The sequence below is a fragment of the Apaloderma vittatum genome, unplaced genomic scaffold, assembly GCF_000703405.1.
Source record: "Apaloderma vittatum isolate BGI_N311 unplaced genomic scaffold, ASM70340v1 scaffold5885, whole genome shotgun sequence".
Taxonomy (NCBI): Eukaryota; Metazoa; Chordata; class Aves; order Trogoniformes; family Trogonidae; genus Apaloderma; species Apaloderma vittatum.
Genome location: NW_009715372.1, coordinates 1 through 63,957, shown reverse-complemented (window position 1 = coordinate 63,957; position 63,957 = coordinate 1). Strand labels below are relative to the sequence as shown.

At 46.1% G+C, this 63,957-nt stretch overlaps 2 protein-coding genes across 2 annotated transcripts; one reads left to right on the top strand and one right to left on the bottom strand.

The window, feature by feature from the left end:
• Positions 1 to 30,483: 30,483 nt before the first annotated feature.
• PCBD1 (pterin-4 alpha-carbinolamine dehydratase/dimerization cofactor of hepatocyte nuclear factor 1 alpha) lies at positions 30,484 to 31,742 on the top strand. Its single transcript, XM_009869106.1, has 3 exons — positions 30,484 to 30,699; positions 31,019 to 31,099; positions 31,644 to 31,742. Exons 1-3 carry the CDS (start codon positions 30,484 to 30,486, stop codon positions 31,740 to 31,742), a joined length of 396 nt encoding a protein of 131 aa, XP_009867408.1.
• Positions 31,743 to 35,797: 4,055 nt separating this feature from the next.
• On the bottom strand, positions 35,798 to 56,948 carry SGPL1 (sphingosine-1-phosphate lyase 1). Its single transcript, XM_009869105.1, has 13 exons — positions 56,788 to 56,948; positions 54,816 to 54,883; positions 51,787 to 51,934; positions 50,075 to 50,154; positions 48,398 to 48,526; positions 41,617 to 41,705; positions 39,981 to 40,086; positions 39,412 to 39,510; positions 38,189 to 38,338; positions 37,705 to 37,943; positions 36,913 to 37,059; positions 36,207 to 36,327; positions 35,798 to 36,108 (listed from the first exon to the last, which is right to left on the bottom strand). Exons 1-13 carry the CDS (start codon positions 56,918 to 56,920, stop codon positions 35,968 to 35,970), a joined length of 1,650 nt encoding a protein of 549 aa, XP_009867407.1. The 5' UTR covers positions 56,921 to 56,948; the 3' UTR covers positions 35,798 to 35,967.
• Between the last annotated feature and the right edge of the window lie 7,009 nt (positions 56,949 to 63,957).

The following is a 63,957-nucleotide window of genomic DNA, read 5'->3' as shown; positions in this document are numbered from 1 at the left end:
ATATATATTTATATATGTATAAAAAAGGATGCTGCACAGCATTCGAGTAGGTGCCACACTTGCGGTTTGGTCTAACTCCATCCTTTTGTTAATTCAGAAAATTAATATCAATTCCCTTTTTTTATTAAGCAAGGTCTTATTTGATTATTTGTTCTGTGCTAATTAGAATCTTCTTATATACTCCTTGGTTAAGGATCTCCACCTTCAGAGGTCAGAGAGAAGAAAGCAGCACAGATTAAATTAGGTCACTTAACCCTCAGAATGCTCCCATTTCTCAGCAAAAGTTGCCCTGCACGTAAGGACGCAAAGGGGAAAATGCTTTGAGAGACACACGTGCAGAATACGTGAGAAAAAGACAATGTTTTGGGACAGAAGTGACATCATCAAGCAACACCTGCTTTCCATAACTATGAGGGCTTTGTCATGCTGTGGTATTTTCATGGTGAGCTTCACCGTCATGCCATAACTGAAGACGCATACTCTCCTGAGAACTGCCCAGTGAAAAAATAAACAACCAGATTACTAAAAAATTCAAAAAGATCAGAGGAATTTAGCAGAAAAATCAGAAAGGCACAATAGCGTTGCCTAACTCATAAGCCATCTCCATAACACCCTACCTCGATAAAAGCATGGGAAAGCGCGCAGTTTTTACGTTGCATTTGTGTACAACCTGGCCGAGGAAAATTAGAACAAACAAACAAAAAAATACCCAAGTATTAAACTCTTTATGATCTGCTTGGAGACTTCAGCATCAGCTCCCAATTCTTCGCGGGCTCAGCTACTTTCAATAGCATAAATTGCACTGAGTCATTAAAACCCAGAGCTTATTGCATACCATCTGCAGGCGGCGAGAGTTCCTCTACTCCCAAGCCGTAGCTGTTTTCCTGGCAGGCTGCTGCGCTTGGACCCACTGCAAGACTTCTTTGCGTCTGCCTGCGCTGCGCTCCCCGAGGAGTCGGGTCCACCTTAAAGGCATCAGTTTAGCTGCGGAAAGAGAGCTGCAGAAGCCCGTTAGACACTTTTCCAGAGGCCATTCGAACACCCAAGCCACCAAAATATTTGCCTGATCTGCACGAAAACCTGAGCGAAACCCACTCCTGCGACGGCCAGCGGCTGCCACGTAGGTTTACAACAGGAATAAAGAAAGAACACATTTTTCCCTAAACCCAGACGACGACGTAACCCAGATAGCAGAGGCAAGAAATCATCTGTGGGCAGAGTGACAATGGGCAATTTAGCTTGATTATATCCTTGCAGATCTTCCTATTTATAACAGTTTGCATTATTTTGAAGGAAAACGGGTTTGTTTTTTTCCCTGTGCATCAGCTCTCACCACCAAAAGTTGTCATTAGCTCCTGATTAAAAGAGGCTTTAAATAAAGAGTGGAAACAAGCCCAAACAAAGAAGTGCTGCCACATCCCAGCCCTGTTGTATCAGACTGACTGCTGCAAATGTCAGTTCTATTTACTGTTTGGAGTCCACTAAGCATTTCTCTGGTAGGAGAGGCGAAACTGGGAATACTGGGACAGATGGGTGAGAAAAACAATAGAGGAGAAGACGTAAATAAATAAGCAACCATGGGACCCATGTGTCCAGGAGGGTCCCAGTAGCTCGTACCAGCAACATACAGGCAAGTTTGCCCACAGATGCAGTAAACAAATTAAATAAGCTTCGCTAGCGAAAGCCTGACCTTTTCCATCTTCCCCTCAGCAGAAACTAAGCTCCGAGAGGGACCAAAAGAGGGTTAGAAATAGCAAAGATAATAAAGTCAGTCATCAGAAGCACAGAAGACTGAAGGAAGGAGACAGGCAGGTGAAAGGACAACCTGAAGCAAACCTGAAATATTGCAAGTCATCCTCTGTTGCCCAAACACCATGTGACATAATCCATCCCGCTAAGATAATGGCAGTGGTGTCACCAGGTGAGGCTAGGAGCTCCATTTCCACGCTGCGCGAAGGAGCCTGCTCTGCTTTATACATTAAACGGCTCATTTTTGGCACCGCCTGGGTTATTTAGCCCCTGCTTCATTAACCAGGAGGAGCACCGCTGGGAGTTGGCCGAGCACGGGGTGACGCTGCACTCTTCAGATGTGCCAGCTCAGTTAGTTCCGTCTCCAGCATGTACTGGTTTTACAAACATGACTTTTCGTCGAGATGACAGGCTCAACCCTCGTCCAGCCCTCGAGAGTGAGGAAAAACTAACTTCAATAAATGCAAAACAATTCCATTCGATGCCACCTTTTAAATGCAACACTTAACTCTACTGGGGCTTCTTGCGCTCCAACTGCTTGTGTTTCCATGCCACCGAGGTGAGGAAAACACTTTCTCCCTTTGCACAGAGAGGCCCTGGCTTTCCCTCTCTGCTTCGTGCTGGCATTGCATTAACCAGAGACTGGGTCCCCAAACAAAAAAAGCTTCTCCTTCACAAACCAACCATCAGCCAGAAGGTGGGGTTTTTTTTACTGCTCTTGACTGACCTTCACTTGCACTCCAACCCAGTAACCCTGGCAGGGCTCGGGTACTCGAGTAGAAGACAAGAAACCAAGTTGTCACCCCATTAGATCCAACTTTTTAGAGTCAGTAATGCTAAACTCTTCAAAATCAGAGCACGAAAGACAAGCAAAGGTGGGGGCGGAGGGAGAACAACCAAAACCAGATGTTTCTAAGCAGCTGGCATCTCCGTTTCTCCCAAGATGCTGATGAACGCAAACTCCGCGGCTTGACAGACCCCCATCGGCAGCCCTTTTCCGGCTAAAAGAGAGTTCAAATCAGCTCTGCTGGATTTAATCATCTTCTGCCCTGAAATAATAAACCAGGGGGAGGAGAGGGAAAGGATTTATTCATGTCACTAACCATCAAAAAAATGTTTACTGTGCTAAAATAACCCAGGTTCTTGAACTGTAGGAAGAAATAAAATAGGGGGGGGTGGAGGAAGGGAAGAGAAAACACCCAGGCAAGAGGGAAGTGTGAGAACATCAGCTCTGCAGATGAGAGGCACAGACATTGAGATGCTGGAGAAAGGTCAGGGATGCAGGAGGCCCTAGAAGTAACCACAAAAACCTTAAAGTACCAGGAAAAAACGAGCCTTTGGAGAACTGCTGAAACGCATCTCCAGCTCTGCCACACAAGGCAGTGGTAACACCACCCGCACAGAAGGATCACTTTGCCAGAGCGCAGCCTTCAAGATAGGTTTTCCACACCACATTCTTCCAGGATGGTCAACAACTTGCAGTGAAAATGTCTCAGTCCCTCTGCAATTCATTTCGGTCTTGTCACACAACCCAGCCTGCCTCCCTCCAGCTTCCATCTTTTTAGACTGGTGCCCACAGCTGGAAGCCTGTATAGATGTATTTTTTGATGCTTTGAGCATGTTCCCAACCTTTTGGAGCTCTCCCATGCTTTAGTGGTTATTTCTCAGTTTGGGAGACACTCTGCTCATGGGATCTAAGAGGACAGTGAAGGTGCAGTGGGAGCCAAACCAGCGGCTCACATCTCCCAGTGGAGGGCAACAGCCACCTGCAGAAAACAGTCCAACAGGAGAATTAGCCATCAACGGTGCAGTCAGCCCCTGCTTTTCTTGCTGCCTTCACACACCCTCAGGCTGCCCATCATCTGGAAAAGCTAAGAGGCCTCTCTAGATAAATCAGTGGAAAGCCACGGCGAGGACAACCTTATCAGGGAGAACACTGATAGAACGGAATCCAGTATCAGATTGTTTTCCATTACAGATCGTGCCTTTCGTTTCAGTCCTTAGGGGACAAGTGATGGAAGAAGATTCCCCTCCTCTCAGAATTGAATCAGATTATACAAGAACAAACTGAAAGTGCCGCACAATATCCTTCGATGTCCCGGTTTCATGATCCGGAGGCGTTCAAACCACCACGACTTAATGAGAGCTGAAGGCCAGGCTGGCCACCCGAAAGGACGTCTAGGCACGCGGGATGTTCCGTCCAGGCAGCCACAAGCAACATGGGCAAACCAGGAGCGAGAACCTGGAACCACAGGGAAGCAATTACTCTGCGACAGCCAATGCCTTGTAACCTATTTGAGCAGCAGGACGTCATTCCAGCTCCACCTGCAGGAATTTCTGCCGGTGAGAAAGCCTCGAAGGTTAGCTGGGAAAGGAATTGCTCAGGGAGGCGAGGGAAGTGAGCAGGTTGGTGGGGAGAAGCAGGCCACGGGTTAGAAAAGAGGAGGAGGCTTGGGGTTGCATAAACATTCTATTAAACACCTTGTAGAATCGAGAGGTTTGGGTTCCTCGGTGTAATCCCACAGGTAAATGCTGACTGCAGCTTCTCGAGAGTGCCTTCAAGCAATCTTCACAAATTCTGGCCCATACTCTCCGTTGGTTCAGTCTCTCTGCACAGTTTGGCAGCTGAAGCTTCCAGAAGGAACATTTGCTGAAACTGAATTTTACAGCAATGATAGAGAACATTTACAAAACGAAATCTGAATTCACAGAAGGGGACATTCACGATTTAAATGCCACTCCAAATGGAGTTACTCCTCTAAATCAGGAAACACACACAATTGGTATGTCCTTGCAAAATTACTCATCTCTTTAATTACAGGTTTGGAATATCGGAAGCTTAAAGTGCAAAAACCACTGCCTTTTAAATAATCAAAGGGGAGCATGCAGAAACTGTAGCCATCTCCAACACGTTTCAACTGGAGGAAGTAAAAAATTCATCACGTCAATTGAAACAAGGTATATGCCCAGCAAACACACCGACGACAGTCTAAATGCCTCCGAGGCCTTTGGCACTGAGCCGGAGCAAAAACCCACAGAGGTGAGGGTAGAGGTCAGTTAAGTCTCTGTGATGCTTCAAGCAACCCGACATGATTCAGGCATCAAGCTCAGGCGAAAAGAAGTAGCCACCCAAGTGGTTTCATAAGAAACCCATTCTATAAAATCAGGAACACTGTTAAGGTGTGAAAAAAATACTCTTGGTGGGAAAACCCTGAAGGTAAACCCCTCAAACTTTCAATTAGATTCTAGGGAGGAAAAGAAAAAATGAAAAAAAACCCCAACTTTCAAATCTAGGTAGTTCAAAAAATATATATATTTAAATATCATCTATACAGCACCAACAGCAACAAGGAAATGTACGAGCACATTATGGCTCACAGAAGAAATCCCTGCAGATAAAAGATAGCAAAAAAAGCCCTGAAGTATGAGAGACACGAGAGCTCACAGCACAGATCACCACTCCCAGAGCAAGCATCAGGCAGGGAGAGAAGCAGCAAGTGAGCACCAGGCAAGAAATGAAGAAAACTGCGACCCTGAACTGAGAACACATTTGTAACAGATCTATAAAAATCCCCATCTCCTATTTATATAGTGGATAAATACCTTTGCAGCTACCTAGGAAGCCATGCATAAAAATTCTGCACCAAGCTCCTGAGAAATCCCAACACCAGACTTCTTTGCTTCCATCTCTGTATCAATCCACTGCAAAGCTGTACTAAATATGCTTCTTTTCCTCCCCATGGCTAACAATGCAAGCCCAAAATGCCATGTATTTTATATGAATTAGCCAGGCTTGGCTCTGCCTACTTGGACAGCAACAATCACAGAAGAAAAAAATAATTAAAAAAAAAAGGAAAAATCCAATACAGCTTATTCACAGGCTGGAAATGTCTTGGAGCCCTGGGTGTTACAGGGTGATTTTTTTGCCTCACTCTCCAAACAGAAAAGCAGCATGGGAAGAACCAGAGAGCTAAAGTGGCAGCTGGACTGACCAAGAGAAATGTTTGGTGAAAAAAACAAAAAAAGACTGAGGGGGCCAGAGCAGCACATGCAGAACCAATAGCATCCTCTGTGTGAATCGTCCTAAATTGAATTTTTTTCACCAGCTTTGTAAACCAAATTGAGGCTTGTAGGAGACTCCAGAGAATAGCAGTGATTCAGTTAAGAAATGAGCCTTTTGCCCTATATACTGGCTTTGCAGGGATCTCAGAGAGAAAATGACGATAGGAAGAACGTATAGAACATTAACGTCCATGTCTGTGTATCCTTATTGCAGGGACAACCGATACTATCCTCCTTAAGTAATGAGGTGCCCTCTAGGAAGCGAGGATTAAGACAGGCTCAGCCCAAAAGGCTGAGCAGGCTCTCACCCAAGGAGTACTCATGGAAATTAAGGGTCGAGAGGGCTTGAATTTCCTCTGGGAACCTTTGCCAAACTGTTCCTGTTAGACGGAAAACCTCCAAATGCCCTTGAAAAGCCACCAGGGAGCGCCAGGCAGGGACACAAGCCCAGAAACTACCCATTCCCTGCTCTGCTCCAGCACAGACACACCGAGAGCTTGGTTCAGCAGAAGTGTACGTGTCTGCCAGAAGAGCAGCTCCCAAATTCCCATCACCCCCCCAGGGCCACCCCACCCAAAGAAGCACCCACCATGCTGAAGAATCAATGAAAACCAGCAGGAGCGGAGGAGAAGGTGCAATTCCATCCAGTGTTCAGCTTCTCCACTCCAAGACACTGGGTTTGTGGGGTTTGGGTTTTTTTTGATCACTCCCATCCAGATGTGCTCCTGCGTGATCTACTCGATGTGGTCCTGCTCAAGGACCAGGTGATCTCCCGAGGTCCCTGCGGTGATTCCATGGTGTCTGTGAGCACTGATAAAACTATTGATTAAACTTTAAAGGGAGGACTATCTTTGATCTAGAGGAGAGGCACAGCAGGGAAGGGATGCATTATTTAAAGGAGGGTTTGTGTTTTCCACCCCAGCAGCCACCACGAGATTGCCAGGCAAAGCACGGTACAACAGAGTCAAAATCCAAACACCCCGAGACAAACGTTACATGATAACGTATGCTTGAATAATCCGTTTATTGCTTCTGATTGTAACTTTAACAAGGTGCAAGTTTTATAGCTAATATTTTGGAGAACTACAACACGGGGTTTTTTTATGGCATGCCAAGGACTTGTAGGAGAATGAGTCTCACCTGAGTTTACTTCTTCCATCAGGGGATGGATTTTTCACATCAAGTTTCCTATCACACAGTGCCTATAAAAAAAAATCTAGCTGTAAACCTCCCAGTTTAAACCTCAGAGTTGAAAGCTGGTATCACAAAGGGAAAAAAAATCCTATGGGAAAATGGCTAACTGCAATAGGTTTTACATCTGTCTGAAAAGTTCTTCCTTCAACTCCACGTTCCCACGTACGCTACAAACCCCCGCCAGAATGCTCGAGACGGGCTGTGCCACTGACGTGCAACACACGCTACCAGGGAGGCACCGTGCTTTTGCCATTTTGTCATTTAAAGTCAACCACTCTTTTTTTTTCTAATCAAAGAAGAATTAACCTTTGGGGAAAAAAAAGAAAAAAAGAGAAGAAAAACCCCAAACAAACACGTGTGGGCAATCTCCTACAGTGCTGACACACTGGTTTTCATTTGCAAGCAAACATTCCTTTTTCCACGTTTACCTAGCTTCCCCTCCCCTCTTTGCCTTCACAGGCATTTCTCTTGTTTGCCTTTAAGTGGGCTCAGGAGTGCGTGTGTAGAGCCACTGCTGTTCCCCACATTACCTCCTGAACTCCTCTGACCCACTAGCTGTTCCCTGTGACAGAGTTGCTCATTCTAGGCAACATTATATATAAAAAAAATAATAATAAATAGAATCAGACTTTCAAAAAGGCTCCCATTCAGGGAAATCTATTATCATTAATGGCAAGCCTCCCAGAATCTGTTCTTCATTCCTTTTTCATTTTCAAATGTCAATGCGTGTTGTCAGAATGCAATTGTTTTCCTTAATCATCTGCAGCAGTGAAGTAGAAAGTACTCATCGTTGCGGCGTGGAAAAGTCACTTGCTTTATTCATACCACACTCAATTTCGAGAGGACGCTTTCCAGGCTGGTTTTGTCCTCAAGAATCAAGGCTTATACACACATCTTCCGTACGAGCTGCTAAAGATCCTTCCACACCGGGAAAATCAGTTTTCTTTGCCTGGGTTGCCACCAAAGGAAAGGGGCAGGTACGAGGACACGTGTTTGAAAAAAGCCTTAAGCGGAAGCCGTAAAGAAAATGGGGTGTCCTCTCACTTTAAGCTTAGGAACTAGGAAAATAATTGGGGCATCGTTGTGGTCTCGATTTCCAGCAAAGCCCGAAGGGCTAACTGCAGAACATCATTCTGCTCCTTTATCGCTTCTCAAGAGTCCCTCCTCAGTGTAACAGCTAAACACAATCTTTTCAGTTGGGTAATTGTTGTTTTTCCCCCTCCCCGCAATCACAAAGAAAAGCTGCAGAAAGGTGCAGGCAACAGACTTCTTAAAAGAGCTGTTGGCAACTCCTGGGAAACTTTTACATTTTGAACGCATTCTGCCCAATATTGTCTGGCGTTCTTAAGTTCCTCGATTTAGCACACAAAGCTATTTGCATGAAAATAACATCTTGAGAGTTTCTTACCGAAGACTTACAATGCCTTCCTTTAAAAAAACCAACCAACCAAACCAAAAAAAAAAACAACAAACAAACCCACCAAAACACCGCATAATTGTAGAATTATGTGTTGAACATCTCAGGTAGCTGGGGTAAGAGGAGAACGAAGCGCAAAACTGATTGCAAACATTTTTCTTTCATTTTAAATCCCATCAAGTTCTCATTCTCTGGCTGCCACTCACAATGCTGCTCCTGGATGCATTAATCTAGTGCTATTATCACCCTCTGAAGGCAAGGAGTGCTTTTATTAAAGTGAAGACAAATTAATTTAATGGTTTGACTGTCTGCGCTTCTAAAAATACACGTAGGCTTCCTCTTGATCTGCAGGTACAAAATTCTATATTGACACATTCTTGGTCTAAGCCCACTCCCCAAAGAAATACAAAAAACTATGATCATGGCCCTGTTCTTGTCTCTGTCACCATCACCGGGCGGGTGAACCAATCAAAGCTAGTTGGGTGATGTCAGAGCAGTTACAGGAGGTGAGAGGAGACAGAGCATGATGTAGTTAACCTACCCGTAAGTCTAGCTCCCTTGTATCACCCGTGAAGCAGATGATGATGTTTACTTCAATTGCCCGTGACTAACAGAAGCCCTGAATCGAGCTCTGCGTTCCCACTTCAAAATTCCAAGTAAAGGAGCCGTTTCTCGCATCGAAATCTTGAACTCAGATGGAAAAATCACTGCAGGAAAGCAAATGAACTCTTCACTCACCTGACCAGATGCTTCTGGAAATTAACAGCGTGCTTTTCAATACCCTACGGGAATGTGACCTGCCACAGGCCCGATTTGGAGAGATCCTAGCGAGGGAGAACTGTCAATGGAGAGGATAATCAATATTCTCTCTTTCAGAATGCTGCCCACCACCCTCGAGATCATTAGGATGTCCTAAGAAAGAACCTCTGCCACCACAGGAACTGTGTATGATGTTAGCTATCAGTAAAGGAAAGAGAAGCAAAGAAGGGAAAGCTCAAGAGGGAAGTGTAAACTGCATTTACCCCAAACCTGGAACTGCAACAGGGTTAGAGCGTTCAAAATCCTTAAAGGATGGATGTTAACGTCTGGCCTTGTTATCCTTTGATCTACAAGATTTCTGCTGCACCCAGACAAATACCTTTGAACAAGACCCTGGAGCTTATTCTAAGCAGATGCTAGAGGCTTTACAGGCCGCTGCGAGTGCTCAGATCCTCACCCAAAATAACACACACACCTTCAGCAGCAGAGACCAACATTACGAGAGGACATCACAGCAGCAGGAACTTGCGGAGGGGTGGGAGAGTGGGCAGGAAAGAAAGGAAAAAAGAAAGAAAGAATAGCCAACCACTGGAAATAAATCCAGGCAGCACCTGGGCTTTTCTCTTTGTGGACATCTCTTAAAATGGCACACAGGAAGAATTTCTTTTTGCACAAACAAATGCTAAATTATCTTGATGGCTGGCAGTGCTCGGCACATGGTCATACAAACCCATTTAAAAAAAATTACAGGGTCGAATCCAAGCAACTCTTAAATAGTTATTCTCATGCAAATGCCTATGTGTGCAAACACAAGCAAAACACAAACAAGAAATATATTGGAAAGGAAAGGGAAAAAAAAGAAAAAAGAAGAAATCACTGCAAGTAGAGAAGCTCTCCCAGGAGACAGCAGGAGATTTTTTTTTTAACACTTCTGTTATTGCAAAGGCAGGAAGACAAATTAGAAAGATGAGAAGGTAGCAAAACACAAGGTCAGCAATAATGTGACTCCAAGGTATTATTGAATTCAGCCAAGGTTAATCAGAGAAGTTTTTACGTTGGTGCCTTTTCACCAGGTACCTAAAAATGATGTAAGGATCCAGCCCAAGAAACATTAGATTCTCTCATTTCTGCCTCACAAATAAGTATTTGCAAGACCCTGGTTAATTAAACCAATAAACCACAAGTGAAAGCCTGGCCTCATGCCACATTTTTAGTGGCACGGTGGGCAGGGGTGTTGCATTAACAGCTGTTACCCTATGGCAGGGGAAGGGGGGAGATGAGGAGCAGAGGAGAAGGAGCAGTAGCAGAAAGAACAAGACAAACCAGCTGATTTTCAATTAAGAGTTGAAATAAAAACAAAGTGCCTTTAGTGCTCGGCCTTCAAAGTGCCAATACTCTTAAATAACACGGATACCTGGCCGTTCTATAGCCCCATTAAATCAACTTCATTTGTTTTAAGCAAAGCTGAGCGGTACTTATTTAACAAGCGCTTCTTCAAGCATGACTCAACACGCAAGGAAGAATCCTTGCAGGGCAGAGAAAAATGTCTCAGAGGAATTCCGGGAGAAGAAATTTCTCTTTGGACTAGAAATCACTCACCAGAGCAGCTTCTGGCCAGGCGAGGAGCGTTTCGAGATGGTTTGGATCATCTGCTTCTGGTCAGGCCAGGGTACATCTTATTTTGTCCCACACAGGTATGTTGATGTCCCCAGGCATTCAGCAGCTGGTAAAGGTGTAAGGTTAGGACAGCAGGCTCCTGGAGGAAGAAGCAGACACCTCAAAAGGTGGCCTCAGTCAGGACACCCAAAACATCCCCTTCACAGTTACCCTTTGCTCCCTAACAGCACCCAAAATCTTCCTACCACGTTGTGGTCAATAGTTAACATTATTCTAATTAATGTAGTCAAAGGGTTAACAGGAATCGGAAGCAACATCCCCAGGATACAGATGCACAGCACCGTGTGTGAAGCGAGCTCACCAAGCACCAACAGCTTTGGTGCAGAGGCTCCAAGCTGTCACCCAGCTCACCTGAGAGACCTAACTTTTCCTTTCCTTGGAGAAAAAACAAAGAATTCGCTTACTAAACGAGTCTGGGCATGCATGCTACATCAATGCTATCCACAAACAAATCCTTCCCAGAATCTTTGCAGTCCTTGGCCACCCAGACCATCACCCTCCTGGCCCTCCTTAGGAGCACATCACAGGTCACTCTGCTATTTAAGACTGCGCGAAACTCCTGGAGCTTCTGGGTCTTGTTTTAAGCGCTCAAGGTTTCGAGTCTCATTAGCGGTTACCCCTACCTGTCGTTATCTTTCGCTTTAGTTTCTGTGCCCTGATCTCTTTGATCCATTTACTGTACAGACCCACCTACTCCAATCCCCGACCCCTCGGTCCTTGATACAACAGACAACCAATTTTTATCCGTGGCCTCTCTCCTTCTGCCAAAGAGCTCTCCAGCAGCAGCTCTGTGTTACAGCCAAACCCATTCAAAGGCCCCTTCAAACGCAAAGCCTGAAAACCCTTTTTCAATCAGTCGCTTGTTCCCCACGTGCGAGGAACCCTACTCCGCACGTGACCGAGGCTCTCGTGCGCTCGGTACAAAGCCTCAGAGCGGTGTTTATGAGCCAACGTACATTAACCTTTCCTCTCAGAAAGCTGAATACGGGGAACGACACTTATCCAAAAGGCCTAATAACCAGCCGAGAGGACGAGGAGCGGCTAAGCCTCGCAGACCATTGAATTGCCTTCCCCGGGATGGTTTGATGAGGGGCGTAATCACAGGAGAAGCACTTTTGAAAGTGAGCATCTTCGTCTCTCTGAAAAGTACCGATAATCAGCAGCTAATTTGCTCTGTCCTGTTAGAGCTCGTTCAACTTCTTGAGAAATTAAATATCTGTCCTTAAGGTTAGGCTGGTACAAGCATTGCTGATTTTTCAGTAGCTCAACTCCAGGGTTGCTAGGACAGCAAAATTATCATAATTTAAAAGGTATCACCACTTAAAGCCAAAGTTTCCTTATTTAAAGTTTAAAAAAAACCACAAAAAATGCATAGATACTGTTTGTGATCCAGGTAGAAGCACACCTCACTTCATGCGTTTAGATACTAGCACTCTGGAAAACAGCCCCAACTCTCTGATACTATCAATGTAATCCAAAATACAGATTAAACCAAAGAGCGAGGAAGGAGCAGCACCACCTCAGGAACACAAATAGTTTACTTCTCACCTGCCCCCATGCATCTAATTTTAAATCCTTCCTCTATGCCTCGCCTGCAGGGTGCTCTGAAACGAGGATCCTGGGTTTAAAGCACTCAGCCAGTAATCCACGGCCCTCTCCTTAGCGATGCAACCAGGCTTCAGGAAAAAATAAGGGAAAAAAAAAAGCACCAACGAAGGCATCCAATGCACAAAAGCACTCATTTCTCCACCCACAGCAGCCCCCCAAAGGGTAGGACGCTGCTGAAACGGCTGCCACCCACTTTCCAGTTCACCAATGAGCTTCAGAAAAAAAAAAAAGGGACAAGGCCACGATTATTATTCGATGTTTTGAAACCAGGAGGGAAGCGGGGGGAGGCTAGAAAATGTCACGGGCTTCTTGCGGATGTGACACGGGCTGGCTTGTGGGCAAATTAACACAACTGGGAGAATTTGCTCAGGCTCATCAGGGTAATGAAATGTGATATCCACTGGAGAAAGCAGGGGCAGGGACACGCTCCACTTTGCTGTAGCGGTGATGCCCTTTAGACAAAAAGACTCCCCGGTGAAATGCGAAACAACTCCGGGAAACAGAGTATTCCACCAGGATCCAAGGACAGCAAACCGGTAGCTGTGTAAACAGATCCCTTCTGCTCATTTCTGTGCCGCACGGGAACACGCCAACATGGATTTGGGGAGAGGATACTTAGACAACGGGACTATTTTTCTTTTTTCCTGTTGCCTGCTCTCAAATTAGTCTCCTCATTCACAGTCTAGATAAAACATTTTCACCCTGAAAAGCCTTGCTGACTACATCTACAGGCCACCTCTTCGGAAATGCTTTTTGGTGGTGTCCGTCGCTTCCACTCCATTGCACATCCTCCTAGCAGCTCCCAGCTCACGTCACCCTCTCCAGCTTGCAGACGAAGACTTGTCTGTTGACCTATTATAAGTCTTTCTACAAATCAACTTTACTTCAGGGCCTCCTCATCTTCTGTCATTGAAGAAATCAGTTTAATTTTTGCATAAGCGGTGCTTATGAGAGAGCTCTTTTCAGAGGAACTTCAAAGAGGTCCTAGGAAAGGTGCTCCAAAATAATGACTACTCTTCTCCTAACATCATGTGAGCACTGTGCCTACATACAGAGTAGGAAAACAACCATCAACCCATGGATTAGTACTACCTGAGAACTCCTCTGTGCAAGTCTGGTGTAGCTCTGAGTAAAAGGGAGACACCAGTACCAGGGAGAGAAAAAAATAAGAGATCACAGTTTTAACTTTACTTTTCACAGCTTCCCTCGCAGAGGAAATGCTGCATTAAGATGTTGGGTGAAGCATAACACGTCCCACACTCCCCATCTCAGTTGAAAACACGTAGCCCTCCGCTACAGGATCCCAAATTGCGGCGTTCAGGCAGGTCAAAAAAAAAAAAAAAAGGCAATTCATTTGTTCAATCATTTCTTTGATGTTGTTTGGACTCAAATTAATTTTAATGAGCGCATCTCCAAAGATGCCAACGCTCGTCCCTTCAAGACTGGACTGTCGTGACACAGTGACACTGGCTTTCTCCGATAGGATTAACCACAAAATCATCTCCTGGACCTTGATACCAGCAACGTACAGATGTCTGTTTCGCTACACAGTTTGTTTTGGGGGTTTTAAGGACTTCTAAAAGGCCTCTAGAAAAACATTGACTTTGCACAGTTTCTACATGGAGTAATTTATCTGGTACGTGGCATCTTAATTTGGGGACGTGTTTTAAGAACGCTTCCTCAGGCAGCGAGCAGCTAGGCTCTGGGAAGTTACATAAATCAGTGCATTTACATTCGTATGCGCTAACAAGAAATGAATGCCTCTTTCCCTTCCAGTTAGCATTTGTTTGTGTCACGGGTGCTGCTCCCGCTCCCCACCTTTCCCACTGTCTTCAGGATATGACCACAGAAAATTGTCATATTGAATTACACTGATAACCCGTCTCGTTTAATGCCCTTTCCGCAATAATACCCGACACCAGCTGCTACAGAGGAATATTTAACACTGCTTGTAATTGACAATGATGGAACAGCACCACCATGAGGGACGTCTTTCCTTTGTGTTAGTGGACCCCCTCCTCTCCTTAAGCATTTTGTCACATATATTTTTATGCCACCTTGCATACCTGCAAACACCATGTTCAAAGAAAAACCTGCTACATTTTTTGGCGGGGCGCTTAGCAGCCTGTTCTGGCCAGGAGTGCTGTGGGTTAGCACATTAACTGGGAGTGCAAGGCACTGACTCCTGTATCGCTGCTCAGCTATAAGAGGCCACCTCTTAAATCTCCCAGGAAGGGCTACAGCAGGGCACAGGGCTGACTCGCCCATGTCATCCAGCGACTTGCCTCAGTCACCTTCGTTCTCTTCTTCCATGAACTGAAACAGTTCAAGCAACTAACGTCGACCTCAGAAAGGCCAGCTTTGAAAAAAGAAAATCCGTGCCACTTGCTGTAGCTGGGAAACCTTCCCTTGCCTCTAATCACTGTCAGAGCCTATCTTCCAAAACCTTCTGTTCCCGCCAGATCGCCCTTCCTGCCGGCCAGAGGGCTCCAGGCAACGCGCCAGCTCCCGCGGATACATCCACGGTCGGCTTCGAGTCCTGCTTTCACCCCGTGGCAAGGAAAGGATGAGCTAGGCCAGGCTCAGCCCAGCTTGAAGTCTTCCTCCTGTGGGAGAGACAGCACAGTGGGCATGCATGCAGCCCCGTGACTCGGACGAACAAAAGACATGGCTAATTGGATGTCGCAGGGCTCCCACGGCAAGGAGGGGGACAAGGACAGGGTTGGGCCGCTTTGCAGAGTTCAGCTTTCTTGCTCGACAGGGAAATTTGCAGCACAATTAAAATGAAATGCTGGCGTCTGCGTTGCACGGTGAAATATTGATGGAGGGAAGTATAAAGCATTTTATGAATGCACGCTCCCAGTTTGTGATTTACCGCCCCCAAACACGGTTTTTGCAGAACCTACTGGGGAAGAAAGGGGAAAGGGATGAAAGAGTAATAGTGGTTTTATCACTGCAAGAAAAGGCAACAGAATTGGACCAAGTTAAATACAATGTATTGAAAGCCAAGTCTTTCACTGTGAACTTTAAATGCAGCAGGACCGACCTCACACCTGGAAAGAGTCCATTGAAGCCCACGGAGGTTTTTTTCCCTTTCCTTGTGTCATACCAAATAATGCTGGGAAGGGGCTATGCTGCTTTTAACTGCAGTAAAAAAAGAGGTCAAGCCCCTCTTTGTTATGAGGCTTGGAGTAAAGAACTCACAGCTCAGTGAGAAGACATGGGAGGAGGTAGGACTCTTCATCATCTGCATCTTCCTGCCACTGTCTGTATTACTCAGCCCCGTCGAGCAGAGTTTGGCCAAACGGAAGTCTGACTCCATCCTTATTTCAACAAAAGGGCAAGGAAATATTCAGAGAGTTGTTTAATTAATGATCTAATTACAGCACAGACTAAGAAAGAAGCCTTTGCTGTAGCAAGGGCAGCACCAAACTCTACCTAAAGTTTATTTGCCATGGGAACAAGTGGCAAATTTGCCTCCAGGATGAGTGAAATCATAATTCTCAACCAATGATGAGACCTCAGCATCTCTCCAATCTCAGGCAAAGGGAACACAGAACAGCAGGCTTCCAACACAGCAACCAGCTCCAAACAGGGTGAAGGAAATCCTGCTAGAACCCAGAAGGACAATTTAAAATACATAGTTTCACTTCGCACGCTCAATATTATTTTCCTTTTTGCTCTACCAAATCAATTCATGAACTGCATCAAGCAGTCAGGAGTCAGAGAAAAAACATTATTAGCCCTGGTGAGGGCCAGGGCAAGTGATAGACCCCCAAGTCAGCCATTTCCCAACCTCGGTTTCTCCTTTTATTGCCTCCTGTTCCTCTCCTCTGCTCCTTATAACCAGATTCAAGCAAGAGAAAGGAGTTGCTGGCCCACTATTTAGACTGGGAAAGAGCTACGATAGTTAAACTTCTGAGAACCACAGAGTCGCCAGCCCCAAGGACAACGCGGACACAAAAGGCATCCAAACAAGCGCACAGCACCGCACCAACATTGGCTCAGAGAGAACTTTTGAATCTGGGCCACCCCCCACCCCATGACCCGTAGGTCACGAGCTTTGATCCAAAAGAGGCCACTACGAGGTACAGCTGTGTCTGCACCCCAGAGCCCCTATGAACACACGACATCCCTCATCTCGGCACCAGACTCACAAGCAACTTTCTCCTTCCTTTACTGCAAATGCCCTGAGCAGATGGGGGCTCCGAAGTTGCCAGCTGCTTCCCAGAGGGTGGCAGAAACACCAGCCTGTCACTTCCATGGCGCTGTGCTTGGTTCAGGGTTTGCATTGCTCCCTACAAACAGGCTGCAGGCTGCCACGGAAGGAGCAGGTGGACACACGAACGTCCCATTTACAGGCTCTCGAGGCAGCTCTGCAACAACAGGGAAGTTTGGTAGGTCTCCACTGAAGCACCTTTTGCCCTTCAGCGTCCCCAGCCACCTCCTTTCTACACCAATCCTCCAAAAACCTACAGACACGGAGCGACTCATTCACTCCGAGCCAGTTAAGCCACGTCACAACCACGTTGCACAGACAGATTGCAATGTTTTGCTCCAGACTTAACTGAACCGCAGATGTTTTCAAAACAGAGCCCCAAAATCTCAGCTGAGGATGCAAAAACGGAGCTTGGCCCTCCAAAGCGACCCACGCATCCGAAAAGCAGAATTTGCACCGCACATACATAGAAGCACTTGAATCTTCAAAATACCCAACGCCAGACTCCTTGCTCCCAGTTCCAGCCACTGTCGAGTCCAACTGGGGGTCACGGGCAGATCTTCGTGGAACAGCTTAACACACTCAGGATCCAAATCATCCCCTGAGATTCATTCAAGCTTCCTCTCCCAACCACGGGGTGAGATTAGGCCCCCAGATGCTTCACTTCATGGCTTGGGCTCAGCCAAGCTCTGCTGGCTGGAATATACTCATGCTGCTTCACTTGCAGATGCAGGAATATTCTCGTTTCACTTCTTTTAATTACGACTTGTTCCAAAAACAAAGCTCATTTCATTAGACTTCAGCTTTACGTTTTCTACCTACATTTCTTCCGAGTTTTCATTTCCTTTGATAAGCTCAAGAACTTGGCTTTCTGAGCCAACTTCACAATATTAGATTGCAACAGCATCTCTGAATTCAAGCATTTATACGTGCAATTTTGAAGGCCCAGTACAAAGCAGATACCGTCCCATCAGCATACTATAAACTGAGCCAAAGAGGCAAAAAAGAGAAGCAAATCCAACAATGCTGAACATTCAAAGCTAGCTGGTTGGTTGAGTCCTTACTAGCTACATATGCTGTGAAAATACATTTCATTTTAAGGCTTTAGCCTGTTTTAACAGAGAGATGGGATTTATACAACAAGGCATTTTTTTTGCAAGATGAGCTTTTAAATTCCACGTTCCCTTTACAAGTAATTCACTCCCTGCATTGCAACAAAACACTCTTTGAAGTCCCTCAATTTACTATTTACTCAGCAGAAAATATCAGCAAGAGAAGTCTGCAGAAAATTAAATATACGCATGCACTGAGAAAGGCAGTGATAGATACCGCTCAATGAAATTTTATGGGACCAATAGCTGTTGGTGGATATATGACTTAAAGGTTGCGTTAAATATCTGAAGTTTTAACTAATCACTGTATAAATAACTTCGAGCGGTGGCTTGAGGCAAACAACTGATAGAAGGTTTCTCAGCAGATAGAGACACGCAGCAACGGAGGCAGCTCCAAGTTAAATTCGGCAGGAAGATGGGGGGAAAAAAACCCCAAAACAATCCCAGAAACACTGCTGAAAAAAACAGAGAGCAAAACACAGAAGCCCAAGCAGTGCCTAGGTGGAGTAAGCTGCAAAAATAACACCTGCTGCTCATCTCCGACACCCACAGTGCAGGAGGATTCAAGGCCCCAACGGGTCTGCGAGGTGCAGCAAAGATGCTCAGTCAGTTCTTCAAAGCTTGGACTTTATTCTCTTTTTCTTTTTTCTCCCCAACCAAGAGCGAAGGACGTGCTTTAAAAGAAGTTAATAGAGGCCAAACCCACCAGTCGCACGACATTGATGGAGCAGAGGAGGACCACGTCATGTAATCCAAGAGCAGGGGACAACATTCAGCATCTCAGGAGGCTTCCCCAAGCCCCTTTAGCTATTTAATCTGACAGAAAAGGGAATTGCTTCGGGGCAGATTCAGCCAGCAGGAAGGAAACGACACGACTTCCCAACGTGACCAAGGATCTGCCACCTCACACCAGTGTTCAGGAAATAACCTCACCGATGAGCGAGGACAGCGGTGCCCTCTCGTTCTGGAGAGCAAGGCTGAGCACGCAGCGGTGGCTTCTCATCACTTCCAGGAAAACCCCAGATGTTGGCTGGTGTCAGGAAACATTCCACGAAGCACAGCTCCTCCTTCCTCCTTTTGAGGTCACGTATGCAATTTTGGCCAACGCAGGGTTACCCCTGCACGAATGCAGCTACGCCACCAGCAAAGCTAATTTTTAGCGTGGCGGAAGGTAATTCAGACATTGATAAGCATTGATCTTCACTTCCCTTCGTGACCTGAGAGACATTCTCAGCTTACTCACGAAAACTAGGCTAATCATACGTTATTCATCTACCTTTAAAGACCATCCTGCCCACTTCTTATCCCAAGGATAGGCACTTGGGATACAAAGGAGAGGAGCTGAAGTTACTGCCCAACCGGCTCCTTTAATCAACAGACCAACAAGGGGTGGGGAGGGGAAGAAAAGAAAATATCAGCAAGGTCAGTTTTCACCGGGATGAGGCAGAGACTAGACGGGAAACTGCCCTTTTACTGTCACTTTTGGCTCCCAGTCCTGATTTTGAAACTAAAGCACTAATGAAGATAGATGGGTCCGTCCATGCTCTTGGGGTTTGGATACTAATGAAAATTACTTAATGGTCAGGAGCTGTCATGGGGTGCACTGATTAATTAGCAGAGTTGGGAGGAGAGCGACTCTCCCAGCACGTCAGCTACTAATAATAGAGCCCCAATCGGTCAGGGAGCATATCCAAAAAGATGAGGCAACTCCAGGCTCGCAGCTCACCTTCACTGCAAGCAACAAAGGCAAAAAAGTCTTTCAGAGGACTCGTTTTGCTTCTTCCACCTCTCAGAATGTGTCCGGGATGAGCTGCTGCGGGGCCAGGCGTCCTCCGGGAGGAAAAAATCTGCCGACCCAAGAGCGTGGCTGCGGCTCAGCAATGGAGAAGGTCAGCAGACAGGCGTTCCATTTCTCAGAGGATCTTGCTGTTTTAAGCGTAGCTTTTCTCTTTCTGCAAGGGGACCTGCAAGCCCTTCAGACCTGCTTGGTAGACCTCAGCACTCCTGTACAACGATTTTCTGCCTCCTACCTACGAGGACACAAATCTTAACCGAGAATTTGGGTCTTTAACAGCTCCGAGGTCTTGATTTCTCCTTGCTTCAGATTCCTACCCAAACAAATAAAACCTCCCTGCAATCCACTTCAAGCATAACATACTCAGAACAAGAAATCTCTCTCCCTATGTGTCTATAGGGCCGAGGGAAGAGGGAGAAATAGCAAGAAGCTTGTTCTAAGGCTTTTCTATGCTACTGGAAAACAAAGCAAAAAAAAAAAAATTCACAAAAGTGACCCCTGGGAGACGAAAGCTGCACTCACGATAAGCTTCCCAGGTGTCTGGAGGAGTGCAGGGAATGATGATGAAATAGCTGTATCATACACACACACATTTGTTAAGAGCACACACACCGACACAGCTGGGAGATACTGACAGCTCTGCAGAGTAAGACTAATTTCCAAGCATTGAAAATCATCTCGGTGGAAGGCTCAGGAGTAAAAATTATCCAACCAATCTGACAGAGTGGTCATAATTCCGGCGTCTAACATCTCAGTAATGCCTGAGCCACAAATTATCGTTCTGCATCAGCAGAAAGCAGAGGTCTTAATGCTTTTTGTTGATACGGCAGATCACTGGCTATAGCGATTTGGAAAATAAGACAGCTGCTTTTTGCACCACGCTTACTGCCAGCAAAGATACAGGCACAGGGCAGAGAGGGAAAAGATCCTGGCCTGTTCTCAACTTTGCTGAAGTTTCCTCCCAGCTCTAAAATACCTTTTCTGGGGTTCTGTATGCTTAAAAAAAAAAAAAAAAAAATGCAATCCCTTGCTCTAAAGCAGAGCAGCGTAAATGAAAGCAAGTGAAATAAAACCCAGTACACAGTTTTCTCCTCTTAAACTGAACACAGAGCAGAGCTCAAGTTGTCTTTCATCAGAAGATGATACTACAGAGACAATAAGAAAGACCCTTCTACCCGATGGGTTTACAGCCTATAATGCAAGTATTTTACAGAATTACTTAAGGAAAGCTATGCACTGCTAAGCAAAACAGGAGCATCGGGCTGTGATCTACACCCAAGCCCACGGCAGCTCCCAAATTTCACTGTGCAGATGGGATGGGTAAGACACGTCTGATTTCTCATCAGATGGGCTCTCCTTTTCCCCGCAACAGTCACATCTGTGTTCTGCAGAACCACAGCAGCACCAGGAGGGGATCCAAAAACTGCAAGTACTTTTAAAAATCACAGCCCTCCCTCCGTCCTTACGCCAAATTAGACAGCAAGGCTGGATTCCCAACTATCTACTGAGAGGACGTAGATTCAAATACCTCGTGGAGGGTGCCTGCATCCGTCAGTGGTATGAGCCCCTAGTTATCTGCTTCAGAAGGCAGAGAGCAGCAGCCACCAGGCCTGAGTGAATCAGCTCCACTCGCTCAGCCGCGCATCAGAAGAGCACCCGGCCACACGGGCCTCAAGGGCGGGCTCAACCCTGTGGCACCACCACATTATTTATGTGTCAAGCATTGATTGTAAACTGCTGATCGATAGCTGGTTCCTGGAGAAAAAGTCTCTTCTTGCTGAGCGACGCTGCTGCTAGGGCACAGAGGTTGCTTTTTTGATCCTGCTGACTTAAGTCCCTGCTGCCACGGTGGGCAACATAACATCCCCCAGTTGCGCTGGAACTGCCAGTCCTTTTTACTTGATCCAGGAAGAAGGGCAGAAAAATTCCTAGTTTGCTCTCCCTCTTCTGTCCTTGGCCACTGGGTCCATTCCTGTTCCAGCTCCACTTCAAACAACTGTTCCGTCTTCATTTACTTTGCGGGCAGTTTGTCAAAAGTCACAGCCACCACATCAGCTGAGGAGGCGAAAGCATCAGCAGATGAACTCTCCGGAGTCTGACGATGGGTCAGAGGCAGATTCCCCAATACACCCTCGCCTTGGAAACCCTCCCATCTTGTCGTGGGGCACAGTCCTGCTCCTCATCTTCCTTCTGTGCGACCAGTGTGAGGACCAAGCTTTCACAAGGACCCTCCAAGAGGGTTCATGGTTCAGAGCAGCCCCACAAATCACTGTCCTTCCAAAAAACTGTCAGGTCTCTTTCCCAGCAAAACCCTCCTTCCCAGCACTGCATCATTGTCACCAATATCTTGACTCAGAATCATAGAACAGATCTGGCTGGAAGTGACCTTCAAGATCATCAAGTCCAACCTTTTCCTAGCCCTATGAACACCACTAAACCACGTCCTTCGACACAACATCTACCCTTCCCTTAAACCCCTCCAGGGATGGCGATTCAACCCCCTCCCTGGGCAGCCTGTTCCAATGCCTGACAACCCTTTCAGTCAAGAAATTCTTCTTAAGATCCAACCTGAACCTCCCCATGCGCAGCTTAAGGCCATTTTCCCTCATCCTACCATCTGCCTTTGCAAGCTCATAAACCCAGCCTACACCAAGTAGCAATTTCCAAGACCAGCTCAGGGTACTACTCACACAACCCTCAACAGCACCTCAGAGGTTCAAGAGCTAAGGCAAACCATTATGACTAGTCAGTCCCTCCTTTTGAGCCCAAAGTCCCTCCAAGTTACAGCTGTCACAGGAGGGAGCAGAAGCAACTGGAATTAAACCCCAGCTCCATTTTGCTGAAGCACATCAGCGAACTCTCAGCCCAGGCTGTGAATCACCAGCCATTTGTGGTATTTCATCTCTCCCCTCCTTGCACGTCTGCCACAACAACTCTTTATCCTCAGACTTTAAAGCGAGCTGCTACGTTATTTAATTTTCTAGCCCCGACGGGTGAGGCACAGTGGCGTTTTCGTTCCTTCGGATCGCTGCGTACGCAGTTTTCCCATTCATTTCCATCCCACTTCCAACAAACAGTGCAGGCAGCATGGTCCAGGGGTTGTCCCCCGCTAAGGACAAGCAAAGTGGATGGATTCAGTTTGCAAGAAGCAGTACAAACTCATTAGGCCAAGGAGAGAGAGAGGTGGTGATATAAATAAGAGAGTAACCTCATCAAGAGAGTATGTTTGATGCTAACAAGGAGAAAAAAAATCAGCACTGCACCTGATAGGAATTTCACACATGAGTTTCTGGAAACACCTCCCAAGAGCTGACCTAGGAAATAAAATTCACAACGCCGGTGTAGAGCAAAGCTCCTGGAGGCGGCCACCGTCCCCCCCGACAGCCTCATCACGTGCCCTGGCCTAGAAGCCACCTTTCTCCAAGGAAATCACTGCTTTGCCACAATTTTCTCTCCACTCATCTACCATCACTCCTGCACACAACAATCACTCTGACCTTCTAAAGCAACCACGCGTGTTCCATACCTCACAGATCTCCGAGCAACTGGTTTCAACTCTTTTGGCTTTGAAGCCTGCCAGTTCTAGTTCTGATCAGAACAAGGGCTTGTGTGCCCAAAAAGCTTCTCTACCCTCCCTAATCCCACCTTCTAATCCTGTCCAAATAATAGGTCTGTACAGACAGCCCTCGCCTTTACATCCATCCCCTCCAGCCCCTACCACAAAGCAGCTTACTGAAAGATATAAAAATAAATTTGAACAAATTTAATAAATAAAATAAAACCCTGGGAATTCCAGGATCTGAAAACAGGATTGGGAACCACAAACCTCTAGCAAGCTGGCTGGAGAAATATCCTCAATGATCATGTATTGAGGGGCAAGCACATCCCAGGAGTGGCACCGATACTTTGGTGCACCAAAGGATCTGGAGGTGCTTCTCCTGAGAAACAATTTGGTCACAAAAGTCTCTAGCAGAGCTGCTAATGTCAGCAATCACGGCCGGTTTTGGGGACCAGATGGGTTTCTGAGAGCCTCAACCCTCCACCCTCCTGCCACAGGCTGCAGTTTCAGAGAGCTCTCCTGTTTTCTCAGCATTTTCCTGACCCCTAGTGACAAGATGTGGCCGTACAGCAGCCGCTGGACACATGGCACTCACCTGTCCCCGCATCAGCAAGGAGCAAAACTCGCTCTTTAAAAACTGGAGGGAGGTTTCCAGATCCGTGAAGATACTCGCCCCTCTGCAACCCCTGTAAATTTGCCAGAAAATCCCACCTGCTTAGCAAGGAAACTCAAATTCGGACCAAAAGTCAGGAAACCAGCTGAATACATGACATTTCCCTCACGCCAGACTCCGGCTGTGCCCGGGGAAGCCAGGTTATGCAACTAATCCATCACCAGGTTGGACAAAGCAAGGGGTGGGGAGAAGGCAGTTCTGATGTATTACCTTTCCCCAGGGCAAACGCATCCTGTCGAAGGGTGGAAGGGAACAGAGCGACCTTGGCGGGGGAGAAAACTGCACGATCTCACCACCAGCCACCACGGCTCGGGGAGCAAACCCCCGGGAACCCGTCGGAAAGGGCTCACAGTACGGGAGTACATTCACTCCCAGACGCTACGATATTCCACCATCTCGCACACAGTTGCCTCCCACTCCACTACCCATTTTCTACAAGTTGCAAGTGCATTTGCCGCTTTTATTACCTTTTTTCTTTTTTTTCCTTCAAGTACCTGCATACCTCCTGACATCAAGGCCCTTTACCTAAAGCATTGTGTGAGCAGATCAGAGAAGCCCCAATTTGTACCGGTCTCTGATTTATTTTCTTCACTGCGCTGAGGCCAATTCCCAGCCCTCGCTGACTTTGACAAAATGATGCTACAAGAGGAAGCCTCACACAGGAATAATTAACGATTCATCTCTATTTATTGGGCCCTTTTGTCAACTTAAACTTGTCACAACCTCCATAAATCCCCTCCAGTGCTAAACAAACTCTTTAATTAAATCTATTGTGCCACAGGAGCAATGCTTCAGCTATTAGTGAAGCAGCTGATGATAAAAGAGTTTGGCCCACCCTGGTTTAAAACATCCGTTGGGTGCTGTGGTTCACCAGGAGACCGAATCTGTCTCAAGCCACTTGCTCAAAAAGCCATCAGCATGGATGGAAACTCTAAAAACATTTTCTTGGTGAATTCCTGAGGCACTGCAGCTGGTTAATTGTTTCCTCGCTGACTAAGCAGTTGTTCCCCCTCTGCCCACAAAACGTGAGTTTCAGTCTCGTCACAGGAGCAACCTCAAAGCCATAAATACAGGGACAATTCAGTGCCCACCTGCCAAAAATCCATTCACCCATCTCGTGAGTTGATAACAGTCCTCCTGTCCTGGGAAAAGATGTGAAGCCCAGGAACTCCGTCTCCTTCCCAAAGAGTGGAAAGAAGGAAGAGCAGATGAGACCAGACCCAAGGAAGAGCCATGCACATCGGTTAAAGGTGAGGCAAACAGCACACCGCGGATTTCCTAAAGGCCTTCTCTAAGGAGCAGGGACAGCCTGACAGAGGATCGAGCTCACACTCTGTCTCCAGCTGCAGCAAGAAGTAGACCCGGGGAATAAAAGAACAGAGCAAGCAGAAATGAACCTTTTCCCTTTTTCTGCCTTCATCTACTTTAAGCCCAGGAGATCTTTACGTCATGTGTGGTTTTTCTACCCAGTAACCCCCTCTGGGTCCCTCCTGAATGTGCTGGAGAGTTCTAGGCTCCTGCAGGGAACTTCCCTCGCCTGCAAGCAGCAAGGATCACACTCTCAATATCTCTTAGGTTATTGCAAGCAGTTGCAGCCAGCACCCTCACAGAAGGAAGTCGGCATCCCCTCTTCCCTCAGAGGGTCCATCAAAATGTTTCAGAGAGCGTGAAATGAGAAAGCAGGGAGAATTCAAAAAACAAACCTTGAGATTGGAGAGTGCTTGGCTCTCAAGCCAAGCTTTCAGGGTCAGATACGTTTGCTTAAAACTTATTGACAAAATAAAAATATTGGTAGGCGAGTGATACAAGAGCTCCCTCCAAATATATACAGAAGCCCCTGTGGGTACGGAACAGCGGTGTGGGTTTAGCTGCCATTGACCCTGCCAAAAGAAGCACAGGTCTGAACCTGGCAAAAAGGGAGGGGGAAAAAGAGCAAAAAATCTGCTCCCAGTAAGCAGACCCACCTCTTGCACAGGGCTGCAAACTGCTCTGAGCAAACACCTTGCCCAACACCACTCAATTAATCATTAAATGCAAATCTACAGGGACCCATCTCAAAAAGAGAAATTCAAGATGTGCAGAGGGGCAGTTTCCTGCACGTGGAGCTTCAAGAGTCGGAGTCAGTCAAAGCGTCGCCCCAGTCACAATTTCACACCACAGCCCAAGGAAAATCACAACTGCCCTGTTGCCACTTTTCAGCAAAATCACGTCCCTCTCCAAGAGAGTTCTCACATGTAAGCTCAGTGGTTAAGGCTTGATTTATAACCTAGAAGAGAAAATGCCATTACAAAGGAGCTGGGCAATCAGTAGACATCAGTAGTACAATTAATTGGTTTTCTCCCTATGTTCTCTAGCCACAAAAAAATCTCACCTCTGATGAGCCAAGGTGTCTGTCAGTCGGTCTGTACCGACAGCAGATGTGTCGGCAAGGGAAGCTGGGTCAGCTCTGCCAGCCGTGCTGGAACAAAACCCAGCGGAGGGAAAGCGGGGTACTATGAGAGATGGGGTACTTGCTTCCTCCACACCTCCAAATCAAGAGGAAGGGCAACTGTCACCTAGCCAAGGTGCATCCGAGGTCACCATCAAAACTGTCACTGCATTTTCTGGAGAAAACTGCCACTGAGATCCACGAACGCAGCTGTTATCCGCAGCAGTACCCTGATCTCCACCTGCAACTTCACGACAAAATTCCTCCCTCTACTTTCTGTTTACACCATTATTTACAGGGGTGCTTCTGCTGATGAAACTGCCAGCCCTGCAATTGCAACTTGCGCCAATGCAATATTCTGCTGGCCTTTCCCCATCTTACAAACAGTCCCACCTCCTGATTTCATTGCTGGAAACCAGGCGGTGCACCTCCTCCTTCTATCCATATCGAAGCTTCCAGCTCCATATCTGCACACACACAATTATCTTCTTCCCAGGTGCTACATTGCTCTCCAAGTTTTTTCTCCCTGGACAGACACTTGGGGTCTCCCAGGACACAAAAGACGTTCATTTTTTCTTTTTTATTCCCATGGCAAGCAAATCTATAAAGGGCAAAAAAAAGGAAAGGAAGAATTTCCTTCCCTCTAACTTGCCTGCTGGGGAAAGAAACAAATAATCTTGGTGGCACCCATGAACCCTAACAGCAGAGAACACAAGTGCACGAGGGTATATATCAGGGATGTAGGTCATGCTGCATTAAAAATAGAGAATCGCTTGCTTCAAGGGTAAATAGAGCCATGAGGGTAAAGCAGGGCGCCGAATTTCTGTCCACCACATACACCACATCATCAGCACAGCATAAAATCGTTGTCAGCACTAGAAAACTGCCCCATCACGAGTTTAGCAGACGACAAGCTACAGGACACGGGCACAAATCCAAAGGGCCCAAAGAATGAAAATGTGCCAGGGAGCAGCACGCAGCAACCGTGCAAGCGCAGTTCCCTCGACAACAGAATAAAACACCTTAAAAAATGTTGAGAACTGTTGTGCTGCACACACTCCCCCCTCACTATTACCCTGGCTTCAGGTCCATATGCTGCAGTATAATCCAGGCTGTCCCCAGACAATGCAGCCCTTGGCTCATGGTTATCGCTGCATGGAGCTCCAAGGGCTGGCAGGCACACGTATATGCTCAGCCAGGACAACTGTCACATTCATCACACATGTGCCAGCTTTAACAGCCTCTTCTCCATCTCATTCTGCCTTTCCCTTGTGCAACAGGTTAAAAGTGACCCGACAGGAGATGGGTGGATGGTTTAAGGGTGGACGCATCCCCACTGCAGCATTGTGGGGTGCAGAGGGACTCTGGTTCAGCATCCCCTGAGCCCCAAGGCCCCCGAAGAGGCAGTGTTGGGAAAGGCTCAGGCAGCAGCTCGCCGTGGGTGGACCCAGCCCCCTCGCCACGCCTCCCGCTGCCTTGGACAAGCCACGGTTCTCCAGGGCTACGCTACGGTACAGTAGGGTGTGCATCACCCAGCCAGCACAGGGGACGGAGGCGACGGAGACCCACGGGCGATGGTAAGTGGCTGCTGGGAAATCCAGCTTTTGCTTTGCAGGCGAAGGATGGGGGCAGGAAGGGTTTCAGCGGCAGCTCCGGCCTCTGAGAAGAAGCAGGAGGAAAGGGAGAAAGGATCGGAGCTCTATACCGTGGTTAATAAGTAACACAGGGAGCTCCGCCGGCTGGTGCTGGCTTACCAAAGGCAGCCCTCTCCAGGCCCAGTTCCTCCGGGAGGGAGAGGGAAAAGGTCCGGCTTTGCGGCCAGTGGGACCCCTCCTCAAATTCCGCAGGGCAAGTACAACCCCAACATGTGCTCTGGGCCTGGGCAACCCACTCTGTCCAGCTGAAAAATCGGCACTTTCACACAGCAAGAGGGGACAGGAGCAAAAGACTCTGGGCCTTGTGGCATAACTTGATCCAGCCCTGCCTGCAGATCCTGCTCACACCAGGGCTGTCCCCTTTACCTTCTCCTAGGTGACAAATCACCCTTAAAAACAGAAGTTAGTTTGAGCAGAGAGGGTTGTTTCACCTCCAGAAAGCCCAAAGCTCTCCTGATTTCCCTTGCTGACTCCTTTCTGTCTGTCATACAATGCATCTAACTTGCTTTCCCTGCTGGCAAAAAACAATAAAATCCCAATGCCTTGGTAGCTGAGAGCCAGCAAAACAAACCAAAATAATTTAATTTCCCTAATAAAAAGAGTGTGTTTTAAAGGAGTATGTGCACACAAAAGCGTTAACATGCCACACTGACAAAACCAGCAGGCTGGCCAATGTGCTGGGGTGAAGGAGGGAAGGGGAAGGGAGTAGGGTGGAGGGCACAGCGGATGCTCTGGGCGGAGGGGTTCGCCACCACAAGACACAGCCAGAGGAGCTGTTTTTGTGTGGTCCCTCAGCCAGATCTCAGCCTGGACAGGCTTCCCACCAGTGCTGAGCAATCAGAGAGGAGCTGGGCCTGGAAAAAGCCCTGGGGCCCATCCTCCCATGTAGTCTCAACAAAGAAAAGGCTTTAGAGAACAATTGAGCCATGCCCCTCCCAAGCAGCCTGTTTGTTTGTTTTTTCTCTTTTGGAGGCTGTCTTGAAACTCAGCCCCCTACATCCATACCCTTCTGCTCCAGGCAAGAAACAGCTCCAACTTTACACAGCCATTCCTCTCTTTAGCACCCACACATGAGGAGCAGGAGGCTTTAGCCCCTCAATCCTGGAAACTTGGCGCAGCCCCTATCCCCTTTTCCCACTGGAATAGTCCTTCCCGCTTCCAGGGGTGCCCCCCTGCCAGAGCCAGCCTCCATCCCCATGTTATCCAGTTGCTAAGCACCCGCACCCGGCTTATCACGCCATCTGCACGGAAGGGCAACGGCTGAGGGTTTATTGCGCCGAGCTGTGTTTACTCACCACCTTCCCTCCGAACTCAGAGCTCAGGAAGGGATGAGGTTATTAGCTGGGGGTGGCGGAGGCAGGGCTGGCAGGGCAGACCACCCAAACCACCGTACAAATCAGAGGGGTTTGCATGGGTGAGCAAGGTTTCCTCCAAATGAGCAAGAGGGTGGGTGAGAACCATCCCATCCCCAGTCCTGTGGTTGCCTCTTTGGTTTTGCACAGACAGTGAGACGGTAAACTACAGGAAAGGATGATTTGTTTGCCTTAGTTGCTCAGCTGATGTTTAAGATGTTACTTCTGAGTGTGGATGCTCAAGCAAAGTGTCTCAAGGGGCTGCTGACCCTGCAGGTGTTTACCCCCAAGAAACGAGCGGGACGTATTTATTGGGACTCACACTTAACTTGCCACACTTCGTTCTATGGCATGTAGAAGAAAACAAAACACCAACAGACGCTGGTCACTGTCATTAGGAAACAACAATCCTGACCGATTCGAAAGATCAGATCACCCACTAGGAAAGAATTGCCAGAACACAACTTTTTTCAGATAGAGCAATTCCTCTTTGTACTCACTCTTCAATTCCTCCCTGAGCCAGAGGATCGGCTGGCTCAGGTAGCCCCCATCCCCAAGAACTCCATTCTAGCATCATCTTTGACTGTATTCACTTCCCAAAGCCAAGAACAACTGCTGCTTGCCCACCCCCACCTCCTTAAAAAACAAATAACCGCTCTGCCCAAGAGACAATGTTAAATCACAATCCCACCTGCTGCCCTTTGTTACTCACAGTCACAAACAACCTCTTCCAACTCCATCAGGCATGAGGGAGACTGAAAAGGAAAAAGGAGCTGAAATCCAGTTTGCTGTGACTCATCTCTCTGATTCGCACCACTTCTTTCTCCTGCAAATAAAGCCCTCCTGCTTGGGGAAGGTACTTGGCAAATCTCAGAACCAAGCAATTCTCCAGAAGCCATCACAGAGTTTCAGGTTTTGAGGATTTTTTTTTTTTTCCCCAGAATATTAAGGGTAACGTATTTGGGACCTTAACCTCACACAACTATTGTTTCCGAGTACCTTGGGATACAACAAACATGCACATACGCTGGTAAAGTGGTAGGTGTTGCTGGTCAGAGGATGAAAATGCCAAGCTAGACTTCACACACCTCAGTACAGGGCACACAGGACAGCACTGATATCCTCAATGACCTGTACCCCTCAATTCAGGTCCTCACACCCACTCTAACCACCCCACCCAGTCTGCACCTGCCTCCTCAGACCCATAACCCCACGACTCACGAGATGCCTCGCTGCTTTGAGCATCTGCTCCGTCCTACCTTTGCCGTGCTGACCTGCTCCTCTTCCCTTTCCTTTCGGCGGCGGCAGGCAGGCAAAGCCCACAGGTTGAGCACGGAGGAGAGGGAGCAGCTGCTGCCAAACCTGAGAGCCGTGGGGTGGAACGAGGTGGAAGGCAGAGACGCCATCTTCAAAGAGTTCCACTTCAAGGACTTCAACCGGGTACGAGCGTTGGCGGGAACAGAGTTTTACAAAGCAGGGGAGCTGGTTTGCAGAGCAGGGAGGCCCCACCTGGAAAGCTCAGCCAAAAGAAACCCTGCCGTGTTTCTCCTGAAATGGAACGGCTGAGCAAGGGCCAGCACTGGGAAAGCACACCAAAACCAGAAAAACTCCAACAAAGCTACAGGACATCCCAGGCCTCGCATTTGGTTGGGTTACTTAGAAACAAGTGGTCTAAAATTGATAGTAATGGGGTGAAAAAACAATATATTGCCGGCTTAAGTGGTTCGCAGCTAACTGCTCTTCTTACTCCTTTGGGCAGGCCTTCGGCTTCATGACCAGAGTGGCTCTACAGGCAGAAAAACTGGATCACCACCCTGAATGGTTCAATGTGTACAGTAAGGTAAGAAGCGGGGATGGCAGGGCCAAACGGAGCTCTTTAGGGAGCAAAGCTCTTTTTTTGAGGTAGGAAATAGCACCAAGCCCTGTCCAGATCAATGGGAACTCTTCCCTTGGATGCTGTTCCCTTGGCTTATCGCAGAGAGCCAACAGCTATCACTTCCACATCCTTTTCTCTCCCTTTCTTCACCCACCCAGCTGAGCAGCAGCTGCCTGTAGGCCAGCACCAGGGCTGCTCTTTTAAATGAGTACGAGAAGTAGCAGCAAGGGCAAAAGTCTCTGAAGAAAAGAGTTGAAAAGCAGGCACAGCCAGCTGCTGCAACCAAGGCAAGGGTGGCAGTGACAGCTTGTGGCCAGGACAAGCTGTAGGAAGGAGAAAACCAGGCAAAGTGTCAGAACCTCACCCCCCCCCAGGAAATTTTTCTAGAAAGACTAGAGAAAATAACAGCACTACCTGCCTCATTGGCTGCAAACTGTCTGCAGCAGCGGGGAAACAGTTCCTGCTCTTTCTGCCAGCAACACTCAGTCAGTCTGTCTGTCTGGTTTAGGTTCACATCACCTTGAGCACCCACGAATGCGGAGGCTTATCGGAGCGAGACATCAACTTGGCCAGCTTCATCGAGCAGGTTGCAGCTTCTCTCTCCTGACTGGGGAGAGACACTTGAAGCCAAAAAAAAAAATAAATATCAACCTTGCTGCTGCCACAACCCGCATCTCACCTGAACGGCTGCACCTAGAGCCTTCCCTCCCTGCCAAGGTAGTTCCTGGATCCACACTAACACCATGCAAAAAGCTCAGATGGACGGAAGCTCTTCATGGGGTACCGTGCCTCTATGCAGCTCTGATCTTCTGGCTTCCGTTCTTAAAACGCTTCCACCTGTCAGCAAACTGAGCCTCTGGGGCTTTCAGCAAATGTGCCCTTTTACCAGGAGTCATGTTACACAATTACACAAAACCCAGTAAAGCTTTCCAGAGCCTGATCCCATCCAGCTGCTGTGTTACTGCTTCTTACCCACTGCAGTTTGCTTTCCCACCTAAAACGTGGTACGTGAACCCTGTGGTTTCTTCTCTATAACCATACCAGCAACCATGATGTGCAATTTGGTTATTACTGTAACCTCTCTCTAGCAGTATTATAAAAGCAGACATGTGATCTCACCCCTCTTGTAACCAGCTTTTAGTAGGATATCAACTAATAAATGTCTTGGTTAACCTGATGTCAGTTTGGAAGGAGGCCTCACTGTCAAAATTGCGCCAACAGCTTTTCCCAAGGCAGGTACTGGCCTGACTGCTCTCAAGGTGCTTCTGCCATGGAAAAGCTTCTCGGCGACGCAAAGCGGAGAAGTGGCACAGGCCTGCGCCTCAAAGCGAACGGGCTCTGAAAAAGAATGAGATTATCAAAGGCAGAGCAGATCAGAGAAAAAATCTGCTTCTGCTGAAATCAGAAGCGTACCCATAGCCAAGGCACAACCACAAGGCACAGAAGCAGCACAGCTGTGGGCCAGGGGCTGCTTACAGAGGGATACCTCCCCCAAAAGGGGTGATAGGTGGAGTTGGTGGTGTAAGATCTTCACTCCAGAAACAATTCAGGGAGTCTGTTGCCAAACCGCTGCGTTTTCAGTTGAGACAGGAACAAACTGCTGCAAAACCAATAGTGGTTGCTTTCAGCAAAACAGTCTGGGGGAGAAAGACTACAAACACCCAATTCCAGTCATCTTTTCTATTTTTTATAACTCTTTAAAGTTCTATACCGGATTGAGAGAAAATCCCTAGCTCTTAAACGAGAGAAAATCCTTAGCTCTTAAATGGCAGTTTTCAGCACCTTTAAAGATCCCATGCAAGCTGCCATAGACTGAGCTGTGCCTGAGCAAACACCAGGAGCAACAGGTCCCTGTTCATTCAAAGGAGCAGCCAAACAGACAAATAAGAGCTCAATGAGCCTAGAAAGCTAAATGCACCATTTTAATACAACCCAGGCCCATTTTCACCATCTCTTCAGCTATTTCCAGCTGCGGTTTTACAGTGGCAAATCAGAGCGATACAGAACACTGCCAGATGAACTCATCCCAGTTGTTCATTGAAAAGTCAACGTGTATTTATTGGGCAAGATTTTGTCATGTTGCACGCAACCCTTCCACTCCTCCCTCCTCCGAGTGATCAGAAAAGTGCAGATGAAATCCATGGCATGAAGACACACATCTCTTCTTGGTCCATCCCATTGGATATTCTCCAGTCTAGTACCTAAAAGCACGCAAATCCCATGGGAGTGCTTCGTACAAGCAACATATTTAGTGTCTCACTTGGGAAAACTGACAGTCAGAAATCTCGCGGGAATTCATGGTTCCAAAGATTCCTCCAGGTCCAAAGTACCGTCCAGTTCCAGATTGTACTCCAGTCCATAGAATTCCTCTTTTTTTGTTGTTTTTTAAATAATTATACAGCCTGTTAACCGCATCATTTTTCTAAGACCATTTGGCACGATAAAGGAGATGGAGATTACATGTTAAGAGGACAAGGATGAATAAAGACTACACACTGGTAAATTACAGCGGCCTATTCCCGACCAGAAGATTACATTTACAGTATAGAACAAATACACATAAAACATTTAAACCCACAAATATTACTAGCAAGTGAGGCCCAGAATAGAATAAATCGACTTAGAAATAACATCTTCAAATACATCCAAAAACGTGAAATGGAGCATTGATCTGTTAGATCTGTCCACTTCCTGGAGGAGAACACAACCAGGGAAGAGGAGGGAGTTTTTCTCTCCTTAACCCCACCCCAATCCAATCCTCCCCTCTTTTAAAGCAGAAACAAAACGAGTACCTCCTTTCTGACTTTTGTTTTAATCTTGGTTCAGAAGAGAACCATCACAGTAGCCAGACACTTAAGACTGTCTCCAAAGCACAGCAAACTCGGAAATGCAGCAACGGGCACGTCAGCAAGACGCTAAGAAAATAAATAGGTCCGACAGAGTTGCCAATACCATCAAGAGACCATCAGGTAATACAAACACGACTGTTTCAAAAGGGCTCAGAGACAGTCGCCAATTTAAGTGGAGGTGGCCAAAACACTTTTTGTCTCCTAGCACTAAGAATAAACCTGTTAACAAGCAAATACTCTTTCCACAAGTGCCAGGCCCAAGGCTGCATGGGTTTGTGCATGGCCGGCAAGTAACCTCTTCGTTCGGTGTCATCGCTGTGCGAGAGTGTGCTTCAGCTGTGGTAAGCCAGCGAGGGTCAGCTTCGGGCTGACAAGCCCACGAGAGCAGAGACAGAGGCCTCCAGGTGCCCTGCACAAGACTGCAGATGTGGCAGGAAGTCTTCTCCCAGCCAAGTGTTGACTGCCTGGGAAACTCTTGGTGGCATGCAAAAAGCCGAGAGGAAACCCAGGGGAAAGCCCTGCAGGAGGAACTCCACTGCTGTCAAATAACTGCAGAGATTCTAGCTTGTCCTTAAGGCCACCACTGCCTCACAGGTTGCATTAGGAAAACCCTCTCACCATGAAAATCAGTGGAGAAAAACAGGAAGGGCGAGCCACATGCCCAAGGCTTGAATACCTTCGGCTTGCTGCATCCTCTCAGAGCTATACCAGCATCTTCATAATACTGTGAAGGGACTTGGCTCAATACAACTCCTATTCTACCTTACAGGCAAGCATACTTTCTCTGAGGCCAGTCTGCCTCTGAGGTTGGGTTGTGTGTTTTTTTCAGTATAGTACCGTAAAGAAACAACCACGGCAAAGATTGTGGTCAACAGCTGAACCCTCCAAACCCCCCTGGCGTCCCACCAAAAAAAAAAGCCAGAGAAGTGTCAAGGCACAGTGGTGAATGCCCTTTTGAGAATGTGCCTTAAAGGAATCAGTGCAAAGAGTAGAGATTACGACTGTTACGAGAGTCACCTTTTTATACTAAAAGGTCAGGGTAAAAAAGGTCAGCTTTGGTGCCATCCGTTTGCGTGTGAAGTCCCCAGCCACGACAGGCACCAGGGCCCGACCGACTCGACTACAGCATCATGAGATAGTGCAAAACCTTCAAGTTACGAGCAGTGAGATTCGTCGTTTCGCACATCCCTCCAGAATTGTGCAAGGTACAATAAAAGCACTCTAGGTGGTAAATGTATGTCTTCTAGAAGAGGCAGGGAAGCAAAACAGTTACTACGTATCTAGGATTTTCAGTACCATCCAGTTCCTCTCCCTAAGTCACCCGCTTGGTTTCTATTTTTGCTGTTATCCAAACCAAGAGGTCCCAGGAAAGGATTTAGTGTTGAGGCTTTTTTTCCCCCCCTCAGCAGATATTGATTGCAGTCTCACCAAGATCTCCAGAGGGGATTTCAAAAAAAAAAAAAAGAGTATGTGACCATCTTTCCTTTGCCAAGTTATGAGCTCTGCATCAGACATAGGGCTCCCAGCACAGTCTGTTAAATGCAGTAGCTTGGAGGAATACTCACATTTATTTTCTACCTTCAACTTCTGAGAAGGTTGAAGCTTTGGAACACAACACGAAAACTCAAATGGAACACTCGCTTGGACACCGGTTGAGGACCAGGTCTAAGGAGGAGAAACAGCAAGGAATGAAGTGACACGCGGAATACCTGAGGAATTTGGTGTTGTGGAATGGACATTCGATTCACCATCAAAAGTCACGACGAAAACAGGCAAGGGAAGGGAAGAAAAGCCCTAAAACTCAAGTTGGGCATGAAACTAACACAGATTTCAGAAGACAAAGATAGGGAAGGAAGTTTTCAAAATTCAGCCACCATCAGACCTGCAACTGTTGGAACTAAGGCTTACTGCAATCTCTTCCCCTGGGAAACCTTTAGAACCACCCGAGTGCCAGCTGGCAAGGCACCGATGGTTGCACTGCAGTCAGCGGTGGCCAGGAGAGCCGTTCATGTGCGTTTCACTGCAAGGAACATCCGTGCTGTAGAGGCCGTCCAAGTACGCCTGAGAAATCTCCGCTACCAAGCTCCTGTCTGGTACGGACTGCGCCATTCCGTAGATGGCTCCCTAAGCAGGGGAGAGGAGGTCGTTACACGAGATCGTTAACGCCATCAGAGAAACGTGCTCACCCCAAACACAGCCTCGCTACACGCTGGCCTCCTTACCATGCCTGTGGTCTTGGCGTTGAGGTCCTTCATGATATCCTCAATGCTGTCTTTGACATCTTTCAGGAACTGTTCAGCAACGCCGGGCTTCGTGTGCAACTGCGTGATGCAGAGATGAATGCTGGGCAGGCAGGGGAGAGGGGAGAGTTGAATCAGCTCAAGAACGTTACGCTTCTACATTTACTGAGCAACTGACAGCAATTCAGTCCTTCCCCCGCCACTGACAACCATTTATCTCCTTAAAACAGCATTTCAGCAGTATAATGGGAGAAGACGATCCACGCCCTTCCGATCAGAGGTAATCCCCACAAAACACTCACTAGAACCGAGCTGTGGAGAGCTCAACTCTTTTTTGCAAAGTGGCAAAATAAATAAATAACACAAACCCTCGGTTAACTAACATGAGATGAAAGAGATGGCTATTTCTATTTTTCTGCTTGGATCCAACAGAGGTGATCAGAAAGGGACGCTCAGGTGCGTCCTCTGCCAGGCTCCTTAAAATTAGTATTGTCTTATCCTTACTACAGTAACTACTATGTATCAGCAATTACCAAAGTAATTCCTTCTCTGCAGAGGAAAAGACTGAATAGAAGTTATCAGGTGGGGACAAGGCCACTCAGCAAAACATGAGAGCGACACGGTTTGAAGAGGACCACCTCGCAGACCCTGGCTATGCGCAGCACTCTGTTCGTCTCCACAAACTCACCTTGATGGGAACTGTAGGACGTTTAAGTTCCATCCCTTTGCAGCTAAGAAATTAGATAATCGATAAATGTCGAAAGTGTTGGAGCCAATGGAGAGGACAGATACCTCTGGTTTCCCAAAAATGAAGATGCTGTCAATTTTTCTCAACCTTGAAAAAGAAAAAAAGAGGAAAGAAGTGACTGGCCAGGGTTATACAGGCCAGATAATCTGTCAATCTATCCAGAGCCTTAAAGGAAAAGCTACAGAAAGGAACTGACAACAGCACATTCCTACCAAAAAAAAAACCATGCAACCAGCCCAGCCCACTGGGACTTGCAAGAGAACTTGGGTCATTAACAGTCCTGAAATCAAGTAAAGTCAGGAAGAAATGGAAAAGAGGAAAGACAAAGAGTGAAGGGAAGACAGAGTAGCAGAGAAAATCAGCTTAACAGCTCACACAGCAACACAAGCACTCCAACAAGAGAGAGTATAACCCTTCTTTTGTCATCTTAAGTCCTTCCAGATTCCCCCTCAGTCCCCTGTGGCTGAGGGGGAAGAAAACCTTGAAGCAATGTCAGCTAAATTAAGGTGCCTGCACCCCTCCTCTCTGCGCCTCTCAGCCACGTGGCACACAGCAGCACCTGGGCAAACACAAAAACATCTTCTCCCATAACTGCCCAGCAGATCCCCTCCCCAAAGGTTAACATGTCGTAGCCTCTCAAGGGAAAAATGAAGAAGTTGCAAAAGAAACTTTTGAGAGGAGCCCAGAACAGGGTCAGAGAGTACAATTGAAACACTAAGGGCACGCACATACTCTGATTCGAGGAAACGAGCTGTTTTTATGATCCTCTTCGTAGCCTCAACGTAGCCCGATTCTCCCACGTGCATCAGAGTTGCCCAGCATGCAGCTATGATTCCACCAGGCCTCGAGCCTGCCACAGAGGGGGAGGCATATATGCCCCCTTGCCAGTCGGGTGCTATAAAGAACTGGTAACTCCTGTACTTCTTGTCGCTGTACAGCACCACCGAGGAACCCTTGGGAGCATAGCCGTACTGCAAGGGGGCACAGAAAGCATTAGAAAGCGGCAAGAGGGCGCAGGAAGGTATTCAAGCACTCGCTGTATGTGGTCCCCAAGCTCCCGTTTGGCTGCACATCAGTGCATCGCACAGAGGATCCAAACCAAGCAGCCCCTGCCCTTCCCCGCGCTCACCCAAAGAGAGGAAATGCCCGAAAGCAGGGATGACATCAGGAAACGCTCCCCAAAAACAAAAGCGACTTTCTCCTCCCTGTTTCTTACCTTGTGGGTATCTGCAGAAATGCTGGTGACGCCTTTTACGCGGAAGTCGAATGGCCGCTTTAGAGGAAACCCGGCTTTGTCCATGAAAGGGATCAGAAAACCACCTAGGCAGGCATCGACGTGGAAGGGGATTTTGTACTTCACCGCAAGCTGCATGAGAACGAGAGATTCTGCTGAGCAACACGCAAGCGGGCAAGAAAATCACACGTGGTTGAGGCACCCAAGCTCCAGTTGCCAAAAGGTGCTTTGCATTTCATGATTAAGTGTTTCCTCAACCCTTTTGGCACATCGTGCAACTCTCAAGCCATTGGGGATAGGAAATCTATCTATGGCTACATGTGTGATGCCTTATCCTGCCTTCTACATATGTGAAGGTTGCCAGTGAGAGGAAAAAAAAAAAACAAAAATCAAAAGCCCATCACGTTTTGGCAGGTTGCTCTATTTGCCAAAGAGCTGTGACAATGTGGTGTGAAAGCAGTAGGAGCAATAAAGCGTTTAAGGGTGTGACCGAAATGAAAAGAAGGTCAGAGGGCCTGGCTGGTTACGTACAAAATAAACAAGTGGAGCACAGAGAGAAGAATCAAGAGGCATGTTTGAAAAATAAGATGCCAGCCCTTTGACTCCTACTCCCTCCACACATTCCTCAGACTTCTGCACCAAGTTTGCTACAACCAGCAGGTCCTAAATCAAAGCTTTTTACCAGGCAGATTGTTTTGCTGTTATTTCCTTGCAGGTATCAAAGAATGAGCCCTTCCGGTTGGATTCGCAGCGGGTGCAGCAGAGCTCTAAGTCACATGCACGATACACACCTTCAGTTACAGTAGAAATTCGTGGCACAAACTTGAGAGCTGAGAGACAAAGCACGCACAAAAGACTTGCTGCTCTGCCTCGCTGTGACACATCGTGTGCACCAGCTTAAGTCCAAAATCCAGCCCCGTGCAAACAATTTTATGTCAAACTTCTGTTATTTAAAGTCCACTTTCTCACGGTAGTGAGAGAGTACAAAAAAAAAAAAAAAAAAGTCCTATATTACTTCCAAATTGCATCCTATATATGCTGCTGTTGGTTAACACCCAATTTGAGGGTAGTAACACCCTCCCAACCAGTCTGATCCTCCCACCAGATTCACTGGTCGGCATCCTGAAACCCTTCCACTCCTCTTGCACAGAAGGACACATGGGTTTTACTGCTACAGCTCCCAGAAATTCCAGGACCCTCCCTACCTCTGCCACTTCTTCAATTGGGTCCATAATTCCATGGGGGAACTGGGGAGCCGAACAGACCAGCATGGCTGTGTTCTTCGAGATAGCTCTCCTCATTGCCTGAAGATTTAAAGAGAGAAGATGCTCACATTCCATTTATCAAGTGCCATCCTGCCAAAAAAGATAAAAAGGGAAAACATGCAGCATCTGGTCTTTAAAACCAACACGCAAAAGCCTAAACAGGAAGCAAAGCAATGAGCTCCAAGCAACAGAAGACATCAACCAAGTCATTTAACTCATCCACTTAGAAGTCCTAGAAAGCTTTTGTTCACTCTCATCTGAAAACTCATCTCTTTCTGAAACACATAAATTATTTGATACTAAATTCATCATGGGATGAGGGGAAGGCTTACATTCTCATTACTTGAAACCAAACCTTATCTGCAATGACAGTACTCACTCCTGCCGTTTTCCCTTGTTTTCAGGAAGCATTCAACCCTATCCACTGATTCGCTACCTGGATCAGTAGATTTCAGGCTATTGCTGTACAGTGTTAATTTCCCCACAGAAAGTGCTGCCTAAACTGATACCTGAACATCCACTTCCATAGCCTTGGTCAAGGGTATGTGAATCAACTTCAGTCCAAAATAGTGTGCTGCCTTGTCAAACGCTGCGTGAGCACTCACTGGGACCAACCTAGAAAAGTAAGGGATTGCGTGCGTCAAGCCAGGCAGTGCCAAAGCCTTATAAGAGAGGAAAGAGAAGGAAAAAAAATAAACATAAAACATTCAACCCGTTGATACTTCTGTGTGACAGACAGATCACAAACAGGCCAACGACATGTTTCAACTAGCCAAAAATCATACAGGCCAAGTTAAAAAAAAAAAAAAAAAAAAGCTGGGGGAAATACTCTCAGGGACAGAATAGAGGCCACATGTTTTTCTGAACTAAAATGATGGACACTCAATCTTTAACCCAGAGAAAAGCTACTGAAGTCATTCGATCCCACCATGTGGCCTTCTGTGAAGCAGGAACCAGAATTCCCAAGACAGCTCATTTCTTGCCATGTCAAACAATATTGTACCTAACAGCTGCCTTCCAATACCTGAAGGGAACCTACAGGGAGGCTGGGGAGGGACTTTTGACAAGAGTGTCCAGCGATAGGACAAGGGGAAATGGGTTTACGCTGAAGGAGAATAGATTTAGATTGGATCTTAGGAAGAAATTCTTCAGTATGAGGGTGGCAAGACTTTGGAATAAATTGCCCAGAGACATTGCGGCTGCCCCCTCCCTGGAGGTGTTCAAGGCCAGGTTGGACGGAGCCTTGAGTAGCCTGATCTAGTTGAGAGGCGTCCCTGCCCATGACAGGGAGGTTGGACTAGATGATCTCTAAGGTCCCTTCCAGCCTAGGCCAGTCTAGGATTCTATGATCTCCAGCCAGCCACCCTCCCTAAGAGGGGAGGTACGAGACAATACAAAAGGGAAGGAGCAACATAAACGCATCAAATGAACATAACATTCACTGTCTTCCATCTCGAACGACAGTGGCTGAAAAGTCTTAATTAACCTTGTTTTCTGAGCCATCATGTCTTTATCAAGGCCTTTAACAGCAGTCAAAAATGTTAGAGGGAAGAAAAGAACCACAGGAACTCAGCAGAAGATGAACACCACAGTGTTTCATCTCTTTTTACATTTTCCCCTCGTAAGCAATTAACGAGAGAAATATTTTTGACACGTCGCCTTGAAAAAAGAAGCATGGTAGAGAGAGCAAATCCTCTATTAGCAGTGTAATGATTAGCACAACTGCTCATTTCAGCTCCAGCCAGCTGAAATGTTTTAGTTTTAGTCCTCGAGTTTTCAGGCTAAACCCTCTTTGATCTGAATAAATCAAAACCCTTAAACACTTCAAAGGACCTGCCAATCTCTGCCCAAGAGGGGCCCAAAGCTGACACAAGGAGGCTCTGCCTGCAGCAGCACGCAGGTATTGCCAAAATACATCTGCACAGCTCAGCTACCCCACTACCCCAGCCCTGCTTAAAGGCTCCCATGCTTCTGCATCGCTGCTTTCAACTCAGGTTTCTCCTTCAGACAGTTGGACAAAGGAGGAGGTGGTAACGGGCTCCAAAATGAAGGACTGTTGAAGTCTAGCAGCCTCCTCAACTCAGAGGAACAGTAAACCCTGTAAGTGCCTCAAAGCAAAAAGCAAGCCGCAGAGGTATTGCTCACATTTCTGGCTGTTTGATGCCTCTCTCATAAGCCAGGTCTCGGTACGCCTTGCAGGCCATCAGAATGCTCTCAGTGCCTCCAGACGTCATCTGTCGGGAAGAAGCAGGAAAAACAAGTGCTTACACAGGTGTTGCAGAAGAGAAAAGCAAAGATGGCAAAAAAAGGCACAAGATGTACAGGACAACTCAGGTTTTCAGGGGCAGCAGAAGTCACTGAACAGCTTGAGGTATTTTTCCGACATTCAGCTTGAAAGTGCACATTTAAAGTGACTCCTTTATTTGAACAGGAAAGGGAAAACAAAAAAAATTATTCAACTCTGAAGTCTAATGAGAGGGGACCATTAATGCACAGTTGCTAGCTGGCAAACATGACTGCACCTCACGAGATTACTAGGGCATACTCAGCTCTTGATTACCCACAGATTGCCTCGCTGGATTACAGGTTAATCATGCCACGTATACGGAAACAACAAAGTCGATTCTGTGTTAAGTCAACCAAAGTCCAGGAGGGTTTATTAGGTCTGGAGCAGCGCCACGCCGAGGCACGGAGCCAGCTCAGGGTTGGCACCACTGCCCAGCTACAAAACCTTCGCAGGAGATGGAGGCACTGCTGAGCGCAGAGCTCTCACCTACCTGCTCTCGGCACCAGGCTAGAGCTTGTAAGTTCTCAAGGACCCAGGAAATTTTACACCACGTGGAATTTCCGCATCTCTCCCGGTATCCACACAAGCCACTATCTGTGCTGTCCCAGCCCCCTTTCCACTGACCCTCGGAGAATGAGGACGTGGAAGAGAGGAAGGTATGTGCGCCACCGCCTACGATTGCATGCGAGGACTCCAGAGCTGCTGCAAATAAATAAATTAAACTCTTCACAGGAAGAAGTTCCTCAAGCAGGAGGACTGCCTCTTGTGAGCCAGCTTGCATGAGTTCTGACAGACAAGGGACACAAAAGTACACAGGTACGAACCTTCCAAAGTCAAATTTTAACCGAGCGGAAGACTGAGGTTTCTCAAGCAGCCTGTCGGACTGACTGACCGCTATGCTGAGCAAGCTGCAACTTGAAGATGGGGGTACCCAGGAGAGGTGTACAGAAGTGCAGGTGAAAAAGAGGAATCAAAAGCTGCCTATAGCGCTTACAGAGGACTAATTTTGATCCTCAGATCCGCTGAACCAACTGCAATTTCCCCTTTTACGTCTTCCCCCCAAAACAAAACATATTTTAAAAGGCTACAATCACATTTGCATGCCTTACAACATCTGGAAGTCTGAGTTCTCTTTTGGTTTTTCCCAACTGACATAACTGCAAGACCCCAAAATGCAAACAAGTGTGACTGCATGAAAATGACTAAACATTAACTACAGAGATAAGGAACAAAGTTCACAGGCACATAAAGCAGCCTGACACATTTGTTCCTAACATGATCCAAGCTCGCAGCAGCTGCTGCCACAAGGCATCGTGGAAGTGACTGTCACACCACAGGCAATTTCTGCTTTTTTGGTAGTTTAAAAGCAACAGCTGTCGCAGATAAACCCTAACAGAGCCTCACACCGGATAAAGAAATCGCTGCGTTTATTGTGAAGCAAATAGATGGTAGCAGGAACACAACATCCTAAGCGTTTTATGGGCTTGTGTTTTCTCAGCCCTTCTTACGGAAAGATACATGATGCTGTCAGCTATTACGTCTGGGGGGAAAAAACAGAAAATACAAAAAAAAACCCCAAGCAGCTAGTGTAACACGGACTGCCTTCCTACAGCGGGGTGGGAGAAGAGGAATGGCATTATTGCATACTCGTAACACAGCTTGCAACATCGCTCACAATACTGCAATGATTGCAAAAACTTTGCTGGGGATTTTGGGATTCACATTACTAAACACTTCATGTGTCAACCAGGCCACCTGCTCGTTGAGCAAGCAGTCCCTACCTCTAGATAATCTGCTCTTCAAAGAGCAGTCTCTGGACAGTCCCCTTTCGGTCCTTCCACCAAAACATCAACATCTTGCCCTTATCTCTGACTAACTTTGAAGAAAAGTCTGGCTCATCACCTTAACACACAGTTTGCGGTAGGTCAGAGTCAATATTTTTCAGCAGTTGACCAGGAGCAAGTTAAGAAGCAGCATCCAGGATGGATCCTCCTCGCAGGCATCAAGACCAGCATGCAAACGACCACACAGAAAGCTTGGTCAGGCAGCTGAAAATCTACCCCAAAATCTGAATTTTGGCCAGATTGGCTTCTTAAAATTGGCACACAGTCAGCACATCGCCACAGAGATGTGCCGCAGCAGCCTGACCTACAGCAGCATTTTAGCAAAACCCCTTTTGGTCCAGGCTGTTTATACCTGTAGAGGGAGTCTGCTCCTTCACAGGAGGTTTTGTCAGCTTAGTTACCAGCAGCAAACTCGCTCTGCTCTACAGCAAGGGCTTGAATCGCTGTCACAGGATAAAACTTCCCCACTGCCCGCGGCACGCCGGCAGCCGGCCAACGCGCACTGATTCAGCAGCCGCCAACGGCTCCCACAGATATTTTGTTGCCCTCACCCCCGCCCACGGCCCCCTAATCCAGCAGCCGCCAATGGCTCCCACAGATATTTTGTTGCCCTCTCCTCGAAGGGAAAGTCCCCGGGCTGAAGCGATGCCATAAGGAAAAGGGGCTCACAACGAGTGTTGTTTTAAGCAGCTTTCCGAGCCCACGCTATCTTCAAAAGCCAGGCAAAGTGTATGGAAAAAGGCAAACGGACTTTTGTGTTCTTATTTATTTCTTATTTTCCAAACGGGAGGGGAGAGGAGAAAGCACGGGGTAAAAAAATATCCCTCCTGCTTTCTAAACTTAGTATCTCTTTTCCATCGCTTCTTCCCTCCAAGCCCTAGTGCCGTGGAACCTCAACTTTAAAAGAGCAACAAAGAGGTATGGTCCCTGTGCTAGAAGATGTATTTCGTGCCACTTGCATGTCACCGTCAGGCATAAATTCGATTCCTGGTCTCTAAAGTTTTCCTTGCATTTTCACCTTAGGAAACACGTCCGTTCAGACCCTGGAGACAAAGCTGACCAAAAGTTTCACTGAGCTGAACACGGAAAGGAAACTACGCATTATTTCTAAAGCAGCATTAGAGTAAAAAAATATCACAACCCACTGCTCCGGCATAACATAGTGGCAGGCTCACATAAAACCCCCTTAAACCTGCAGGTTGTAAATTCCACTGGTTGTCTCTCTCAAGGTGACCTGCTCATCACTACACAGATAAAATCTGACAGGTCTGCAGAGTTTAAGCTCCCCCCAAGACACATCACTCACATTTCACTGCTAAAGTCCTACTTCAAATGCGCAGCCAGCACGATGGCAAAGTTTGGAAGCCCCAGAATTTGGGGGGGAAGAGACACGTTGCTTTCTACAGGAGACTTCGGTTTGCATCTGCCGATTTGGCCTCCTCTCTCCTGCCCTCAGCCGCAGAGTTAAGTGCAAAAAAGAACTGATAGGCTGACACCAAATATGCACATGTGCACCCCCGTGCAACGTTCCCCTGAACTCTAAAGCTGCCCTTTTCTTTTAAAGTTCAAAAAAAGGACTGGAGGAAAAAAAAAGTCATTGAAGTTTGCATAAAAGTGGTGATTTCTCCCCAGATTAGAGGGGAAATCCACAGAGTGAGCACTGCAAAACAAAGCACCTCGTGAAGGGGAACACGTGCACACATCAGACAAGAGCAAATTCCCCTATTCCTTCTCAATGTGCTGAGCTTAATTAGTCCTTCCATATAACTGCGAGAACGCGATTAGAATCTCCTGGGAGCCAAAACTCACCAACTCCTACCTCTTTGGTCTTGTGTAACAAAATTAAAAGTAAGAACAAAAGTAGTAATTCATGAGAAATAGGAAGCAGTCATCCGCGGCTGAAAATGATTCCTTTTAAAAACTGCTTAAAAACCTGGAACATCCCTCAGTGCAATTTCAGGCAAAAGACATGTCTGCACACTCCCCGCCTCAAGGGCATTGTTAGTGGGTTTATGTCCATGTTTAAATGAAGGAGAATTACAATCCCCATGCCTCAAATAAAGGCAACTTCGGTAAATAATGCAAGCTGCTCCTGCGATTACAACATTCGGAAAACTAAAAAACAGACAGACATTTTACTGTTTATTAAACTCACTGAAAACCATCAAAGAGGAAGCAGAGGACTGTTCTCCGGAGATCCTACTTAGGAAAAGGTTCACAGGACAGAGACTGTGCAGGACTCCCCAGGCTGCTGAAAGCACTGGGAACACGCAAACAGGTCACTCTGCTGCTTTTCTCAGACTGAGCAGCACAGCATTAGCCCCCAAAAGCACTGTTCTGCAGCGTGGTGTGGAAATCAGCACATAAAGGAAGTGAAATCGCCTCATCGAGAAGCAAACAGAGAAGCTTTCGGTGTATTCCACACAGCATAGCCACAGACACGCTCTCCAGAAACACCAACAGGCTCCATCTGCCTCATTCTGCAACCCTGCAAAAGCTGAATCGAGTTAACCAGTAGAAAAAGGCATCAGAACTTCTTGGCCAGATCAATTTAAAGATAAAGATAACTCACAGCATGGCACGCTCCCTGGTTTAGCCACTCTCCATTTTACAGCCTCACTGGTTACTGAAGCGTAACTGCAGCAGTCTGAGCGACCAGCTACTGCAGGGCCTTCTAGAGGCAGAAAATACAGCAACAGTTTGAAAAAACACTCTTTTTAAATGACTTTGTAACTGTCCAAGCCTCCAGAACTATTCTGAAATGTTACTTCTGGTTTGGGGAGGAGAAAATAAGAGAAGTCTTTGAGCCTAATTGCGCATGACCTTCATACATCTACCCACGTCCCTCCATCAGCCATTAGCAACACTGGGCACACAGGCAGGAAGGGCAACGTGGGAGGAGGACAAGAAATCCGATGGAGAAACTCGTTTGGATAAGGTAATTACAGAGTACAATTAAGCTTCCATTTCTGGCCAATCAACTTCTCAGCTCTCCCCTCTCACTCTGCAAATCTGACTGTTCAAGCAGCCAGAACACAACTCCCCAGCAGGTTGCACGTTCCCCCATTTGCTTTGCTTCTGTTCAAACTTTAGCTGCAGCTTTGCAGCACAATCCTCAGAACGGAAGACAGAGAGAAAAGGATTCCCCAGAGAGTTTCTGTGGAGGTCTCGCATTGGCCACAATCATCTTATTGTTTTGGAGCTTTTTTTTTTTTTTTAACCCATTTTGAACTTCTCTTAGGCGACTCTACTTTTAGATTTCAGCGCAAGAGCACGCAGGACCAAGGTTGACACTTTTACGACGCGTGCTTTATGCAACAAAAACCAAACACACACACACACGTCGCAGGCTTCAGCAAGTAAAGTTCTCCAAGCATATGATAAGTGTCACAGAGCTATTTAACTTATCAAAGGACATCTCAGCTGTTGATAAAGATGAGTTTCAACAGTTTTAGACCTATTCCAGGAGCATGATCTCAGCAGTATCCTCAGTATCACAAACCAGGAAGGAGATGAGGTGAGGTTAAATGCTGTTTTACAGCAAAGAGGCACGTTCCTTCTCTAAACTTGAGGGTGGCACAAGGAACACAGTCCCAAGAAGGTAAGTCAGGTCACAGGGTGCAGCCTCCTGCTATCAGTCACATCTTACACTCCCAGACACTGCACAGTCAAGTTTCATCTTCAATCCAGCTGGAGTTTGGTCTCAAGTACACCTATTATAAGGCTACTCCAGTACTTGCGTCCTTAACCCAACCAAGCCTCCAACTGTCAAGATTAAGCCTATTCAAGGCCAGTTCACCACGCAAGCTCTTTTGTCAACACAGCCTTTCCACGTTGATCTTGAGCCCTTGCTGGCCTTCTCCCTCCCCAGCACATTTACAGACAGCAAAATCACCCCACAGCCAGTCTCTGACGAATCTCATCGGAATTCTTGTCACAAATGGAAGTTACTAAGCGACCTGTCTGTATCCCAGCCACACCTGATAACCACGATGGGAGCCAAGACCTTGCCGTCTCACACATCATGTGAACGGGGAGAAAATTTAGCCAAAGGAATTCAGGATCCTCGCCAAAAAGGTAAAGCAAGAGAGAGGAGTGTAAAAAGCCACAGCTTACTTTTACAACAATAATTCACCACACAACTTCATGTCTTTTGCTCTGTGACCAATTCCGAAAGCACCAGTTTAAGAACACACATCTGGACTCTCGCTAGGAACTCTTCTGAGGCTTTAAAACTGGTTGCCACAGTAATACACTAGAAGGCCACATAAGCCCGGCGAGAAAGCTTTCCAGCTGGACGGACGACAATACGTGCCGTGCCTCTGCCTGATCACCACCAACACTTGGAGCTGCTTGCTGCTGACTAGCCAGCCAGCTGGCCTCATCCCCAAGCTTCGCCTTCTGGCAGGCTCACAGATTTCCAGTTCAGAGATTAAAATTGAGGGGAGCTACTCAAAGTAATGCTGCTCTGTTCACCATCCCCCACTGACAATCAGCCAGGCTACATTATGTCGGTTCTCTTTTCCAACTGCCATCAAGCCTCGATCATTTAAGAGTGTGGAATAAAAGCTGATGGAAATGGTCTTGCCTGAAGAATTACTTCCCCGAGTTAAATCATCTCACATAAAGCTTCATCAAGAAGAGCAATTAGCGATCATCTCCTGTACAGCCATGCTGGCATGGTGTATACCAGAACAAGCTTGACCTGTTTCAGCTGGACAGCAGAAGGTGCATTTGCACCCAAATATAACAACACTCAAAATGTTCAGCGGACACTTGAAAACAGGCTACTTACAGCACCACAAGAGTTGGGGCCTCCGTTGAAGAGCGTGCATGCAATCCTCACTACTTCCGCTTCCATCTTCCTCAAACCAGGGAATATGTCTGGATGGAGAGGATTACTCCAGGCAAACTCTTCGTACACCTTCAGAAAACAAAGGCCGAAAGTTAGCCTTGCAGGTGAAGCACCGCATCGTCAGTGCGGATTCGAGAAGTTGACGTGCACACTGTATAAGCAAATTAGCTGCATTTAGCTGTAAAAATACTGCAGATCTCCTTGGACTTAACTCCTGCTGCAAGCAAATACCACAAGCTGGGAAGCTACAGCTGAGGGGTAAAAAAATAAAAATAAAAAAATCCCTAAAATGTGTTTTTCTAGGGCATTCTGGCCTCTGGAGTGATTTTGTAACACAGTCATATTTCTTGTTGTAAAGGCAGGTTTAACCATTTAGCCATTTTTTTAAAAACACAATATATTTAGGTATTTTTTTAAAAATACAATATATGCCCTATGACTGCTCTACACAAATCAGCCAAAAAAAACTTTGCAGAAGTAGTTTTCTAGTTTACTGTCGAAGGGGAATCCTGAAGCAGCCAGAAAAGCTCAAATGCCCCCTCACCCATCACAACAAAACTGGCCACGGAATCCAGTATTTCACACTTGTTCTGCATCTGTGGAGTCACAGGATAAGGCTGGAACAGGCCAGTTCCGACCTCCTGCAGTCAAGATCAAAAAGCAGCTGCAGGGATTTTAAAAGAAATACAGAAGAATAAACCAGCGAATAATCAGCATAAACAGAGGGAATGTTTCCACAACACTCAAAGCAAGCCGAGGCTGCTCTAGAAAGGCTGCTCTGAGCTTTATGTTTCCTTAGAAGTAGGAAAGAAAACATCAAAATGCAGAAGAAAATAGCAATAGCAACCACCAAACACAGCTCATTACAGCTGTTATAAAAGCTGTTTCCAGAAGCAAGAAAGCTAGACTTCCCTTTTGAGCAAAAAAACCACTTGAAGTAGATATATTTGATAACAGACCTTTGGGCTGTTTAGGTTATTTCCCAAACATCTCAAAGAGAAAAGTTCCCAAGTAGGTAAACAGACCTAACAAAGGCACCGCTGAAGCACGCCAGCGGTCCATTGTTACAAGATTTGGACTGCATGGTAACGCCATAAAAACATTTTAAAATTTCTTTTTTGCTTAAACCAAGAGGAATTTTTCTCAGTGAAACTGTTCCAGTCCAAAAGTCACAGAGTCTCCCAGTAACAGGACAGCCAAGGGTGCTTTCACTCCAGCCTGCAGCAAAGGCATGTCTGTCGGGGGCTTGCTGCAGCTGATCTATGGCAATTTTCTGCTTCCTACCATTCCCTGAATTAGGTGGTCAGTACCAGTTTCCCATTCACTTATAACCAGCTTCTTATTTTTTTACTGAAAGCAACATCTTATCTGATTGGATCCTCATTATCTCTACACCCTGTTTTCACAGGGACAGTCCCTTGGCCAGCTTTACGCTGCCCAAAGGCTTTGCTACTAACTACCCTTCCACCTAGGCTCTGGCCTCGTAGTGAGGCAGTCTTCCTTACAGAGCTTCTCTATTCGTTTTGAAAGCTCAAACAGGGTTGAGGGGTTTCTGGTCACCCTGACGACACTAAGGATTAACCGGAGAGACGCAAAGTTAGGCTGCTTGAGCTTCACCTTCACTAGCAGGCGGGTGAGCTTCTCTTCCCCACTGTACACGGTCCCAGAGACCTTCCCATCCTGCCAACGTACGTCTCCTGAAAAAGAACAAAGAGCAGACTGCTTGTAAACACAGCCACTCTCAGAAAGCACACACAACCTCGTAGAAAAGTCCCCTCAGCACCTCCACAGACGAGGATTTCAGCTTTTGAGGTTCCCTTGATGGGGAAGAAGCACGATTTTTACGCTGCGCAGGCAGCTGCGTGCAATGCTAAGCCTCTGGCATCATGTATCCCACGAACTTAGCAAACTGCAAGTAAATGGTGACTGAAGAGTCAGCACATAAACAACATCTAGCTGCAGCAAGCAGTTATATTAAAATGTAATCCGCTTAATCCCCACTGAGTCTCCCCAAACTGCTGTCCAACCAACTGAACTCTAAAGTGGCTAACATTAAAGCCACTTTCAAAGAGCACCCATCGCCACCACAAGCTGAGAAGAGATGCAAAGGCCAGGCTTGTATTGCTAAAACTTACAGCGTGGGGTGCCTCAGTTAAATTTCACGCAAAACAATACGCTTCTAAGCTTTAAGAAATGAGAGCGGGCAGGTGCAAGAGCATCAGCAGCACACCCTGCAGAAAAGAGTTTCAACCAACACGATGGTGCTTAACTAAGTAACTTTCCACCTCGCAGCACCCCAGGAGTTTGGTTATTTGCTCTCTCTCATCAGCCTCCTTCAAAAAACTCAAATTCATCGGCTTTGCAAGCATCCATAAGGCATAGTCACAATTCAGCCCTCATTTTGAGCAACTTCGTGTGTGGGAAAGAGGGGGCCCACAGGAAAAGAGAAAAGAGAAGGAGAGCCTGGTGAAGGAAGGAAATAATCATTTGAGGGAAAACATAGGCTTTCTTTGTAAGCAGTACATAAAAGCAGAAAAGAAGGAAGCTGTTAAGGGACAGTCAGCTGCAAAACTGCTTGTTTCTGAACTCAGAGCAGATGCACTGTTCTAGTAGAAAGTTCAAGGCATTTCTCAAATTTGAGATAGGAGCAGGGGCAGTTACATCTTCTCCTCTGGACAGCAAGTCACTCAAATTTGGTCGTTAGGAGTAAGAGGCACACAAATCAGAGTGGAGATATCCACACAAGTGAGGCAATTCAAATGAAGTTTCAGTCACTGCTTATGCAGACTCAAGCCAGGAGAACATCATCATGACTTTGCCTTCCTCAAATGGCATTTTCTAAGTTTTTCTATGCCTTTGAAGGCATTTTCAAACCATTGTGACTTTGATTAAGCAAGACAGTCTTGGAAATTCCCTAAAACCCTGCTTGGAAGTTTGACGTATTTTATTATGATTATTCCTTTCGGCTTCACAGAAAACACATTTCTGGTAAAAGTTGAACATCAAGGCAACTGCTCAGAAATACAATCAAAAACGCATTCAAACAATTCTGTTCATATTTTTCTTCTCCTCAGTTCTCTCATAATCAGTTCAGAATTCTTGGGGAAGGAGCAGAATTCCAAAGTAAATACGCAAACACAGTATTAGAAGCCATGAATACTAAACTTCAAGAAGAAAATGGGACACAAATTTGCAACAAATAACACCAGGGAAGAACTATTTAAGATGAAACCATGAGCAGGAGTCATTAGAACTCATTTAGGAGACTAAGTCTAATGTCAAGCCTACAAAATAGACCCACCTCTGCTGCAGTAGACTCACATTCATACCTTTTGAGCTGTACTCTTTCATCTTCTCTAGTACTTCAGGCTGGCTCATGCCTTGTTCCGGCAGCGCTTTGATATAATCCTTTTCATCTTTCAGGAAGGACAAACTGGAAGTGACATCATTCAAGGCTTTATCAATCTGCTTTTGAATCTAAAAAAACAAAAGAAAACCCTATCAACAACGGTGCTGGCCATATCACAAATAGTTGTTGAGTGCATAAAAGACTGAACTCACTAACTACGTCCATACCAGTGAGCAGAACCGATGGGAACTTTTTCAGCTCTGTGACCACAAAGCAGAGCAGAGTACGCAGCAACACTCTTTCAATCCTCCTTCCTAACAACTCCTCCCTCCAAAAAGTGCCTGGAATAGAGTGCTGGCATATGCTAGTCTCCAAACCACACCAGGAACTACCTGTGGGAAGGGTAGCTGGCACGACACAGAGCTGTGCCAAATATGGGCGATGGCAGAGCAGCACTCGGGCCACTGCTTGGCTGCACCTCGTTTCACAGCACAGACACCACCACAATGTTCAGACAGAGCATATTCCATACTGGGTATCTACAAGGAGTGGGAGCTTTGAGTCCCTTCCTCAGTGCTTGAGAACACAAAGCTCAAAGGAAAAATAGTGCATTTTGATCCATAGAACCTTTTTAAGTCCCAGTTTTTAATATGCGGAAATCTTCAGATGCCTTATATTTTGTACCTTGTCTCCTCTGCCACCATACACACAGTTTAGGAACTCAAGAAAATAGTAAAAATAAAAAGAAATCTCCACTACAAACACAGTTAGAAACAATAAAGAAATCTCCACTACAGACACAGGAGATTTTCTCCTCACCCACACCTTACACTCAGGAGGTCCAGACTTCTCACAACACATGAGAAGGGAGGTGGCTAGTAGGTCGAGAGAGGTCCTCCTCCTCCTCCTCTCTCTGTGCTGGTGAGGCCACATCTGGAATATTGTGTCCAGTTCTGGGCCCCTTAGTTCAGGAGGGACAGAGAACTGCTTGATAGAGTCCAGCGCAGAGCCACAAAGATGATTAAGGGAGTGGAACATCTGTCTTGTGAGGATAGGCTGAAGGAGCTGGGTCTCTTCAGCTTATAAGAGACTGAGGGGTGACTAGTTTGACAAAGACGAGGCTGAGGGGGGACCTCATCATGCTCTACAAATACTTGAAAGGACATTGCAGAGAGGTTGGTGCTGGTCTCTTCTCACAGGGAATTGGGGACAGAACCAGGGGGAATGGTTTCAAGTTGCAACAGGGCAAGTTTAGGCTGGACATTAGGAAGCAATTCTTCACAGAAAAGAGTGGTCAGACCCTGGAACAGACTGCCCAGGGAGGGGGTTGAGTCGCCATCCCTGGATGTGTTCAAGTGTTGCTTAGATGGGGTGTTGGGTGATGTGGTTTAGGGGTGACCTTGTAGTGTAGGGTTAATGGTTGGACTCGATGATCCCAAGGGTCTTTTCCAGCCTGAACTGTTCTATGATTCTATGACTTCGTTAATATTTATAAACATGTAAAGGGTGAGGGTCAGGAGGACAGAGGCAGGTTCTTCTCAGTGATGTCCAATGACAGGACAAGGGGCAACAGGTACAAGCTGGAGCATAGGCGGTTCCACAAAAACATTAGGAAAAACTTTTTCACAGTGAGGGTGACAGAGCCCTGGCACAGGCTGCCCAGGGAGGTCGTGGAGTCTCCTTCTCTGGAGACATTCAAAACCTGCCTGGACCTACCTGTGCGACCTACTCTGGTGATCCTGCCTTGGCAGAGGTTTGGACTGGATAATCTTTCAAGGTCCCTTCCAACCCTTAACATTCTGTGATTCTTTCAGGCAACAGAGGTGTTGGGATATCATCAGCTTTCAAGACTTTTGGACATTGGAATGCTTCAAAGTCAAAGCCTCCTATAAGCAACTGATAGCTTATCAGATATCAGCCTACCAAAGAGCAGAAAGAGTACACACATAGTGCACACCAGGAGTTGTCTGGCACAGAAGAGCTTAACAGCACTAGCTCTAAGAAGATAAATCCATACAAAATAGGGCTTGTATACTAGGGCCCCAGAAGGTACCCTTTTCTACAAGACAGACAAAAAACACAAGCAGAAGAGAGCAAGTCATTCACTCATCTGAGCGAGGGCTACTCAAGTCAGAAGACAAAAGCTGGGGAGCTTAACAGGACATAGAAAGGGGATGCCAGTCCCTTCCAGAGGGCTGGTGAAGAAACTTGAAAACCACCTCCACGGCAAAAGGAAAAAGTTCCTCTTTGCTACTCTCATTTATTAAAATTGCCAAAACAGACCTGACCTCCCCAATCAATATGTAAATATGCCAACATGCCAAGCAGAAAGAAGCACTGTCAAATGTGATACCATCACTCACTAGGTAAAATAAACCAAGCTGTGCATTTCTCCATCATTAAGTTGTTAACATGGTAAAACATGCTGACATTTGTAATTTCATGTTTTTCTGCAATAAAAATAAAACCTCCCAAACACTAAAGCTTGTCTTTTAATGATTACACAAACTTCTGATATCTTTGTGCTATAATGTTAGCTATTACTTTTAAGTATCTGATCTCTAATCATGGCCAGTAGTCTGATTAAAAATACAATCCTTCCACGTTGCACAACAAAACACTCAGCTATCTCCCACTTGCTCAAGAACAAGACATCATTTTAGAAGAACAACTCAAGTTCAAGCCTGTTCCCTCCTTCCAAAAATGTATTTATTTTCTTTAAATCTAACAAAGAGGAAATGCTACCAGAAAATTCTGTAGCTACACACACTGACTGTTAGTTTTAAAAAAATAAAACAAGAAAGGAAAATGCAGCACCTCCATTATATGAGTGATACTACGACAAAAAGACTAGGTAGCGACTATATCTTTCATTAAACCAAGAGAAGACCTCCCAGATCTATATCCCTGGATCATTATGACCATAGTAACATGACAATAAAAATGCACAGAAATGTAAGTTATCTGAGAGACCTGGGTAATAGTAAGGAAAGTTGTTCAAATACTTACTATAGCCCCAACAAATGGCATTTTCCTCAGTAGTTTAAAGAACTGCTTTTTAGCTCGAGATGTTAAACCTGAAGAGAAAAAAAAGTCAGAAGTTAACCTAAGATGATTCAGTAAACTGGACCTGGAGCACAACAGTTCTAATACAGTCCATTTCTGTTCCAAGCTAAAGTAACACAGTGACCACGGGGACACAGTGAGACAGATGAGTATATCAAAGAGCAAGATTCAGAAGTGGCCCATGCTCACCCAGTCTCTTGCAGGAGGGTACCTATCTATGGGAATCAATAATTTGACTCCTTTTCTTACTCACAAGGGAATTAATTTGCACCCACATGTGGAATTTTACAACAAAGAGAGAAATTTTAGGATTTACTACAGGTAAGGTCCCGAACAAAAAGGGAAAATGCTTTTTGAAATTATTTTCTGCCTCTTCAAACCAGATTAGTACTACAGCTCAAAACCACTCAGCAACATGAAAGAGGCTCCCAGACCAAAAGAGGAAACAACAGTTCAGTCCTAACAGAACAACAATTCACCCTGTGTCTGGCCACCCAGTGTAGGCAACTCGTGATGCACCAGGTGATGACTCAGGGGAAGTGGACAGACAGAGGGAAGAGCAGAAATTCCACCACAGTCAAATACTGAAATGAGAGGAGTCACCGATGACAAACACCGGAAAACTCCCGGGACAGCTCTAAAGGCAGGAATGACAGCAGGATGATCCAGATGCTTTATAGCCACCAAAACCATCCTTCTGAGTCCTACAGGCACTTCCACCAAGAAATACCAAAACAAACTTTTAAAATCAACCATTGTAGGACTTGGCGATTTTAGCTACATTTCCCCCTCCACACTTCCTATATATTTCTCTTCATGTGTATTTTGAAAAAGCCACCTAAGGAGAGTAATTGCACTTTGGCTCGTTCTGTAGGAAATACCCATTAACACCGTGTTTTTACACATCTATTGCACATCTCGGTGTGCGTAACTTCCACAGAGTATATTGCAAACTCCTGAAAAATCCAGAGAATCTCATCAGATCTTGTAACAGCTAATCAGTACTTTGAAAATAAAATAATGTGCAACAGTACAAATACTAGCCAAGAAGTTAATGTAACCCTGTGCCAAGCAAAAGCTCCATAACATTTTGTTCCTTTCACAGATATTCCCATTATTCGGCTACTCCCATGTTTAAAAAGAAAAAAGGCTGACTGAGGAACAAAGAGGCACAAAAGTAAACATCAAGTTAAAAACTTGGCTATTTTTAACAAACTGCCACTGGAGTGTAACCCTAAGGCCTGCAGGAACTGAAAAGCACCGTGTTCTCCTCTGAGGACAAGACAGTCCTCTCTGACCATCACACAGTCAAAGAAAACTGCAAGTTTATCAAAAGATTTCACTGAAGAGCTGTCAATATCAGAAACTGCTCAAAACAGGAAGTTGCTGTGGGTTAAAAAAAAAAAAGAAGCCCAGGCAACAAAACCACAGGCAATTATCTTCAACATCCTGAGCATGAAACATGCCTCCAGCACCGAATCAAAACCACGACTCCTCCTCCAGCAGGAAGGGAAACAATCAAGAGCAAGAGCTATGCAGACACTTTGTATCAGTGTCAAAGTTCACAAGTACCCTGCTCTCAGCTAAATCTCCCCCGGTTTTGACCAAGAAGAGAGTTGCAACAAGTATATGGTTTAGCCAAAGCGAGAGGGAGACAAGCGGAAGGGAAGGAGAACGCAGGCACGTTCCAGGCTGGCTTACCACACCCTCTGAAGGAATGGGGGTGCTTCACCGATCAGACAGACCTTGATATTAATTTGGAGGAGGGTTTTGTTAATACTAGTCGACAGCAGGAACTGTCAATTAACAAGGGTTAGGCCTTGTTTCATCCTCTTTCCTTCCACTACTCAGAAATTACTCCATGCCCCCTTCTTTTCCCCCTAAACATACAAAATCCCTCATTTCAAATACTTACTCTCCGACTGGAAGAGGAAGCCATGCAGCCATACGCTCAGAAGCGTCGAAGAAAACGTCAACACGATCAGCTGCCAGGGTTCAAGTCCCTTGCACTGGGCATTCACTAGGCTCGTTGCTTTCTCCCAATACATCTGGAGGATTTCCTTGTGGGGAATAATGACATCCTGCACAAAGGAAAACGATATTGCGAAAAGTTCAAACACATACAAACAGGGCATCAAAAAGCCTATGAGTCTATTGTCTACTAAAAAAGGTGGTTTTCAGTATGCAGATGCCACACTTTCCATAATTTCTGTAAACAGAACAGGCAGGAGATAGTTGTCATTCACTTCAAGAGCCACCAATAAAAATACACATCTTGAGAGACTTCAGATACTCAGAGAGAAGTGCCAAGGGCAAAGGAGTAAGATATGCAAGCTTCACAGTCCCAGCACTCATCACTAGATCTTACCACAACCCAAGAGAAGCAATTCCATTAATATTTTTTCCAAGGAATTTTCAAGTGGTGCGTGAAGACTGAACTACTACAATACACCCATCAGAAAGAAGCCACCACTCGCCGGGTACCACCAAAACAGGTCTATTAAGTACCTAGGGCTGGATTTTTTAAAGAAGATGCAAGTACTCAGCAACTCTTTAAGATCTAATTATCATGCTCCATATAAAAGGAGGACAGAGAAGACAAACACTGCTGCTACCAAAATAAAACCAGAGAACTGTGATGTAATAACAATGTCAAACTAGCAATTATTGTCAGGACAGAGCCCAAATACCGCATTAATAGCTTCAAAGCAGACTCTCTTCAAGAGTCTCAGAAGAACAGGGTAAGGGAAAATGGTCGTGCACAGGGGAAAAAGGCCATTTCCCCCAGAACAGGTCTTTGGTACAATTCTCTGGCAAAAGGTTTCCAAAGATAAGAAGAATCCAGGTAACCACCTTGTTTGGAGCCTTGATCAAAAATAACGAGTCATGACCACAAATAATAAGCATGTGGGGTGTTTGTTGCCCATTATAGACTAAAGCTTGTGCATTTTACTTCACGTTTCTTAGAGCTTCCTCAGCCACCCCCAGAGCACTCTTCCAAACCCTCCTTCCCTTGTAACCCATCATCTAGCCTAGTTTTGCCAGGGAGCTCTCAGCGGGTGGATGAGATCTCCAACACTACGAAGATTCACTCTGCCAATGACAAAGTACGTGGAGCCTTTCAACAAATTTGTTACTAAACCTTGGAAGAAATACATCCTTGATAACTACGCTGTCATACTCATGGTGGGCTTAGAGCAACTCGCAAGGCCAGATATGGATAAATCACTACATCATTCAATTAAAAACTGCCAAAATTTTCCTTCTCAGTATCATCTCACTTCTGAGTCAAGCCAACAGCAGAAATAGTTTAAAATTATTTAAGCAACCCCAACATAAAGCTAAAACTTGTGGCAAAACAAGAGCATCCACCCATCACAAAGAGTCAGCATCATCCACATGCCAGCACGCTCTGAAGGGACACAAATTGAATGGGGAAAAAACAGGTCTCCGTGTTAAGGATGGCACTCAGCTACGAGAAGTCTAATTAGCACACATCTGCTCAGCAGAGGGCAATTTTAAAAATACACCAACTACTCCAGCCTTAAAAACAAGGCAGCCACATAAACCGTCGCAATTAGGCAATGTTCTCACCAATGCTCAGTCCTCCAATCCACCCATCACAAAGCTGATTTAACCTTAGAATTTAAGGGAAGAGGTACCTTTTTCAACTACCCAGAGGTGGTACTTAAGTCTCATTGAGTACATGTGATGTTCTCTGAAAAATCCCTGGAAAAGAGTGTTTAACCAACATGGACAACTTTGGTTCATTGCCTTGAACTTAGCGCCAGGACATCCTTCAGTTCTGGAACTGCACTTCAAGGATGGAAACTGAGCCACTAATGTGCTGGTGTGTCAACAGCTGCTCTCAACTAATGGCAGGAAAATGCTGTAGCATCAAATATGGAGTGAATTGTGCTTTTTTTTTTTCCCCTGAAGATGGACGATACTGCCATCTATAAGCCCAAAATCAAAACCAAATATGACCTTCTAGACAGAAGTCACTTAAATCAATGGCCAAGTTAAAATAAAATCTGGCAAGACGTTGATCTCGCTCTTGGAGAAAACTCTGGACAGAAGACCCTAGACGACTGCACTTTTTGTCATCACATGACACACTGCCCACTGAAACCACTGCGTACTGCAGCGTATCGGCTCTCTGCTGGGATGGGAAGAAAAAAAATGAAGTCATTTTTTTCTAGACTCCATCAATACCAGTGGTAAATCTTGCATCCCATCAGAAGGAGAAGCAAATCCACCCGCAAGGCCTCTCTTTTCCAAGACTTTATCGCACCAGTGCTCTCAGTTTGCAAATTCAGGCTACTCAGCTCCAAAACTCCAGGTGACCCTCAAAGTGCAGACATGAGGTCTGTGACACTACAGTAATCCCAGCTTGCTGCTGCACAAAAAGTATATTACCAGCCAGTTACCAGCAAAAACAGGCTCAGATGGATAACGAGAACACCTTGGGTGAACAAGCAACACCCACCTCTTTGTTCTTAGCCCAGCACACACACAAGGCACTGTGCCTCTGCTCACTTTACCGTTACTGAGATTGAAGACAAAATATTTTATCTTAAGTTCAACTCAGGCTAGAAACATGCACAGCTGCACTGATATATGGTAACTCGATGGTACATCCAAGTTTTGAACAGATTTTCACCATGTCAAGTGTAAGCCATTGAAGAATTTCTTTGGAGATCACTCCATGAAGAATACAGTTTGACAGAGTAAAGCTTTCTGTGTATTTCTCACTTTCTCCTTCTTCAGTCATTTCATACTCTGAAGTTTGAAGGATGAGATTGATCAATTTAGGAGGATACCAAACTAAAGAGGGACTTAAAAAAACAATGAGAATTAGCATAGAAGATAAGGTAGCAACAGAATACAATTCCTCAGCTCCCTGGCTAACCTCACAGTCAGTATTTTTAAAGTGACTCTTTGCCTCAAAGCATCCAGCAAGATATGAGAGAACGTCTACTTTCTGAATTACTAACTTAATCCTAGAGAAACTAAAGGGCATTTCAAAGCTTGCATTCAAGTGCCCTCGGGTTTTATTGCACCTAACACGATTGCAGCCCTACAACCCTTCCTGTTTTACCCGGAGGAGGCAGGGGTAACAAACAGCCTGCATTCAAGCCAAGCCATTTGGATCCCCACTCCTGCAGCAGCTGCTCCTAACACAGTAAAAAACAGCTGGTTTGGTTTTTTTCCTAATCCACTTCAGCCAAAAGAAACGCTCATCACATGCAATAAGAAGGGATGCACTTCTGGCTTTGCAGGATTACAGCATTCATTCACCCCTGCTATTACCATTTCCCCAGCTGGGCGAAGGACAAGCTAGCCTGATTTTAAGCCTGTCTACAGGACAGAATTTCACATAAAACAAAAACCTGCTTATTTGTGAAAGCATCAAAAAAGAGAAGTTTCCCTTCCTATTACAGGAGAGTAGACAAGCTGATTTTATTTCCTTAAGAGAACCTTCCCCTCCAAAAAAGCTTTGCAAGACACAGGATTATTTTAGAAGCAGTTTAAAAGCCTGACTTATAAGCACACTAAAAAGCATGAGGGAAAAACTCCCCACTGGAGGATTTGTTTTTAATTCTCAAAGCATTAAGACAGACCCAGGTATCAGATAAAACACTAAGTGATATAATTAGGATTGCAGTGTTCATTTGTACTGATATTAATGCACTCAGCAACCCAAGCAGTTTATATATTGAATTTTTAGCTCTGTGGATTAGGAATGCATCCTTAGTACTTTATTTCCAAAAGCCATTAGCTAGCTGAGCTGGTTCCAGGCATAGCGCTTCTGCCACTACAAAAGAGGACAAATTAACTGCAGTAATACTCTTCTGTCCCAGATGATAGAAAAGGGGGAGGAGGGGAATGCCAAAGCTAATGAGAGCACATTTTGCAGTTTTGCCAGAACAGCATTTCCTCAGCTGCAAGTGTTAGAACTCAAATAAGCCTTAAAAGAAAAAAAAAAGAAAAGAAAAAAAAGAGAGAAATAGGCAATAAACTGGCAGACCTCACACTTTTGTTAGAAAGTGCCTCCTGTTTCTGAAAACGTAAAGCAGAAGCACCGTTAAAGTTTACCTGTAGGAAGAGTAGAAGAAAAATGTTTTATCAGCTGAATCTTCCTTCCCCCAGGAGAGCATGTAAAGTGGGCCACAGAACAAAAGTAGCTTTTAAAGGCAAGTTTATTTTAAGCAATAGCATCAGTATTAGGTTCACTCTGAGAGTAGGAACTGCCAAGATAAAACCATTTCCTCAGCTTTTGCCTGAATCCGCACTTTTTCCCAAACCAGGGACCCTGTGATCACCTCCCTGTGCCCGAACCTTAATGTCTGTGTTTGCCATTTGTCTTTCCTCACTTTACCAGAGCCGATGGAGGAGGTGGCGTGTCACACAACTCGGCACGTAGTAAATCAAGGCAGACAGAGATTACTCATCGCAACTGCACGAGCTACGTTCGCTCTGTTATGGCAATGCACGGAATACAGGTATGGCCGCTGTAATTAAGGCCTGTGCTCCTATGCAACAAGTTTTTTTATTTTTCCCCCAGGAGAATGCTCTCTGGCTGAAAACAAACCGCACAAAACCAGCAATGACGCAGCAGCTTCATTCATTTATTTCTCTCCTAAGACAGACAGACTTCAATTAGCCATGCCCTAGCTAACACCTCGTTGCCTGTACAAGCTCTCACCACAAAAGGCGCATCTGACGAGCACAACGAGGCAGCATAACCGGCCTAGCTGCAGGCAGAGTACTGGACTTGCAGCCTTCAGCCAGCCAGCTTCCTGCTGTAGAGCCCGGGACTGGGATTGAGCAACCCCAGCTCGGAGGGTGCCAGTCGCTGCGTGTGCCTGCAGTGTTTTGATTAGCACCCCAGTAATGAATCGGCTCCTGCGTCCCCTCCCTGACACCCCCGGCGTGCCAAGTGTCTTTACGTAAGCACCAGGCAGACAATATTTGTTAGCTGGCTCCTAATTATAGCTCGAGGTTTGCACTGTGTGCTGGCCCCCTCACCAAAGGATGCAGGCACAGAGAGCAATACCAGACACTGCATCTCTCAGAAATGAAGAATCATGAACCTCTAGATGTATGGTCTGAACTACATGAAATAAAAAACACATTCAGGTCACGCTCATCTTACATACCACTAGTTCCTTCTACATTGCATTTCATTCCACCACTGCCATACTAAAATATTTTTTTCCAGAGTGACAGCAATTATTGTCTTGGTTTTGCCATATACAGTGTCTGCAAAAAAAATGTATGCATACTGTCCCACCAGCCCTAAGAGTTCAAGGCTACACAGTGGCTAATTATAGCTTGAGCACAAAAACAAACAGGGCAGTAACTCAGAGCAGCAGTAGCACCCCCCAGGCTTCCATCAGAGAACAAACACAAAACTATCAAAACAAGACAGAGAAAGACAGATTCAACGCTGAAAAAAATGCAGTTTTACAATAGCCCAAAGCGCTCCAAACGTAGGTGTGATTTCCAAATTAATTTAAGCCAAAACACACACAGGGTGTTGTTACCTATTGTTCGCTTTGCTCACTGCGACAAACCAACTTTTAAAGGGAAAGTTTCTGTAAACATCTAGGCACGCTCCAGGTAGTAGAGACCTCAAATCTCATAAGAGACAGGATTCACTAGATTGATGGCCTACGTGAACCCGTCGGAGATCTCTTTGTCGATCAGCAGCTATAAAAAAGTGCAGTTTCTCCAAAGAAACATCCTCTCCCAGAATCCACAATAATTAGGATGAAAGAAGCTGGGATTCATCTGGACGCATTTGTTCATTCCTCCACCCAGCAGTCCTTTCCACATGCCTTCTGAAGAACAAAACTGGTATTTATTTGAAATGGTTTGCGAGTAGCTCAGTGCCATGCAGAGGTACGCACAGTATTAAAAGATAAAAGCCTTGGCAAGAGCTGTCTGAAAGCAGACTATAGCATGGCAATTGTTCTGTGAATGGGCATCCGAGAATGAAGACAGCACCAAGACCTGGCACAGCTTCCCAGCAGGGTTACGCAAGCCTCCGACAAAGTCCCTAGTCTCAGCACAAACTGAATGCCACTATTGTACATGAAGGGCCCCATTCTCAGGCAAAGCTGACACAGCGCAGGATCCTCAAAAACTATCTTATCAAGCCTCTGGCCCCTGTGATACCTAGTCACATACCCTTCTCGGTATGTGACACGGAGGGATCTCCACAAGCTAGGAGGAGCAAATGAAACCAAAATGCTCATAACACAAGGGCTTCTATGTGGCTTTTACCTGCAAACCTCTACAAAACACAAGTTTTTTTCCTAAGAAAGAAAAGAAAACAGTATCACCATCACCACAGCCCTCTGTGAAGAGACTGGCGCACCTACTACTACTACTACACCAGTCTACAGAATTCAAATCTCAGTTACATATCACACTTGAAGGACAGTACTAAAATGTTCCACAAAGTCCCCATCTCTACATTAACCATAAAGGGACACAGCCAGTACGCCAAGAGCCTTCAGTACTAAACACCCCAGAAGGCAGGCCTGCTGATGCTTCAAAGGGAATGCCTTTGACTGCCTGGGATGCGGGGAGCGAGAGCAAGAGTTCTGGATCAAAACCACATCGGTCTGTTTTCAAAAACGGGACTGCGAACAGATAAGCCCTTCTCAAACAACCCTCGCTTCGCGCTGGGTGCCGTGGTGGGAGACAGCGGGAGGAAAGGAGATGAAAACTGTGCCTTTTTATTGCCAGAACTGTACATTTGGTAGAAGAGACGAGCACTTCAAAACCCTTCCTCGCGGCAACGGGCTGTACGGAACCAAATGAAGTTTGGCCAAACGAAGTTCCAATCGGACAAACCGCACACGCAAAAGAAAAAAAAGAAAACGGAAAAAAAAACAAAAAAAACCCCACACTAACCACCCCGCTGCGATTAGGTTTTATCTCACCACCACCAAACAGCAGTGGAGAAATCAAAGGCAAGGAGCGAGGCGGCCTGTCCCCGTGTTTGGGATAGCAATTCACCCAGGGCTTGAGAGGGTGCAAAACTCTTCAGCAGGCTGGAAGCGGAGAAACA

Coding starts and splice junctions, on each gene's coding strand:
- PCBD1 (XM_009869106.1), top strand. CDS start 30,484: ATGCCTCGCTGCTTTGAGCATCTGCTCCGTCCTACCTTTGCCGTGCTG. Junction 30,700..31,018: donor ACTTCAAGGACTTCAACCGG/GTACGAGCGTTG, acceptor TCCTTTGGGCAG/GCCTTCGGCTTCATGACCAG. Junction 31,100..31,643: donor GGTTCAATGTGTACAGTAAG/GTAAGAAGCGGG, acceptor TGTCTGGTTTAG/GTTCACATCACCTTGAGCAC.
- SGPL1 (XM_009869105.1), bottom strand. CDS start 56,920: ATGTATTGGGAGAAAGCAACGAGCCTAGTGAATGCCCAGTGCAAGGGA. Junction 50,155..51,786: donor GAAAGAGTACAGCTCAAAAG/GTATGAATGTGA, acceptor GTTCTTTTTCAG/GAGACGTACGTTGGCAGGAT. Junction 37,944..38,188: donor TTTCTGCAGATACCCACAAG/GTAAGAAACAGG, acceptor GCCCCCTTGCAG/TACGGCTATGCTCCCAAGGG.